General features: G+C 33.8%; 1 protein-coding gene across 4 annotated transcripts; it reads right to left on the reverse strand.

The window, feature by feature from the left end:
* Positions 1–14145: 14145 nt before the first annotated feature.
* LOC105065497 (charged multivesicular body protein 1B2) lies at positions 14146–47771 on the reverse strand. Of its 4 annotated transcripts, none has more exons than XM_045513387.2 (9): positions 47613–47771; positions 31642–31739; positions 23299–23445; positions 22841–22909; positions 22658–22765; positions 21652–21764; positions 19330–19373; positions 16903–16975; positions 14146–16481 (listed from the first exon to the last, which is right to left on the reverse strand). In XM_045513387.2, the coding sequence occupies exons 1-9, from the start codon at positions 47626–47628 to the stop codon at positions 16400–16402; spliced, it is 750 nt and encodes a 249-aa protein (XP_045369343.1). In that variant the 5' UTR covers positions 47629–47771; the 3' UTR covers positions 14146–16399. The 4 variants fall into 4 exon arrangements, with proteins under 4 accessions (XP_045369343.1, XP_074215002.1, XP_074215001.1 ...); XM_074358901.1 differs by lacking the exon at positions 47613–47771 and adding an exon at positions 46440–47600; XM_074358900.1 differs by lacking the exon at positions 47613–47771 and adding an exon at positions 46430–47600.
* Between the last annotated feature and the right edge of the window lie 24318 nt (positions 47772–72089).

Raw genomic sequence — 72089 nt, forward strand, 5'->3', positions numbered from 1 at the left:
AAATTTTTTGTTCTCGGGAGGATGAGTATGAGATCATGTTACCATCAGTTTAATAAAAACAGTTATAGTAATGGGCTAATACACTTTTGAAAAAGGGTAACCACAAGCCAAATACTTACAAGGGAGTCACAAAAATTAAATAAAATGTATGATAACACAAAGGAAAATTATCAAACCACAAAAGAAAGAGGAAAGGAACAAAGTGGAAATACCAAATCAACTGCAAACATAAGTTCAAAATGTCAATAAACACACATCTATCATTAATTACTGTAAATGTTAATGGACTAAATGCTCCAGTCAAAAGACATAGAGCAGCATACTGGATAATAAAGCAAGAACCTTTAATAGGCTGCATACAAGAGACCCAATTTAGGGAGAAGGACACATAGATTGAGAGTGAAAGGATGGAAAAGGATATTCCATGCAAATGGAAAAGCCAAAAAACCAGGTGTTGCAGTACTGATTTCAGACAAAATAGAATTCAAAACAAAGTCCATTAACAAAGATAAAGACGGACATTTTATAATGATTAAAGGAGTGATACAAGATGAGGATAGTACACTCGTTAATATATATGCACCCAATATAGGAGCACCTAAGTACATAGAACAATTACTAACAGAGATAAAGGGGGATACTGATGGGAATACAATCATAGTTGGAGATTTCAACACCTCATTAACATCACTAGACAGACCTTCCAGACAGAAAATAAATAAGGCAACAGAGAAATTAAATAATACAATAGGAAAATTAGACTTGGTGGATATTTTCAAAGCATTACACCCCCCCAAAAAAATAGGATATACATACTTTTCAAGTGCACATGGAACATTTTCCAGTATTGATCATGTACTTGGGCACAAAAGAAACCTCAACAATTTTAAGAAGATAGAAATTATCTCAAGCATCTTTACTGACCACAATGCATTGAAACTAGAAATCAGCAACAGGGAAACAAAGGAGAAAAAAAAGAAAGCATGGAGATTAAACAATATGTTATTAAAAAACAATGGGTCAATGAGGAAATCAAAGCTGAAATTAAAAAGTAACGAGACAAATGACAATGAAAGCACAACCACTCAAAATCTATGGGACACAGCAAAGGCAGTTTTAAGAGGGAAGTTTATAGCAATACAGGCCTTCCTCAAAAAAGAAGAACAATCTCAAATAAACAATTGAACCCACTAGGTGAAAGAACTAGAAAAAAGAAGAACAAAAAAAAAAAAAAAAAAAACAAAACCAAAAGGCAGCAGAAGGAAGGAAATTATAAAGATCAGGGAGGAAATAAACAAAATAGAGATTAAAAAAAACCATAGAAAAATTCAACCAAGCCGAAAGCTGGTTTTTTGAAAAAGGAAATAAAATCGACAAACCTCTGGCCAAACTCACAAAGAAGAAAAAAGAGAGAGAACAAACTAGCAAAATAAGAAAGGAAAATGGAGAAATTACAACAAATAACATAGAAATACAGAATATCATACGAGAATATTATGAAAAACTATATGGAACCAAACTGAATAACCTAGAGGAGATGGACAAGTTTCTGGAAACATACTGTACACCAAGAATGAATCAAGAAGAAACTCACCACTTGAACAAATCAATCACTAGAAATGAAATAGAAATAGAAATTAAAAACTGCCCTACAAATAAAAGTCCAGGACCAGAGGGCTTCACCAGGGAATTCTACCAAACATACAGAGAAGAACTCATACCAGTCCTTCTCAAACTCTTCCAGATGATTAAAAAGGAGGGAACACTCCCAAACTCATTCTATGAAGCCACCATCACCCTGATACCAAAGCCTGGCAAAGACACTACCAAAAAAGAGAATTATAGGCCAATATCACTGATGAACATAGACACCAAAATCCTCAACAAAATATTAGTAAATAGACTCCAACAACACATAAAAAAGATTATACATTATGACCAAGTGGGGTTCATCCCAGGGACACAAGGCTGGTTCAACAAATGCAAATCAATCAATGGAATACATCACATCAACAAGAGAAAGGACAAAAACCACATGGTCATCTCAACAGATGCAGAAGAAGCATTTGATAAAATTCAACACCCATTTATGATAAAAGTTCTTGCCAAAGTGGGTATAGAGGGAACATATCTCAACATAATAAAAGCTATATATGACAAACCTACAGCCTGCATGGTACTCAACAGTGAAAATCTCAGAAGCTTCCCACTAAAATCTGGGACAAGACAAGGATGCCCACTATCACCACTCCTATTCAACATAGTCCTGAAAGTCCCAGCCACAGAAATCAGGCAAGAGAGATAAATAAAAGGGATCCAAATTGGAAAAGAAGAGGTAAAAGTGGCACTATATCCAACGACATGTTACTGTATATAGAAAACCCTAAAAGGTCCACACAAAAACTAGTAGACCTGATCGAAGAATTCAGCAAGGTAGCAGGTTACAAGATTAAAGTTGAAAAATCAGTTGCATTTCTTTACACTAACAATGAATCAACAGAAAAAGAAAGTAAAGAAACAATCCCCTTTAAAATAGCACCCAAAGTAATAAAATACCTAGGAATAAATCTAACCAAGGAGGTGAAAGAATTATACACAGAAAACTACAAACCATTGATGAAGGAAATTAGAGAAGACTTAAAAAAATGGAAAGATATCCCATGCTCTTGGATTGGAAGAATCAATATTGTTAAAATGGTCACACTGCCGAAGGCAATCTACAGACTTACTGCAATCCTATCCAATTACCCAGGACATATTTCACAGAACTAGAACAAATCATAATAAAATTTATATGGAACCATCAAAGACCTAGAATTGCCAAAACATTACTGAAGAGAAAGTAAGATGCTGGAGTAATAACTCTCCTAGACTTCAGACAATACTACAGCTATAGCTGTCATCAAGACAGCATGGTATTGGTACCAAAACAGACATATAGACCAATGGAACAGAATAGAGAGCCCAGAAATGAACCCACAAACATTTGGTCAACTAAACTTCGACAAAGGAGGCAAGAATATACAATGGAATAAAGACAGTCTCTTCAGCAAATGGTGTTGGGAAAACTGTACAGCAGCATGTAAAACAATGAAGGTAGAACACTCCCTTACACCATATACAAAAATCAACTCAAAATGGATCAAAGACTTAAACCTAAGACAAGAAACAGTAAACCTCCTAAAGGAAAATATAGGCAAAATATTATCTTACATACATCTCAAAAATTTTGTCCAGAAGAAATAGAGGCAAGAATAAACAAATGGGACCTAATGAAACTTACAAGCTTCTGCACAGCAAAGGATCCATGAGTAAAACAAAAAGACAACCTACGGAATGGGGAAAAAATTTGCAAATGAAATCGACAAAGGCTTGATCTCCAGAATATACAAGCAGCTCATTCGACTCAATAAGAAAAAAATAAACAACCCAATCCAAAAATGGGCAGAAGACCTAAACAAGCAATTCTCCAAGGAAGAAATACAAATGATCAATAGACATATGAAAAATTGCTCAATATCACTAATTATCAGAGAAATTGAAATCAATACTACAATGAAGTATCACCTCACACCAGTCAGAATGGCTATATTTCAAAAGTACACAAATGACAAATGCTGGAGAGGCTGTGGAGTAAAGGGAACCCTCCTACACTGCTGGTGAGAATGCAGTTTGGTGCAGCCACTGTGGAAAACAGTATGGAGATCCCTCAAAAGACTAGGAATAGACTTACTATATGACCCAGGAATCCTGCTCCTTGGCTTGTATCCAGAAGGAACCCTACTTCAGGATGACACCTGCACCCCAATGGTCATAGCAGCACTATTTACAATAGCCAAGACATGGAAACAGCATAAATGTCCATCAACGGATGACTGGATAAAGAAGTGGTGGTATATTTATACAATGGAATACTACTCAGCCATAAAACCTGACAACATAATGCCATTTGCAGCAACATGGATGCTCCTGGAGAATGTCATTGTAAGGAAGTAAGCCAGAAAGAGGAAGGAAAATACCATATGAGATTGCTCATATGTGGAATCTATAAAAAAAAAAAAGCATAAATACAAAACAGAAATAGACTTATAGACATAGAATACAGACTTGTGGTTGCCAAGGAGGTGGGGGGTGGGATGAGATAGACTGGGATTTCAAAATTGTAGAATAGATAAACAAGATTTTACTGTATAGCACAGGGAAATATATACAAGATCTTATGGTAGCTCATAGAGAAATGAATGTGACAATGAATGTATACATGTTCATGTATAATTGAAAAATTGTGCTCTACACTGGAATTTGACAGAACATTGTAAAATGATTATAAATCAATAAAAAATGTTTGGAAAAAAAGAAAGAAAATTTAGTGTAACTGTCATGAATTTTATCAACTTCCTGGTCATATCAATTCATCTCAGCCTTTTCTAACAGAATGGAACTAAGTTGTAACACTCTTGAAGGGAAAATTGTAGTTTCTCATGATGATTTTTTAAAGGAAATATTGATAAAGACTGACTTTTTAATTAATTCATCATTTATTTTATTTTTAGTGTGTTGGGCAGGGAAGGAGAGTGGGGTTGCTGCTGGATTTGATTTTTGCTCTTTTCAAATTATTGTTAGATAGGTACTAGGTGCTTTCACACATGCAATCTCATGTATGAAATGGGGTAGTGACAAAAAAAAAATAGATAATTGTGAGATTTCAACTACCATACCTTAAAAGTCAGGGAGATAAATTCCCGTGTGGCTTTTAAGTGAACACACATAACACTGATTTTCAGCCAATTTCTCTGCCTTATCTGGTGTAAGACCAACCTTAACTTTGGGACTTGACAAACCACCCTCCCCTGAAAACACCTTTAACCTGAAAACTGTGAATTTTTTAATCTATCATCTAATCTGACCACAAAACAAAAAGTATCATATCTCATCTGTAAGCTAAATAAAAGTTGAGAGATAAGTCCTGATCTGAGTATGCAAGTTTTCTTTTTAGTGTGTTAGGCCAGAGTGTACTAGCTGAGTGAGTTCCAAAACTACAAACTGTTAGGAATATGCCACCTTCACTCCTAAGTTCCTGACTTACACAGGCTATGCTGCACACAGCTTTTAAGGAGGAATCTTAATTGATCACATTAATTCTATGGTCTCTAAAAAGCAGCAGTCCTGCTGTTTAATGGTGCATGGCAGCTCAGCCTCCGTGTTTATAGTTCAGGACATGAAGAGTAGGACTTGGAAGCTGGAGGTGGTGGGAAAGGCAGGGAGATTGGGACAGAAAGAGGTAGAGAATGTGAAATTGTGGCAAAAAGCCTAGGACCCAGAATCAGTAATGCAGGGATTTCTTCTTATCCCTACCACTAATTTCTGCTGACCTTGGACAAGTCCTTTTCCCTCTCTGACTTTTTTATCATCTGAACAAGGAAGCTTTTGGACTAATAGTTTCTAAAGCCTTTCTAGCCCCAAGGTTCAATGATTTTAGGGACTCCTTTAACCCCTCTGACTTACTGTATTTACCGTAAGTAAAGTGAAATGACTCATGCCTCTTAGAGCTATATGGTCTAGTTCAGCTTACAAAGTGCTCTCTATAATTACAATGTGTTTTAATCCTAGTAATAGACTTCTGAGATAGGTAGAATGCATATGTTCAGCCTCAGTTAACAGATGAAGAAACTGAAATTCAAAGGCTAGATAACATTTATTGATCACTTGCTCTTTTTAAAATTTTTTTCAATTTTTAGTTTTTGTTTTTTGGGGGTAATTAGGTTTATTTATTTAATGAGATGCTGGGGATTGAACCCAGGACCTTGTGCATGCTAAGCATGTGCTCTACTTCTGAGCTATATCCTCCCCCCATCACTTACTATGTCAATATGTTAAGCATGTTACATGGATCATCTCCTTTAGTCCTCTCAATGACCCTTTGAAGACTTTTATGGTAGGTAATACAATTATTCACATTTTACAGATAAAGACACTGAGGCACAAAGAGTTTCAATGATTTTCCATGGTCACCTGGTAACAAGTACCAGTCTGATTTCAGAGCCTTACACTTAACAATTATGTCATATATTGATTGCCTCTCTCATAAGAGCACAGATGGAGTCTTGCCTTTGGGAATAGGAGATAAGGATTGGAGAAGAAACACTCAGAATTAGCGAAGGAGTGAGTGGGTTATACATCTTCTTTGGGCAAGCTGATTCTTGGCAAAATTGTGAATAGTTTGTCTTTGTTGCCTCCTTACATCTCCCTCCCCAATAGCCCCCCTGCCCAGGGACCAATCAAGACTCATTTTCATAGGCCCTATTCACTAATGGTCAAGGAGTTGGTAAAACAGTTTCTACAACAAGGGCCTTCAATCCTCACTGGCTAGGTGGGACTCGTTGAACATTACATTAAATTGGTAAAATATAGATTCAATTTTTAAGCTTACCAGGTGATTCTAAAGTGCAGTCAGGGTTCAGCACAAATGTTGTTCTCAGTCTTGGCTGCACAATGAAATCATTTAGAGACCTTTAAAAAGTTACCAAAGTGTCAAACCTCCAGAAATTCTGAAGTAATTGGGCTGGAGTGTGACTTTGACTCTGGGATTTTTATAAGACCCCAAGTGATATTACTGTACAGCCATGATTGAAAATCACAGATCTAGAGTCAGAAGACCTGAGATCTACTATAGACTCCATCATTTACTATCTTAGGCTAGTAACTTAATCTCACTGATATAGTTTATTCATCTTAAAAACAGAGAAAATAATAACTCACTTTGTGGGTTTATTCTGAGAATTAAATGAGATAATCCCAAATCTGGCACCTTTACCACTAAAAAAAAAAAAAAAAAAAAAAAAAAACTATAATGACAAGCTACTATGCAGGATTAAAAGTATCTGATAATCTAAATCCTACTAAGGCAATGGTTCTCAAACTTCAGCATGCATCAGAATCACCTGTAGGCTTGTTAAAACACAGACTGCCTCTCCCCACCCATTTTTAGGTCTGGGTTGGGACCAATACAATTCTTTTTCAAGAAGTTTCCAGTAGATGCCGATGCTGCTGGTTTGAATACTATACTTTGAGAACCACTGTTTGAGCTTTACAGTTTAAGGTTCCCCTTCAAAAGAGTATTGATGATTTACTACACCCAAAAGATGTTACTATGATGGAACTTAAGATATTTCAGTTTACAGTACAGAAATATTCTGGGGCAAGAGACATCCTTGTAGGAAGCTGACTATTCCATTTAATTTTAAGGTAGGTGAGTCCTTGTCAGTTTCTCAGTGCTGTTTTCCAAAGCAATGGACAGATCAGCCGCTGCTCGAAATGGGATTTTTGTAACAGTAAAGGAAGCTTTGGAAATTTTTGTTTTCCTTTCAGCACTATTTTGAGAGCTACCCTTTCCATTCCTTCACATTCCCCTTCAATTTGGAAACCATACTGTTAGAGTGGCACATGTCTATAGAAGGATTAAACTCATGTTTAAATGTTATGTTAAGGCTTGTAAAACACATCAAGATGGTTGAGATATGATTATTTCCCACTGAAAAGTATCAGAGAAATGAAGGTGTTTTCTAGTGTCACTGAGGTTACAACAAATAGACTAAGGACAGCAAATTTGTGCCTCAGTCTTGACAGCTACTGAGGCTATCATTTCTAGGAGAGATGACAGACTCTGAGACCAGTGGAGAAGTTGGCAAATTTTGTCTGCAGCATACTCTCCTTTTAGTGACTCCCCTCACATTACCTAGCCCTGGCTTCCTAGTTCTCCGACACTATTTCTGGGTAGTGGGCATTCTCCATGTTAATCCTCATCCCAGTCAATATCTATTTTGACTTAACTTCTATTTCTCTAATGTCTGGCTAGGGCTAGGTGGTTGACTTGCTGAATTTAGATATAGAAATTCACAATGAATGTGTGAATGGTTGATACTACTTGATGGGATATTTATTTCAAGGAACTTGCATGAAAAGAAGCAGCTCAAAGGAGTGCATCAAATAGTAGAAAAAGCATCACTGGTGACTGATGGCAGAATTTTGTTTTAATTTTAATTGTGTGTGACATGGTGGGGGTGGGGGACTTTGAACAATTTTCACATTATACTCTTTCCATCTTTGGGAGCAGCGGGTAAAGTGATATGCTTGTTAGGTGGTTTTTGGGCAATAGGTGCCAATATACTCCAGAGAAGAAAAAGTGGGGAGAATCCTACAAGCTTAGGACCACAGGTGGATGTGACCTTCGAGACATCACTCAATATCATTGTCTCCAAATATTCTTCTATAAAACAAGGTTAATAATATTCTTCTCTGCCTCCTTTCTTTATGGTTGTAAAAATGAATCTTCATGTCAGATGTGAAATCATCCTGTAAATTATCAGATGTCAGAGAAATTCAAACTTTTGAATAATTGAATACTAATTATTATAATGGTGAAAAATAATAAGTAATAATAATAAGCATATGAGTTTCAACAAATAAGATATCAACTTATTTGGAGGGGAATAGAAAAATAGTTTGAATGTTAGTAAATTTTTCACTCTAGAAAACTTACACTAAATTATTTAAAAAGGGCTCTTTTGATGCAGTCAAATTAAGTTTAATATTATCATTCCTCATATTTTAGACCCAAGAAAGCAAACTGATTTGATGCAGATACAGCATATTTACCAGGCATGTCCTTCTCAGGGTCTCATTGTCCCCATCTGTTCCAAGAAGGGGTAGGAGGCCCGGATATTCACTGATAGCCTGGTTTTCTGGGTATTCATAGGGAGGAAAGAAGCCAAAGGTGAAGCTGGCTGCCTGTGCAGTATCCTCTTCTGTCCAGAAGGGGTAGCCCAAGGGCCACAGAAGGAACAGCAATCCTTTGTAGGGGTCTATACTCAGTAGGGAGGCCACTTGGAGAACCCTAAGTGGCTCGCTGCTGCCCCTTCCAAGTGAGCTGCTTTCAGTGGAAGAGTCACAAGTTCTAAAGACACTTCACAACAGTGAAACAGTGGTCCACACTGGCTCAAAGCTCCAGGCAGTAAGTATGAAATGATTGCTCAATCAATAGTAAATATTCCAAGGACTTCAAATGATCCAGGATTACTTCTCTTTGAATCATCTCACTGGGGAAAAGAAGCAATGAACTTACAGGAGAACCTTTGTGTATTTGCCCTGGTATCTGCAGTCCATAGCCTTCACCTCTCAGTACTGAATTAAATGAGCATAGACTGTTTATGCCGAGAAGGTTTAAGACAATGAAACTCTATGTTCAACCCCAAAAGCCCTAACAGTCGGCCATCCTCAGAAAAGCAGCAACTTGTAGCTGGTCAGACTCAGATTCCATGGTTATCTAGCACAGCTTGCTACAGGTGAAAAAGCAAAGGGCTGCAAAGAAGAGATGATCATCTCTGCATAAGATGGGCATCAAGAGTAGTTCCATTGTTGCGCTGGGCCTTAATTTAGGGAATTGGGTTAGGGAAGTGGGTAACAGAGAGCCTGATTCTAAAATGTTTATCTCCACATAAGCAAGAAGAGGGTTGCTTCAACAGGAATAGCCTTATAAACAGATGCACTATAATCTCCCACTAAAAAATATTTTCTTGTAAGCCTTGCAATCATGCCTCAGATTCTATGGGCAGTGCTTGTGTTAAGCATTGCCCTCTTCCTAAGGCCTTAAAATGGAAAGCAGTGCATCTAGTGATTAAGAGCCAAGTTTCCAATTGGGACTCAGCTATTTACTAACTCTTCATCCTAGGAAAGTTGCTTAAATTCTCTAAAGTTCAGTTTCCTCGTCTTAAAAGGGGTAACAAATGGTACCTTCCTCAAAGAGTTGTTGAGATGATTAAAGAGAGAACATTATTAAGTGTTTAGCACAGTGCTTGGCACATAGGAAATGTTAAAAACAAAAACAACAACAAAAAATGGCAGCTGCCCTTATTACCTAAAATACAAATTACCTTGCAGAAGATTTCCCAAAATCTCCATGAATGAGTTTGGCAGGTGACTCTTTTTCAGATAGTTTGGCAGAGAGTAAACACCATGGGCTCTGAATTCGGATGTGGGATTAAATCCAGGCTCTGTCATCCTAGCTCTGAGACTCTAACTCACTTTACCTGTCTGAGCCTCAGGCACAGTCTATTTTAAAATGGGGATAACATCTCACTTTATGGGACTGTTGTGAGAATTACAAGAGATGTTTGTGACATGTCTGGTACATAGTAAGCACTCAACATGTGAATCCTTTCAGGAAGGCAATGGGCTCTGACACATTATGAGAGGGAGAGTGCTGAATGTAGGGAGATGGATGTTAAAAGGAACGTTGGGAAACTGGAGACAAACTTATGCCTTCTGGGCTTGACGTGAGATTTGAGTTCTCTACTATCAATATAATGGAAAGGTGTTAAGGACCTAGTGCCATAAAATGTTAGTACACGATAATAATAATAAAAAGAAGTGATATGGTGTAACTATATATGGGCTTAGGGATCAATATACAGGACAAGGCATGATTCCCATCCTACTCGGGGGCAGCATATATTGGGCTTGTTAATTGGCATGAAAACTTCGCCAGTAGGGGGCCTAGTAAGATGATGACAGGCTAAGCCCATTAGATCCTCTCTTGAATTTGGTAGTGAGGGAGGAGGATCAGGGACACGGAAAATAGAAAAAGGTTGTTTATGGCAATAATGGGTGCTGATTGATGCAGTACAAACAGGTAGGGTAAGCTGATAATGGTAATCATTACATCAACAAAATGCTTTAACATTAGTGGCAGGAGAAACAGATAACAGTTTTGAGGGGAACTATTATTAGAGGTATTGACAATCCATATCTCTCACTAGACTGCTAGAGCTACTGTTTTTATCCTGAATATGTAAAGATTCCAGTTATCTATGAGGCTTGGTTATATGGTCATCAAAATGGTGTACTTGAACTGACCAAAGTATTTCTCTATATATCTTTATAATAAATCCTCTTTAGCAGACAGGATCTAAGCTTATCTGGGTTCTTTGCAAACTGAAAGAACTTAAAAGAAATATTTTGGTGTGAATTTCAGCCCTGCCACTTACTAATTTCTTCATCTGTAAAATGGGAAGTGAGGATTAAGAGTTTATACATGCAGAACATTTAGAATAGTGCTTGGTTGGCATACAGCAAGTGTTCAAAAAGTAATTATCATTATTATGGACAAGGCCTGAATTTGTTTTCTCATATATAAAATGGGATTATATTCACCTCATGAGGTTGTTGAGGGGGTTAAATTAAGTAATAGATGAACTAGTGCATAGCTATACCTGGTACTTAATATATGTTGGTTATCACATTCCTTCCCTCAAAAAATACCTCTAAATATTTTGAATCACTAAACATCTATCTGGAAAGTATAAGTGGAATCAAGTTTAGGCTCTGTGCATAGTAAGTGCTGAATAGTTATTTAATGTGAAATTTTCCTACTTCAATGAGTGTTGCCATTTTGAACCTCTTTCTCACTCTCTAACCTCACACCCAGCCTCGGAAGAATCAGGGTGTCTCAGATATGGTTCTACTTGGATATTTATAGCAACAAGAAGGTTTTTCCATAAGCCCAGGTTTTCTTGGTCAGTTAAAAGTAAGCAAAATAATCTCAAGTCCTTTCCAAGTGGGATGGTATTGCTATCTTTACCCTAGCTAAGTAACATCTGTTCCTTAAAAAGTTTACAATGGGTGCAACATGAATGGAGTAGTGAATTTGGCCTTGGATTCAACTTTCTTCCCACAAACAGGCAATTCCACATGGCAGGCCTCAAAAAGGCATAATGAGCTGGTAAACCTCTATAGATTTTAGTAATTGTAAATCTTTCTTTACTTCCCATTACCGGGAAAAGCATCCTCTATCACATCTTTAACCCCAGAATGGCTCTTACACTTTGATTGAATCTAAAGAAGATATTTTGACAAAATTCCATGGAATTAGTTACTTCAAATCCAAATCTCTTTATGGAAGTAACAAAATTACTGTGCAGTAATGTTTCCCAAAACTTTTAACCTTTTTTCTCCCAATGATTTCATGTAATTTTTATAAAGCAAAAGCTCAATACGTCAAGCTCTGTCATGATCAAGTTTAAGTAACAGACACAGAAGAGTTTGTTTTATGAACCTTCATTTGGAACATGGGACCCAATTTTAATGACTAAGAGACATATTAAATGAAGATTTTTTTCCCTTCCCTTACTAAGTTTGAGAACAAACAAAACAGAACAAGCTATTTAGGAATAAATTTTTTTTTAACATTCTATTTGGACTTTTCTAACTGAATTCTGGAAGGCGTTTAGCTGTCTGGCAGACAAAATAACTCAGGAGTTAGTGATTAATATATCAACTATTTAGTAAGCACTATAGGCACATCATTTATTTGTAGTGAGGCACTTTTAAGAACTTTGTACCTGCTAGTACTGTAGAGAAGTAGTATATTTATACGAATATAGACAGTATCATCAGTAGGCTGGATAGACTTTATTTTTGTAATTTTAGTCAAATTATTTTTACCAGTGTATCTTTTTTCTTGGGAGCATTTTCCAGTGTGGAAAATGAAAAGCTTGAATCTGAATACTGTTAGTTAACTTTGCAACAAATTCATTCCATTTTTTAACTTATGAAAAAATGGCTACGATTTCCAAATTTGAATACTCGTATTTTTCTGACAGCTCAGACTGGGAAAAAAAAGAACCAATCCTTGCCTAGAGATGCTCTGCTAAACACCTACTTGTTTCAGGATGAACTACTCTCTAGTCAAGAATTTGATTAGTAGCTTTCACTGTCTCAGCAATAAAATAAGAAAATTATACAGTGGGAATAAATTGTGGATGAGGTATAACAAGACTTCTCTTGTAAGTCCAGTTAGAATCCAGGTGTAGTACACTGCTATGAACACTGGATTTGAAGTGAGACACATCTGTGATAAAATCCAAGCTCTCTTTTTTAGTAGCTGCATGAATCTTCACAATCTACTTTAACTATCAAGTCTATTTCCTATTCTCTAAAAATTGGGTTATCACCCACCTGCTCACAGGATTCTTTTGAGAATTACATAAACCAATGTATCAAAGTACCCAGAACCATTCCTAACAAACAATAGATACTCAACAAGTGTGGTGGATCTGATTTTCTCTGGCCTCCTCTTATGTAAAATGGGCGGTAGGGTGGATTAGATGTCCTCCAGTTTTCCTGAGACATAAGATTCTAAGACCCATAATATCTTAATACTGCATTTAGAATTCTTTGGGGTGAATAGTAGAAAATTAAAAAAAAAAAAAGAATGGAGGGAATGTACTGTACTACAGCAACTCATTTCAATTTACACAACCAATGTACTCTGCAGAGATTTGTAGAAAGGGAATCTAAGGCACAGAAGCAGGTAAGAGGATTATCAAGTTAGAAGTCAGTATCAGAGGCAGAGCTAGAAATCTAAATCACTGGAGATCAGGGCTTTTTTCCTCTACTCTACACTACACTAGAGCCAATTTAAGACTTTACCTTGGAGCTGTCATCTACTAACTTCAGCAAATCCACAGAAAATTAGGCTTAAGTTTGTCTCTGACAACCTGTCAATCACTTTGCTCTTATTTTCTTTATAAATAACTAGTACCCTTAGATTCTCTTCAGATAGTCCATCCAGAGGTTCCTTTCCCATAACTTTCTAAACTATAAGCAAACTAATCTCTCATCATAATTTACCTGTTCTAGGTCCTATTTCTGTCTATTTGTACCAATGATTGGTAATAAATTAACCAGGTAAAATAATCCAGCCCATAATGCTTACCTAAGATGGTTCATAAGAAGGTAGAAGATTTTAGGCATTGAAGCATTTAGAAGCAGAGGTATGATTTTTGTCAGGGGTCCTTTTTAAGAATGCTTTAAATAATGGCCACATTTTCTAAAGGGTGAAGGTGATGCAAAATGTGTCTGAGCACTTAATTATACTTATACATTCTACCAAATGATATAATCAAATACTTAGGAAAAAATCTGAAGAAAATTAGATAGGGAACTAAAAATTATGATGTCTACCTTTCATAATAGCATAACTGGATGTGTTATTTTTCATTTTTTGAATCACTTATCAAATTAGAAATATAATTTATACTAACAAGCTAAGAGTTCACAGGTTGTGCAGCTATTGGTCTAAGGACAAACTGTAAGAAAGAAATTTTTATTATATTTATAAGATAACAGATGAATCCAAAAGTAAAACTTGGGTGTCTACCAGAGAACAATATTTTTAAAAGATAAATCTGATATGGCTGTTAAATAAAACTATGAGCAGTTATCTTTAGATCAGAATCATTTATATTTCTAGATTTAAGTAAGCCATGTTCATAATTTAAAAATTTTTATTCAAGTCAAAAGAACAAAAGCTACAATTCCCACCAATGGAAAATAAGAAAACTCTATTTTATAGATATTTTAACCTCTTCTATGCTTCTCTGGGATGTTCCAAATATAAACACATAAACTTACCCTTTAAGTAGAAAAGACAAGGTATCAGTTATAAACAAAATGGAAGATTACCACATTGAGGTGACATCATATAGTCAATTACCAAGAATGTTAAATAGGTTTAACCCAAACTTAGCAAGAGAGTAATTTCTCATTTCATTAACCAGTAAAAAATAATCTTCATTTATATATGCTCTCATCTATAGTAGGAAACATCATATATGAATGGTGAGTACTTAACAAAAAAGAGCCTCCATAATTGCACTTTGAATGCTTTCATGACTTATAATGGAAAAATTATCGAAATACATTTGCTCTTAATAGAATTTCATGAAATACTGGAATTCTTTCATGGATCAATCATACATTAAGTAAGGAAAATCACGTTATCTACTTAATTTAGATTAGTAGTATACTGTCTAAAATATAACTTGGTCACTTCTCCATATCCGAGGCTGTTACATCAGAAAATTGCAGGCATGTGTTAATTTGTTCATTTTAGTTTGGTAAAATACAGGTATTTTTGGGGAGATGGCAAGTAGTACAGCTGGTCATCAAATGCTTTTCCCCAAGGATCTTGGCCTTTCAGAGTCTAGCATTCTTTATAATCTTATGACTTTTCTGTTCATCCACCCTCTATGTTATGCTACCAACCTCCATTGGGCTGGAAGTTATTTGCATCACTGGGCAAAACTTTCATTATAATTTATTTCCACTTCATTTATTCCAGTTATTCAAGTTGTTTAAGATAAAAGAATGAACACATTCAACCAGAACTTATAGTACAGCTGACCCCATAACAACACAAGTTTGAACTGTGTGGGTTCACACTTATACACAGATTTTTTTCAATACTATAGTACTACACAACCTGCAGTTGGTTGAATCTCTGGATGTGGAACCTCAGATACAGAGGGCCAACATAATTATAAAATTGTATGTGGTTTTTCAACTGCAGAAGGGGCTCAGAACCCCTAAGCTTCACATTGTTCAAGGGTCAACTGTAGTTGTAACTAGAGTTGGTTCAACTTTGTTATTTTTTTTTTTTTTTGGTTTAAAAACACAGGCCAAGATTCTCGAAAACCAATCAACAATTATGTGGGAAATGTAAATGATATTAAGGCCATGCAAATTAATCTCCTTTTAAATCACAACCTAACAAGGGTTGAGTGGAAATAGGAGAATCATTAAAAATGTGTTTCAATTTCATTTGAAAGTATGAAAGGTTGAATTTCTGAGTCTTATCAGTGATATTTACCAAAGAGAAATATTTTTAAATGAGAAAATCTTAATTTCTTTAATTTTGCTGATTTTTTATCAATGAAAAAAATTTTAATTTAAGGAATTTAAATAATATTCATTAGGCTACTGGGTAAAAATTCTCATAATAATCTAAATTCAAAAGCTGATGAACACAGATTAAAAGTCAACTGAATTTGTTTGGATAGTAAAAACAAACATAAAACACAAAAAGTAGCATTGTCCACTGTATGACACTAAATGAGGTACTTTCAGTTATGTAAACATATTAAGTAAACATGTTTTCCCTGCTTTTAATTTTATGCATCACGTGTGAATGCAGACAGAGATGTAAAACTACTTTGAGTTAAAAAGAAACCATAATCTTTATTTTATAGTTTATTCTGTATAAATTACTTTATTCTGTAGTACTTTGATGCTAGATTTTTCATGTAATTTTTGAGGAAGATGTTTCATATACAACAAGTTAATGCTAGCTCAAAGACATCTACAAAAACTGTCTCACACTTTTCAACATAATATACAAAACTGTAAAGTCTGTCAAGGTGGAAACCCTTTGGACATTCTTATTGGAAAGTACAGCAAGGTAAAAAGAAAGCATTATATACAAATAATGTTTAAGCATTCTGTAACAGATGGTGTTCTCAGTGTAACTGAAGTGAAACTTATCTATATATACACACAAAATATTTTAGAAGTGAAGTAAACAAAAGCACCAGTTCTTTAAATTACACTTGATCACGTAGACGAGCAAGTCTCTGTGATAGTTCATCCTGGAAAAAACAAATTTTGAAAGTCATAGGGCTGTGACAAATATAAATCACTAATATTTTAAATAGTTTATATTTAAATAAGATTTAAAATATCATCTCAAGAATTCACACAAAAACCAACATTGATAGTTTAGTTTTTTAAAACATTTCAGAATAAATGGAGAACTTAATAGAGCAGAAGGCTATGAAGGGGAGCAAATTCAATTTCTAAAAGAAATATGCATGCAAATAGAAAATGTCCATCATTAGTAAGTTAAAGGCTAATCACATTTTGCTAATTTATGATGTCATATTATAGTAGAAAAATACCTTTTATAAAAGAAGAAAAGGAGAATATACTTATTTATATATAAATATGAATACATATATATTTAATTCATTCATCAAGTTCATACAAATGAAGATAAAATCCAACATCTACCTGTTCTGTGGAAGTAACACTTGTGCCAACAGAACCGGTCTGACCTTGCGGTAGTTCCATATTGAGATCAAGGCTACAATTTAAAAATAATTAACATAAATGAATGTTAATATAGGCATCTTGCTCCTTATCTAATTATAATAAGCAATAAAATAGGCTTATTGCAAACTTGAATATTCCATCTAGTATTTTACCTTAATTTAAATAAACATAATACTGATTCAATTTTATTAATGTGAACAGAACTTAAACATCTTCTGAATGTCCACCTTAGGATAAATGAATTTACTATTTTTAAAGAGTTTTTGTTGAGCCCTAATGGCGACCCATGTAGATGATAATCTTATGATAGAAAAGCTAATAAAAGACAGGAAAATGTTCTAGTCGTCTGAAAAAAGACCAAAACAATGGTCATCCAACATACTGCATTTATTGGAGATTACTATATGTCTCCTACTGTAAAGAAAATTAATAATATGCCAAAATAAGATAAAACAGGCTAGATATATGTAGCCTTAGGATCAACATCCATATTTAACATCTGAGCTAATTTCAAGTTTAGTGTTTAGCTCCTGAGCTACCATTGGTAGAAATCATTACTTGCATCTAACTATATAACTGAAGCTTAGAAAATTTAAGACACTTGCCCAAGGTCACTCTAGTGATAGACAGGATTCAAATCCAGGTTTGTCTGCCTCCAAGGCCCATTATTTTAATCTCTATTATAACTACTTCTCTAGGATACAAACTAGTCTTTCTGCCTGTATCTAGACCAGTGTACGCCAAATCCAGTTTGAAAACACTACAGTGAATGTAGTAACTTTAATAGTCATTGGGAGATTCTACAGAAATATTGTTATTTAAAAGGTAAAGATGCTATACTAAAATTTTGCTATAATAAAACAGAATGTGAATAAACATCTTTAAGGATGGGCATCAGTATTTCAACATCAGTGTTCTACCTATTTCTTCTGCTCCAGCTACTACCCATCACTGACATAAGAAATCTTTCTCCATTTGGCTCCACACCCCCAAAGAATATTTGACCATGTCTGGAGGCATTTTTGGCTGTCACAACTGGGGGGAGGGGTGATACTGGTATCCTGTGGGTAGAGGCCAGGGATGCTGTTAAATATTCTACAATACATAAGACAGCCCCTGGGATTATCTAGCCCAAAATGTCAATAGTGTCGAGGTTGAGAAATTCTACTCTAAATCTTATCAAAAAGTTTTCTACTGAACTTGATTTCCACTGAGGGTTGGCAAGGCTGTAATACGGCAATACTTATTTTATAAGATCTCCCCATCTGTATTTTCAAGCCCAATCTTCTTCGTCTTTGGTAGAAACAGAAACAAGTCCTTAGCCTCATATTACTAAAACAGTCTTCTGACACATGCCTTGGTCTTTTTTACAATACTTAAAAATCACCTTTCTTACTACCTCCCTGTTGGTATATGGGCTATGTCAGGATACTAAAAAACAAAATAGTGTACAACTTAACCTCCAGCCCTGTTCTCAAATAATGTAAACCTGGTTTATTAACCTCGGTTTTAATTCACTAATGATAGATACATTAGTGATCTAAAGAGCTGATAAACTTAACTGTTCATTCCAATTAAGCATTAATTTAGACACGAATAATACTCATCAACTCTATTTTCCAGGTGTCTTCAAATCTTCTCTTCTCAGGAGAAAAGAGTACAAAATCTCTTTCAATCTATTACTCTACCTTTGAAGATAAAGCATAAAACTTTAGTATCACTCAGTCTTAATCTCTATCTTTGAAAAAAATTTTATTCTTTACTATAATGTTCTCTTGAACTAAATAATATACCAGAGAAAACTGATACGACTTCTGTAGCATACAAGTCGTTCCCCTCTAACATGAAGGGCCTAAAATAAATAGCCTCTTAACAGACACCCTATTTCTAATAGCAGTACCACAAAAGGTGCCAATTATTTACTTAAAAAAAAAAAACAAATAACCATCTGTAATAATGAAATGTTGCCATCTTTTGAACCCCTTGGACATTTTGCACATATTGCTCAGTTTGCAGGACTCAAACTGGGCTTAAGACTTAATGGCCTGATCATAGTAGAATTCTTTTGGAAGATCCTAGTTTTAAAAAAGTAATCATTTGCTATATGCTGAACACAGAAGGTACTGAAGAAATTTTAAACACTCCTTCCTCCCTCAATCACCTTCCTCAATTTCTTATCACACAATAATTGAATCTATCTCCAGAGATTTTTAAGAAAATACTAGGATGATTTGAAAAAAGTTATATTTTTATGAGCTTGACAAGTTGCTGGATGATTGTTCCAAAGGCCCTTCCAGCACTAAATTCTAGGGTCAAAACCTAACTCTGACCACTGGTGTAGTTATTAAATCAACATTATCTAATAGCACTTGAATAATTTCTTACCCAGCTTCATCTGCCATTTCTTGAAGCAGCATATCCACTTGGTTCTAGAACAAGAAAATAAGAATTTGTATTTAAATGATATTTGCTTGTTGGGTAGTTTTTGTTTCTAATTTAGCTTCAAAAAGGGGGAACTGGTCTACAATTTTTAGAAGAAAGCTTTTTTAAAAAAGTATTTTTTTTACCACCAGAGGGAGCTGAATTATCTCAGAAAATGATTTATTTCTGAATAATGCTAAATTATAGCCTTAAACTATGAGGTTACATGAAAAATATTAGCAGTGATATTCACATTATAATTTGAATCTGGGTAATGTAGCTCTCCAAGGGAGTGAAGCAATTTATAAAGCTCTGTTCTAACCCACTTTGCTTGTATTTAAAATGTAACAGATTTAAATTTTAATCATAACTGTTCTTTCTGCTAGTTGATGCAAATTTGATATTAAGAATTACTCTTTTAAAAATATCTAGAGATGAATAAAATATAATTACTGAGATATTCACTATAATATAGGAGTTCTCAGGAAATAGAGTCTGATTAAAAAAAAACCTTGTTTTTAACTTAGTTAAAATATTTTGAACATACAGGTGTGAGTTCTAAGATGTAGTCACAGCTGTATCACTAACATGGTACATGATTTTACACAAATCACTAATAATGCTGTTGGGTCTTAGTTTCTCTTATTCTCTTTCATTCACTTTCAAAATATTTCCAAAATACAAAGGAAGTCCAGAAAATAATAGATCAAATACTTATGTGCTTAGATAAAATATCAAATACTTAGATCATTTTGTTTTTACCTCATATCTAAAATAACAATATTTGTATTTTTCAAATTCACTTAAATGGCATTATACTATGTATACTTATTATTCTGCAACCTGCTTTTTTCATTTAACCTAATAAAATCTAGTTATATTGAGATCTAGAAATCTAGTTCATTAACTTTCACTGCTGTATATTACTGCAATAAAGAAATATTCCCAATTTTATTTTTCTATTTTATTTATGGACATTTAGACAGAACATTCTCATATAGAAGTATGTTTATACACACGTAGGGGATTTTTTGTGTATAAATTTGGAAGTAGAAGGACTAGGTTACAGGTTACATGCATTTTCATATACTCTGATTTATTAAAAAATATTAATTGTGCACCTACTTTATGCCAGATATCATTTTAAGTGCTGGGGATGCATCAATAAACAACAGTGCTAAAAATCCCTGCCTTTGTTAAGCTTACATTCTAGTGTGTGCATGTGAAAGGGGTGGGAGCAGATAAAACTTTTTCTAAAAAATTATGTGGTGTATTAAGTGATATGTACACTAGACAAAAATAAAGCAGGGATGGCAGATAGGGAGTATGGCACATGGTGGGCGTGCCATTTGCTTTACTTTTAAGTAGGATGGTCAGAAAAGACCTCACTGAGAAAATGACGTTGGAACAAAGAACTGAAGGAGGTAGGGGAGCCAGCAATGAGAATGCTTACAAAACAGGAGGAAGAAGACTCAGGCAGAGGAACCTGTGAGTGGAATGACTTTGAAGAAGAAATGTACTTGGTGTGTTTGACAAATAACAAGGAGGCCAAGTACCTGAGTAGAGTGATGAGTAAACATAGGTGATAAGGTCAGAGAAGCAGGGTGAGACAGATCCTAAAATGACACTATAGGCCATTGTAAAGATTTTGGCTTTTATAAATTGAAGGAGATGTAGAGCCACTGAAGGGTTTTGAGCAGGAGAATGACATGATCTGAACTATTTTAACAGGATTACTCTGACTGCTATGTTAAGAACGAACTGCAGATATTACCACATTTCTTCTCCACAGTGAATATGCCAATTTAATTCTAATTATTCATTAGCATGGTATAAGAATTTGGGCATCTAAGCATGTTCAACCAGATCCCTCTCCATTTCTGCTGTAAGTTTTGGCTGACTCTTTATGAAGAATGTTTTGTACATATTTGAAGGTCCCCAGAACCTAGCACAATACCTGAAGCAGGAGAAGGTGCTCAGCAAATGTTAGATGAATGAATCTCAAGATTTTTCAGAGTTATAAGGCATTTAGATATCATCAAATCCAACCCATACATTTTACAGCTATGGAAACTGAGACCCAACGTAGTGAGTATTTTAAGGTCACAAACTTAATTAGTGGCAGACTATGGATTAGATCAAGTGTCCTGATTATAAGTCATTTTTCTAATTCATTTGTGTTTTCCTGAATTTGACCATAAAATTACCTGGAAATCACCTACGGTGCTTGAGTAAGAGACAGAAACTCTAGAACAGCACTTCTCAAAATCAGTGCACAAAAATCACCTGGTAATCATGTTAAAATGATTCTGATTCAATGTATCTGTGGACAGGGTCTGAATTTCTGCAATCCTAATGAGCTCCCAGATGATACAGATGTTCCTGATTCTTGCACCACACTTTGGGGAGAAAGGATTTAGAGTAGGTATTAAAGTAATGGCTAAATATAAGCTCACTATAAGACATACACATTAATTCTTTCTTTCTTAACTCTAAAACCAGAACATAGCTTTTTCTCTTATTTACCTCAGTGAAAGGCATCATCTGCAGTAAAATTTTGATGGATGGCTATTGATTTTTTCCTAACCTATTTTGTAAATTATATTTTTCCATATTATCATCTGAAGTAGTGAAAACAAGTTCTTTGTTTACTTAATTAACCATATGATAGGCACTGGGATCAAAAACAGTGATAATGAAATTAATTGGCTATATGAATACTTAAGTTTCACAAAAACTTTGTTTCTGGCTTGTGTGACATCCAAACTAGTTTCAAATTTTAATGTTCTCTGTGCCATGTCTCTAAGTTGCAAATTCAACAACATCCTAGAAAAAACCCTAGTTTTCTGAAAATAATTGATCTTATAATTTATTATTTGTTCACCTGTGGCTTGTGCATAAATAACATACCGAAAGAGCAGGCAGAGAGCAGAATGCTTGCAAATGAGATGAATTAGCTGAGGCTTAGGATAATATTTAATACCCACTGGCCTCAGTTAGCCTCTAGTGCCATGCCTTCATCAGTAAGACCCACTAGCAGTAAGGTAGAATCAAGTTCTAGACCCTCTAGACATGTGACCTATTATGATTCTTAGAATGTCAAAACAAGATAGGAAATACTGTCTTCCAACATGTCCTCAGAGATCCTGGGTCAGAGCATAATTTCCTACTTGCATTTTGGGGATACATCATGTTTACTTAACACTCTAGAGATGATTTAGGCTCACAAAGCCATTATATTTTGAAGTTGGGTAATTTAAAAAGTTATTTTAAGTAGAGAAACTATTCTTACTTGTGGTGTTGTTAGGGTTGTAGTACTACTCATTGTGTCTTCCATTTGTTGTGTTTGAACATCCAGTGTTTCAAATTGCTGTTCAAATTTGTCCATCAGGGCAGAAATCTGCAAAAATAAATATAGTCATAAGGAAAAACTTACACTGAAAAGATTCTAGCAGAACATCATTTTTTTTTTTACCTTTTCAAGGTTCATACTTCTCAACGTAGCATCCATAGACTTAACTACACCTGCCATGGACTTGGTTACCTATTGGGAGTTAAAAAAAAAAAAGACTGAGAATCCTATAATATAAGCAATCTCAAAATTTATGTAGTCTCTTAAATAAATTACTTGTAGATCATCTTATAAATTTATCTACCATTTCCTTAACAGTAAAAATGCAGTATGTATTTCTAGTGTAGGCATTGACTTTTATCTTTGACTCTTCATTAGAAGACAACTAATCAGACCCTAGCTGAAAAGCCACTGCCAAAATAATTTTCTTCACTAAGCATTTTGATTATGCCTCCCCTGCCCTATAAAAGCCTTACCAACACCCTGTAGCACCTTTCAATAGATTTAGATTTCTGACAGCTCTTAATACCTTCAATAATTTAAATCAAGAGTTCCTATTATTTACAGATATTAAGGTTTACCTTGCCCATTGTTACTGCAGTTTGAACTCTGGCTGCCACAGCATCAACCCTAGCACTCATTCTCAAGAAATTAATTGCTTGGTTCTTCTGGCGGATTGCATTTTCAGCATGTATTCTTGCAACTTCTGTATTACCTTTCTGAATGGCCTGTTTTAAATATAGGAAAAGTAAATAGTGAAGACAAAGACCAAAAGTAAATATTGGTGAAGAAAGGGACCAAAAGTACAGAAATTTTAAAAAAGAGGAAAACCCCAATTAACATATTTTAATAATATTTAAGAGCTTTTAGAATTAGTTTTTTAGGAAATAAAAGGAGAATCTATAATTTTTAAATTTTTTATTTATGATTAGAAGATATATGCTCATTAACATTTTAAGAAATTCGAATCTAAAGTTTAAAATATTTCCCATAATCACTGAGCCATTACCACTATTAATATTTTAGTGTAAAGTATTCCAAGTACATAAACCTATTTACTAGAATGTAAATTACAAAAGTACATGCATAAGAGTATATTGTTTTCTCACCTAGTTAAGGAAAGATTTTCAATTAAGTCAATAAATAGATAACTACATCATCATTTCTAAAGGCTGTGTTGTATGGATGCACCATTAATCAGGACTTTCCTTGTGTGTGGTACAAACACTATACCGATAGTACATAAAATGATTTTAGATGTTACACAGACATAAGTACTTCATTTTAATTATGCATTCATTTAAATGTATATTTCAAATGGATGTAACTAGCATAGATCCATGCTTCCTGCTATACTGTAATAGGCATGGCCAGGTATAAAGTTAAAAGTCTATTTAAAGAAAAATATTAAATAGTTCAGATGGTACACCAGTATAGCAAAACTGATACAACACAGAAGCAACTGAAATTAGAGAACATGGATCAATAAGATATCTGATTGCTGGGTATTTAATTTACTTCCAATTATTCAATAATACAAAAACCAATGTGATAAATATATTAGTACATGTAAACTCAACACTTTCCAAGGTTTTATTCTCCTGGTTAACATCCATAACCACACACAGTTATAATTTTTTTTCTTGTGATGAGAACTTTTAAGATCTACTCTCTTAGCAACTTTCAATATACAATACAGTATTATTAAGTATAGTTACCATGCTGTACATTATATCCCCAGGACTTATTTTATAACTAGAAGTTTGTACCTTTCGACCATCTTCACCCATTTCACACATTCCCTCATCTCACAGACTCGCCCATTTCCTTCTTCCAACAACCACAAATCTGTCCTCTTTATTCATGAGTGTTTTTTTTTAAGATTCCACATAAGTTAGATCACATGGCATTTGACTTTCTCTGTCTGACTTATTTCACTTGGCATAACACCCTCAAGGTCCATCCATGTTGGTGCAAATGGCAAGATTTCCTTCCTTTTATGGGTGAATAATATTCACTTTATATACATATATATATATATATATATATATATATATATATATATATACACACACACATACACACACATACATACATAAATATATATACATATATGTACATATTCTATATTTTATTTTTCCACTCATCCATCGATGGACAACAGGTTGTTTCCATGTCTTGGCTATTATAAATAATGCTGCAATGAACATGGGGGTGCATGTATTTCTTTGAGTTTAGTGATTTTCTTTCCTTTAAATACCCAGAAGTGTAACTGCTGGACCATATGGTAGGTTCTAATTTTCATTTTTTGAGGAACCTCTATACTATTTTCCATAGTGGCTACACCAATTTATATCCCTACCAACAGTGCATAAGAGTTCCCTTTTTTCCACATCCTCTCCAACACTTGTTGCTTCTTGTCTTTTTGATGACAGCTATTCTAACAAGTGTGAGGTGGTATCTCATTGTGCTTTTGATTTCCACTTGTCTGATGATGAGTGATGATGAGAACATTTTCATGTACCTGTTGGTGATTTGTAATTTTTTTAAAAATGTCTATTTAAATGTCTGTGCATTTTTTAATCAGATTTTTTCCTATTGAGTTGTATGAGTTCATTACATATTTCACATATAAACCCCTTATCTGATTGATGTATGATTTGCAAATATTTTGTCCCATTCAATAGGTTGCTTTTTAAATTTTTTAATAGTTCCCATTGCTCTGCAGAAGCTTTTTACTTTGATGCAGCCACATTTGTTTATCTTTGCTTTTGTTGCCTTTGTTTATGGTGTCAATTCCAAAAATTCATTGTCAAGACCAGTGTCAAGGAGATTTACCACCTATGTTTTCTCCTAGAGTTTTATGGCTGCAGGTCTTGAGATCAAATCTTTAACTCATTTTGAGATAATTGTTGCATATGCTGTAAGACAGTGGTCTAGCTTCATTCTTTTGCAATATGGCTGTCCAGTTTTCCCAACATCATTTACTGAAGAGACTGTTCTTTCCCCACTGTATATTCTAGGCTTGTTTGTTGCAAATAAATTACCATATATGTGTGGGTAATTTCTGATTTCTCTATTCTGTTCCACTGATCTGTGTGTCTATTTTTATGTCAATACCGTGCTGTTTCACTTAACTATAGCTTTGTAATAATAGTTTGAAATCAGGAAGCATGATGTCTTCAGCTTTGTTCTTCTTTCTCAAGGTTGCTTTGAATATTCAGTCTTTTGTAGTTTCATATAAATTTTAGGATTGTTTGTTCTATTTCTGTAAAAAAATGCCATTGGTTTCTTGACAGGGATTTCACTGAATCTGTAGATTGCTTAGGGGAGTATGGACATTTTAGCAATATTAATTGCTGTGATCCATGAGCATGGAATCTCTTTCCATTTATTTGCATCTTCTTCAATTTCTTTCATCAGTGTTTTATAGTCTTATGTGTAGTCTTTCATCTTCTTGGTTAAATTTTCCTAGGTATTTTACTTTTTTGATGCAATTGGAAATGGGATTGTTTTCTTTTTTACTTCTAGTTTTATTGAGATGTAATTGATATACAGCACTGTATTAAGTTTAAGGTATATAGCATAATGATTTGACTCCATACTTCAAGAAATGTTTTACCACAATAAGTTTAGTAAATATCCATCATCTCATATAGATACAAAATTAAAGAAATAGAAAAAATATTTTTTCCTTGTGATGAAAATTCTTAGGATTGTTTTCTTTATTTCTTTTTAATAGTTTGTTATTGATTACAGAAACACAACCGATTTTTGTGTATTGATTTTGTGTCCTGTAACTTTACTGAATTTGTTTATTCTAACAGTATTTTTGATGGGGTATTCTGTATATACTATCATGGGTTTTCTATATATAGTATCATGTTATCTGCTAATAGAGACAGCTTTACTTCTTTCTTCCTGATGTGGATGCCTTTTATTTCTTTTTCTTGCCTAACTGCTCTGGCTAGGACTTCCAGCAGTATGTGGAATAAGAGCAGTGAAAGTGGGCATCCCTGTCTTGTTCTTGATCTTAAGGAATATCTTTTAGCTTTTCCTCCTTGAGTATGTTAGCTGTGGGCTTCTCATATATGGCTTTCATTATGTTGACGTACATTCCCTCTATATCCACTTTGTTGAGAGTTGTTAACATGAATAGATGTTGAATTTTGTCAAATGCTTTTTCTGCATTTATTGAAATATGATTTTTATCTTTCATTTTGTTTATGTGGATAGCACACTGATGATTTGTGGATGTTGATCCATCCTTGCATCCCTGAAAAAAATCCCATTTAATCATAGTCTCTGATTAAATAAATTCTGTTTAATCCACATAAATCCCCTTTAATCAAATGCACTGTTGCATTTGTCTTTTAATGCCTTTCAAAGCATTGTTGAATTTGGTTGCTACTATTTCGTTGAGGATTTTTGCATTTATGTTCATCAAGGATATTGGCCTGTGTTTTTTCTTGTAGTTTCTGTGTCTCATTTTGGTATTAGGGCAATGCTGGCCTTATTAAGTGAGTTTGGATGTGTCCCCCTCCTCTTTTACTTTTTGGATGAGTGAGTTTGAGGTTGGTATTACAGTTGACCCTTGAACAACTTGGGGGCTAGGGGTGCAAACCCCCCATGTAGTCAAAAACCAATATATAACTTTATAGTTGGCCTTTGTATCTGCAGTTCTACATCTGCAGACTCCACAACCTTGGATACTTGCAGTACAGTAGTATGTATTTGTTAAAAAATTGTGTATAAGTGGACCTGTGAAATTCAAATCAGGGTTGTTCAAGGGTCAACTGTAATTCCTTTTTTTTTTATAATTCTTTAAATGTTTGGTATAAATCACCATTAAAACCATCTCATCCTGGACTTTGTTTATTGGAAATCTGCATATTTTAGTACTGCTGTACTTGCCTGAGATTTGAAAATTCAAAAATTATTTTTAGATTATTTCTAATTTCCTCAAGATACAAAAATGTTAGATCTTTTTTATATTTTCTCTCTCCTTGCAATAGTTGGGCCTATACTTTTAGAAAAGCATGATGATAATAAATCAATTTTAAGTTTACCTCTTCTTCTAACTCAGCCTAACTACTTTTATCTCCTCTTCTGAAAGTTTTTTTCCCTTAAAGTTTTCTCTATTAGGAATAGAGATAAAAAACACAAAGTGGGATTTCCAGTCAAGATGGTGTAGTAGGACCACGAGCTCACTTCAACTCGTGACTACAACGAAACCACAAGTGACTGCTAGAGCATCGGAAAACGACTGGAACCTAGCAAAGAAGATCATCTTCAACTGGAAACATAAAGAAGGAACCACAGCAGCATGGCAGGAGGGGCGTGCTCGCAATATAATTGGGCTCCATACTCCCCAGGTGGATGACCCACAAGCTGAAGAATAAACAAGTTGCAGAGGCCCTCCCACAGGAGTGAGAGCTCTAAGCCCCACATCAGGCTCCTCAGCCTGGGGTTCTGGCATTGGGAGGAGGAGGAGACCCCAGGGCATCTGGTTTTGAAGGCCAGCTGGGCTTAGCTCCAGGACCCTCATGGGACTGGGGGAAAAAGAGACTTCATTCTCTTGGGGAGCATACACAGAATCTTGAGGGCACCAGGTCCAAAGGCAGAGGCAGTGATTCCATAGGAACCTGGGCCAGGCCTGCCTGCTGGTATTGGAGGTTTTCCTGGGGACGTAGGGGACTGCTGTGACTCACCCAGGAGACATAAAAGCTGGTGGCACACATTCTGGGAGTGCTCATCTACATGAGCTTTCCTGGAGGCTGACATCTTGATTGGATCATTAGCACCTAGCCGTAGCCCCACCCAACAGCCTGTAGGGAAGCCTCAGGCCAAACAACACAGCCCCACCCATCAGCACACTTCCTAAGCCACAAAGGTCTCTAGATACAGCCCTACCCACCAGAGAGGTCCAGGACCATGCTTCACCCAGCAGTGGGCAGGCACTGGCTCCTCTGCCAGGAAACCTCCATAAGCCTCTAGTCCATCCTCATCCACCAGGGGGTAGATACCAGACATAAGAAAACAACAACCCCAAAGCCTGTGGAAGGAATCCACAGACAGGCCAGACTCTACATTAGGACTGGCTGGACCCTAGCCCTTGGGTGACAAAAGAGGAGTGTACTGCTGGGACGCATAGGACATCTCCCACAGAGGGCCACCTCTCCAAGGTCAAGAAACATAACTATCCACCTAAAAATACAAATAGAAAGATAAACAATATGAGGCAGCAGAGGAGGATCTCCCAGGCCAAGGCACAAGATAAAATCCTAGAAGAAGAAATAAGTGATGAGGAGATAGGCAATTTATCTGAGAAAGAGTTTAAAGTAATGATGACAAATATGTTTAGAGAACTCAAGAGGAGTATAGATGCACAGAGTGAAGTTTTTAGCGAGTTGGAAAATATAAAGAATACCCAGAGTTGAAGAATAAAATCACTGAAATGAATAACACACTAGAAGGAACCAAGAACAGACTAAACGAGGCAGAAGAACGGATAAATGAGCTAGAAGTCAGATTAGTGGAAATCACTACTGCAGAATAGAAAAAAGAGAAAAGAATAAAAAGGAATGAGGATAGTTTGAGAACTCTGGGATAATGTGAAGCACATTAATATTCACATTATAGGGGTCCCAGAAAGGGAAGAGAGAGAGAAAGAAACAGAAAAATTTTGGAAAGATAGTAACTGAAAACTTTCCCAACTTAGGGGAGGAAACAGTCACCCAAGTCCAGGAAGCACAGAGAGTACCACACAGGATCAACCCAAAGAAGAGCACACCAAGGCACATAGTCATCAAATTGACAACAATTAAGGATAAAGAGAAAATATTAAAGTTAGCAAGAGAAAAGTAACAAATAGAGTACCAGGGAACTCCCATAAGGTTATCAGCTGATTTTTCAGCAGAAACTCTACAGGCCAGAAGGGAGTGGCACGATATGTTTAAAATGATGAAAGGGGGAAACTTACAACCAAGAATACTCTATCCAGCAAGGCTCTCGTTCAGATTTGATGGAGAAATCAAAAGCTTCACGGGTAAACAAAAGCTAAAAATTGCAATACTACCAAACCAGCTTTACAACAAATGTTAAATGAACTTCTCTAGTCATCAAACCATAAGAAAAGAGAACAAAAAGAAGAAGGGGAGAAAAAAAGACCTACAAAAGATTGCTTTGGCAGTTCGGGGTTTTTTATGGCTCCATATAAATTTTGGAATTGTTTGTTCCAGTTCTGTGAAAAATGTCGTGAGTATTTTGACAGGAGTTGCAAGATCTGTAGATTGCTTTGGGTAGTGTGGCCATTTTGATAATGTTGATTCTTCCAATCCAAGAGCACAAGATATCTCTCCATTTCTTTGTATCATCTTCAATTTCCCTCATCAGTGTTTTACAGTTTTCAGAGTACAGGTAATCTCCTCGGTTAAGTTTATTTCTAGGTGTTCTGTTGTTTTCGATGCAATGGAAATGTTTATACCAGTTATAAAATTCTGGTTTTTGAAGTGAAAAAAAAAAAGTGAATGAAGGGCTGCAAATGGCAAATTAGCCTTCTTTCTTATGGGTGAGTTGTATTGCATTACATATATATGCTGCATCTTCTTTATCAATTCATCTATTGATGTGCACTTACGATGCTTCCATATCTTGGTAATTATAAACAATGTTGCTGTTAATAACAGGGTGTATGTATCTTTTTGAATTAATTCTTATTTTGTGGTTGGATTTATTCCTTTGATAACTATGTAAGTTTAAAAAGCTAAAGCTCTAAACGTTCTTAGAAACAATGAACGGTACATATACGTAAATTTTAAAAATATGTGCAGTATATTGTGTATATGTATTCATATGCAATACATTGTATATGTGCAGTTAAGTTATAACAATTCTACCTAATAAAATTGAAAAATGAAAAAAAATACACAAAGTGACTCAATTTAAGGGCTGGATATATGCTATTACCAAAGATCTGAGTATCGAAGTTAATAAAATATTAAAAATAGGATACATAAATACACATGTGCAAGCCTGAGTCTGCTGTACGTAGAAAGGTGTACTTACAAGTTTTGCATCTGACTAGCATGTAGGAACTTTGATTTGGGGTGGTTTCCCATCTTTCCTTGAAATGTTAAGTGTGACTCACTGTGCCTGGACTCTTTATACAGACAATATGGTTTATGCCAAACACTGGATTTCCATCTGGGAGACTGGAATTTTGTGTGTGCTAGGCAGAGGATCCCTACATGACTACCAATAAAATCCCTAGACTTATAGTCACAACAGAACTTTCTTGGTAGACAACATTTTACACATGTTGTCATAATTTGCTACTGGAGGAATTAGGCTTGTCCTGTGTGACCTTACTGGGAGAGAACTCTCGGAAGCTTAAGCTTGGATTCCTCCAGACTTCACCCCATGTGCCTTCTCTCTCTGTATCCTTTAGTGTAATATATCATGAGTACAACTATATGCTAAGTCCTATGAATCCTAGCAAATACGCAGGCCACGATATACATTAATGCCATGCACAGTTTATATATAAAACTTTAGAGGCTACAGAAGTTAAAATAAGACAAAAATGTTAAATATTACTGTTACATACAGGCTTTATATTTCTCAGTAACAGTGGTTCTGGCTATAAACCAAAGGACAGTCTTTAGACGTAAGTAACAGAAGAGTAGGATAACAGTACAGTCATACTCTTGTTGTGAGCTATACATACATACATAAGTAGAAATAAAAAAGAGCCATTATTAATTATGTCATAAATAAATTTATTTAAATAGATATTTAGCTTAGAATTCTAAAGCCAGTAATCTTTCTTAAATGTAAAATAAACTGAAACAAACACTCTTCCATGATTAACTGTGCTCATTTCATGAGTTTAAAAAAAAGTAAAAAGATTGAAAATGATTTACCTTTTTAATCTTGGCCTTTTCAGCTTTTTCTTCTTTATCACATTTCTTGGCATTCCTATTAAGTTCTTTTGCAGCAAACTTCAAGTTAAATAGGTGTTCTGAAAATATATGTTAAGGTTAAAATTAAGTCATTTTCCAACCTAACTACCTGAAAACAAGATGTTAAAGTTATAAAACCTATCAGATAAGATTATGTTATTTAAACAAATATTAACAAAGTGTTTGAGGAAACAGAATAATTTTATCTCTTCCACATTTGTTTTCTATTAAAATAAACATAATTAAATTAACAGTGAGGATATTAATTAAAAAAGGAAAAACAGCAACTGTATAGTAGAGAAATCTGGCAGATATCACTTTACCAAGTGATAATATCGCCAGTAATAAGACATTTCAACTTCATTTACCTTCTGAAATAATGAACTTGAGAAAGGTACAGCATTACTTTTACAGTGCTGTTGTCAAAAACATAATCTCAGTCTACTCAAGAGAAAAATCAGGCAGTCCTGAACTGAGAGAGATATTCTACAATATTACTGACCAGTGTTCTCTTCAAATGTCAAGTTCATGAAAAGCAAAGAAAGACTGAAAAACTGTTACAAAATGTAAAAGACTAAGGAGACACACTGACTAAATGCAAGGTGGGATTGGATCCTGAAACAGAAAAAGGACATTAGGGGAAAAACTGGTGAAATCCAAGTAAGATTTGTAGTTTAGTTAGTAATATTGTAGTGATGTGGATTTCCTTTGGTTAATAATTATACTATGTTTATGTAAGATGCCTAACATAAGGAGAAGCGTGGTAAAGGGTATAAAATAATTCTCTGTACTATTTTTGTAATTTCTCTTTAAGTCTAAAACTATTTTAAGATTAAACATTTTTAATTAAAAAAGACAAACATATAATGACAAGAAAAGTGCTCCATTCAGTGAGACCCCAATAAGCAATAGCATAAAATTTCCAATTTCATGACACAAAAACAAATATGAAATATAAACACATGAATATGACAACACAGTGTGGACTACTTCAAAACCAACTGCTTTGTATCATTATTAAATCACTAGTTAGGAAGATTACATTTGTTTTCTCTTTAAAAAATGTAACATCTACTCTTTTTTAACCTTGATTCTGTATTTCTTTGGGACATCTATAAAAAAGATGTAGGTTCATTTTTTTGAAAGATACCCATACACTATATAGTTTAAAGGGCTGACTTTTGGATTGATTATATCACCATCAGAAAATAAGAATTATTTGATTATTTGCCAAAGCTAAATCATAAATTAACCTTGTTCATCTCTCAATGGCTTCATGGTTCTAAATAAACTATTTATGGATAATGAGAGTGATGAATTTGCTACCTTGAGTATTTATCAACAACAGATACACCTAAAATTCCTAAGAAAATAAGCATATATGTGTGAATTTTGGAATAACTTTAATGAATTCTATACTTTACATTTTTAAGATTTATCGGTTTCAGCTAGGTGACTGAGAAACTTACAGCTCCTTTTATAAATAAGGTTTTTCAACCTAAGTACTATTAATATTTTGGGCTAGATAAATACTTCGTTGTGAGGGATGCCTTGTGAACTCTAGGAAGTTTATCAGCATCCTTGGCCTTTACCCACTAGATGGCACTAGCATCCCCCAAACAAAAATGCAACAATCATGAAAAAGAATGCAACAATGAATATATGTATGTTCATATATAACTGAAAAATTGTGCTCTACACTGGAAATTGACACAACACTGTAAACTGACTATAACTCAATAAAAAAAATGCAACAACCAAAAATGTCTCTAGGCATTGTCAAATGTCACCTGGGGAGGACGGCAAAATCAAACCCTGCTGAGAATCTGAATCACTGATACAGATGGAAATAAATAAAGAAAAAAAGGAAAAAATTTTTCATTTCCCAAATCATCTCCCAAATAGACTTGATGTCTCTGTAGAAAAAGTCATAGTTAAAAGCTGAATTAAGCAGCCAATTATTTTAGATGAATTCATGTAGTCTGTATATTATTTGCTATTTTTTAAAGAATTATTTCAGTATCCTTTAAATTTGAAATTTACTCTAAACTACCAATGCTGAGGAATGACTACTGAATGCCTATTAAAGCCAACTCTAACTTAATATTAATAAAGATTGATCATGATATAAATTAGCCAAAAAAATTAATAGGAGATCCATTACAAAAGTCCATTTAATACCATAAAACTTTCTTCCGTTTCATCCTAAAGAGACATGAACCACTTCCATAAATATGGAGGCCTAGACATTTATGAAAAACACCCTGAAAAACTGGATAAACTACAACAAATGTCCTTTAAATACAGAGCATGGATTGAAAAAAGGAAAATACTCAGGAGAAAGAAACAAAGAACTAAATACCAGTTGCAGGTAAGCACTGAAGCCCATGAAGACAAAGGCCCCTATTGAGTCTACACAAAATGAAATGCTGGAAATGAATTTTCTGAGTAAAGCTAGAACCTTTGAAGGCTACAACACTACGATAAGGATGAGACAGAAAGAAGTTTTATTAGCTGGCAAAGGAAGATGAGATGACAAGATTAACTCATTATGGGCCTTTGCTCACGGCTAGGGACAGAGCAAACTAGATAAACAAAATTAGACAAACTGAGGAGAAAATGAGCAACCTGGATATAGATCTGAAATAAGATTAGAGTAAAAAAAAATAGGTTAATATGAAAGAGAGGATAAAAGATAAAGAAAATAGAATTAAAAAGTCTAATATCTGGAATAACATAAAAACATAATAAAGAGAATGTGTAAAAGGTTACATTCAAAGAGATAATGCTTGAGAGTTTGCCATAATTGATGAAAAAAAGAATAAAATCTTTTAGATTTGGGAAGCAAAACAAAAAGCCAAACAAACAAAAAAATCCTAAGCAGGACACATAAAAATCAATCCACACTTAGACACACCATAGCAAACCTTTAAATACCAAATACTAAAATATTTCAAAAAGCCATAGTAAAAATTCAGATTACTTATAAAAGAACTAAAATCAGTCTGACCACAATTTTCAAACAAAATGCTAAAGTAACTTCCAAAGGATGTACAATGGATTCACATTATTCACAGTAGCTATGTTTCATGAAACCACTGCAAACAGAGAATTAATGAGTACAGAAACATTGCTCCTAGAGGAAATACAGGGTTAGGTTCCTGTGAGACTCTGGTCATAACACTTTTGTCAACCTATGAATACATTACCTTGTTTTACGTATATTTTTGTTTTAACACATTTTACTTAATATATTGCTGACTCATTAACATTGAATTCATGGCCAAAAGCATTATAACTCATGCCTGAAAGAAGCTTATCTAACACACGTATATTCTACATAAGGGACATCACAGTCTTGCACTTAGGAACAATATACAGCACTTCAACACTATACTTAGGGATTAGCAAATTTACCAACAAAATGCAAAAAAAAAAAAAAAGTGGCACCTGACAGAAAGTGAAAAAGACACTTGTTTACAGTATGAGAGCTGAAATAAGAAGGCAGAGCATCAGAATGTTCACCCTCAGCTGGGAACATGCTCCTTTGCCCCCAACTCTTCACTGCCAGAGCATGTTCACGAATAACCCTGAAAGCATGGTAAAGACTGATTTCAGGTTAAAAATAGAGTCTAGTGTGTAGGTGAATGTGCAAATACAGAATCTGTGAAAAATGACGACCAAATGTACTTCACAAGAAATAAAATTTAGGTCTGGCATAAACAAAGGCTTAGTGAGCACAGAGACTAGTAAACACATGAGTAAATCCAGAGAAACACTGACTATAAGACAACTGTAATGTTTGTTTTTGGAGATAAAAAAGGCAGAACAAACATAACTAGACAATAAAAACATATAGGACAGAGGATGAGGTGACAAGCTAAATGTTTAAAAATCCAAGAAAAGATTTCCTGAGTATTTAGACATTAAATTAATTATCCATGTAAAAATGTGAAGGGTACTGCTAAGGAAATAGCATGTAACTTCTAAAATAACAGAGGGAAAAATGGGGTGAATCACTTAATAAATCCAAAAGAAGGTAGCAAAAGTGAATCACAGAGAAAACAGATAAACAGAAATTGTAAAACAAAAAGAAATATCCCCAACATGTGGGGATAGATTTTAAAAATAATGAAACAAATTACAGCTATGCGCTTTAAACAGGACTTTAAATCATAAAAACAGAAAGGCTGGATTTAAAGGGAAGAAAAAATGCCAGACAAATACTAACCTTAAAAAAAGTTTTAGTTTTATTTAGTATCAATCAAAACAGACTACCTAAAAAGAACATTAGAAAATTTTAAAAAGTGGGGGCCACTATAAAATGCTAGAAAGTAAATTCACAAACTGATAAAATAATTCTAGATATCCACATTCCTCTACATAGCCTCAAAGTGTCTTTGTGTATACATATATAAAACTGACAGAAAATTATCAATCTTGGTAGATTTTAAAAATAACTTTCTCAGTAACTGACAAAACTAAGTAAGAATATAGAAGATATGAAAGACCATATTAAGAAGTTTAATTAACATAGAGAATTACAGCCAAACCTGTACCCAATTATTTCAGAAAACATATCATTTTCAAGCAGATGAAACATATGAAAACTGATCATACACGGAGCCATAAAGCAAATCTAAAGTAATAGATATCAGACAAACCTGCTGTCTAACCACAACTCAATAATGAATTTATTAATGTGGGAATTTGTTTCACTATTTTTCTGTAAGAATCTAATAAACTGTTCTAGGATTAAAAGTTTATTCAAATATAAATATACATACATCTCTCTCTCTCTCTCTCTCTCTCTCTCTATATATATATATATACACACACATATTTGGAAAAGACTATACATACGGATTAAAGCAAAACATTTTAAAATATTTAGAATTAAGTGACAATGAAATGAGTGGAATGCGACTTATGGGATGTAATGCTAATGCCATACTCAGATGGAATTTTCTAGCCTTAAAAATTCACATTACATAGGAAGGTAGGCTGAAAATTAACTTGATAAGCATTCATCCCACAAACTCAGGAAAAACACAGAATTTGAAAAAAGTATAAGAAAAAACTCAAAGGGAAAAAAATAGAAACATATATAATAGAAAGGATCAAAAAATTTTAGTTCATTGTAAAGACTAACAACATTACCTTTGCAGACACTGATCAAGGAAAAAGAGAAGACATAAACAAAGTGCAGAAATAAAAATGAATAATTGCAAATACAGTAAAGTTACTTTAAAATAATATATTATAAACTCTATTCCAATCAACAGGAAGTCTTAGGTGAAAAGGACAATCATACAATAATATTTCTGAAATAAACTAAAAACAAATAAATAGAATTCTAAATTCTTGATTCAATACATTAAAACATTTTAACATATAAACAAATTAATTAATTAACAACAGACACAGGCCCAAATTATTTTACTGGTGCAGTACATCAATCTTTTGAGAAACAAGCAATTCCTATCTTATACAAACTCTTGCCAAGAATAAGAAAAATAAAGAACATTCCTCAACTTTTGACACCCAAATCAAAAAGGATACCACATATGAATGGACAGTTACAAACCAAACTCACTTATGAAAAGAGAAGCAAAAATACTAAACAAAGTATTGGCAATCAAACAGTAGTTTTTTTCCCCCTGTGGAATTTTTACATGCAGTTTTAATGAATGAATGAATGAACATAGCCTGATTACTTCAGTTAATTACTCTGAACTGTAGCTGCCAAGATTTTAAAATCATCATGGAATAATACTCCAAGAACATATTGATTTCTTTCATCATTCAGAATCAAAATGTGGGGACCAAGAAAAAAATTATTCAAGCAATGAATTAAAGACAATTCATACTCATGATGGGTTTAGCCTAGAAATGCAAGGATGGTTTGCCATTAAAAAAAAATCAATCTATGTATTTTAACCACATTAGGAGATTAAAGAAGAAAACACAAATGATTATCTCAATATATAAAGAAAAACATTAAATAAAATCCAACATTTGATGATTCATCAAACCAACTTTCTGATGAATGGTTCATGACCAAAATTCCAGTAAATTAGGAATGGAAAAAAAAAACCTTACTTAACCTGCAAAAGAAAAAAGTGTATCTATCAAAAACTACAGCAAACATCATCCTTAATAAGGAAAAATTAGAATTTATTTTAAAACCAGTACAGTCAGCCCTCTGTATCCAAAGGTTTGTATCTGTAGATATGGAGGGCCAACTAAGAGATTTGCACATTCACAGATTTTGGTATCTGCTAGGGTCCTGGAACCAACTCCTTGTGGATAGTGGGGTTGTGGAACTAACTGTAACAAAAAATGATCCTGTTTTATATATATATGTTTGTTAATTAAGTATTGTTCTGGAGTCCTAGCAAGCAGGATAGAAAAGAAAAATAAAAGGTATACAGCCTACAATGGAAATAATCAAGGAATCATTACTTTCAGATAATACAAATATCTACATAGAAAACTGAAAATACCCATAGACTCCAACCCAACAATCCCACTCCTACGACATACCCTAGAGAAACTGTCCCCAGTCTACGTAACAAATATGAACAAGAATAATCATAGCAGTATTGCTTGTAATGACAGAAAACAATGGAAACAATCTAAATGTTCATCACTAACAGAACAGATAAATTTTGGTATTTCTACAATAAAAGACTATATATTTTGGCATCTTCAAAAAACTGTCATTCATTTTTGCACTTGTCCTTTCATCCTGCAGGGCAGCCTTTATGATAGGAACATTATTATCATAACTATTCTTAATCACCATCCAGAAGAAAACACCCACACAAACTATCTTGTCATAAACTTTTATGTCCATTTTACTATCTGCTTCTTCTCCCCTTACTTTTCATTCAGTAACCTTTCCCCTTGTGCTTTCCTGTAAGCATTAGATTATTATTCAAGAACTGGTCCAGGAACTGGCATGTAGTACTGGCTCAATAAATCTTTATATGAATTGAAACATCCTCCCTGGATGGCCCTTCTGACTAGGTCTCCCCAGGGAGCAGGGCCTACCTAGTAGCCCTGTCTTCAGAGGCCACTCATTACTGAGCAGCAGGGTCTAGAGTGATGTGGACATTCTGCCAGCTCCCTATTGCTCCTTCCTGACTATCTTCTTTCCATCTTCATGCCAAAAGCCTTGGTCATTTGAGATTCATGCCATCTCAATACTGCCCTATGGCTTTTCTTATTGTCCATCACTTTCTGCATTGCTTATTAAAATCATAATATGATTCATTCTCTTTCCTTACACTCAGTCTCTTGCCATCATCATGCATGTGGATGACACATCCAATTTCCAGCCTCAAAGATAACTAAACTCATCAACTCCAGCAACTTCACCTATGTTCTGCTTCAGCTGCCCACCTTTATGGCTACAGTTTCACTTAGGGAATGTTAATCGTGTACTATATTGAATTATTTAACTGATTTTTACAAATTATAAAATAATACAAGCTCATAATTCTAAAATGAAAGCCTATCTTTATGGACTGGAAAGTAAAAATGTCTATATAGTTCTAGTTAGATGTAATTAAAAATTAAAAACACATTCTTCTAGACTTTTTCACAGATTATTTACCTAAATTGAAACATATTACATAGTATAGCATAGCATTTTGATATAATAGATATATCACACATAGATATAAATCTTATTTTCATTTAATAATATATAATTGCATATTAATGCATGATAAATTCATTATTTTAAGCAGTTACCTAGGTTTTACTTTATGAATAAATTATAATTTATGTACTCAATTCCTTCTTTGTAGACATTTAAACTGTCTGTACTATAGTAACAATGAAAGCTTCCTCAGTCATTTTTGTATTTACTTCTTTATACTCTTTCTTAAATCTTAGAATACTTTTCTGGAAGTGAAATTACTGGGTCAAAAATATGTACATTATATTAAATTGTACTTTGGAAAGTTGAAAACTTTATTCTCCTTTAGTGTATCCTTCAGTAAATTAGGAATTTGGGATTAACATATACACACTACTGTATATAAAATAGATAAACAACGAGGACCCCTGTATAACACAGGGTACTATACTCAATATCTTGCAATAACCTATAATGAAAAAGAATCTGAAAAAGAACATTTATATGTATATACATATATACACACAGATATATAAATCACTTTGCTGTATACCCGAAACTAACACAACATTGTAAATCAACTATAGTTCATTAAAAAAAACTATATAAATGTGAAAATGACAATGAATCTGAAGCATCATCTTGAATAAGAAAATGACAGTATGATAACATATAAAATTGGAAAATATGTAAGACATATCTTAAGAATGTATATGTATGTGGTCAATATAAAGAAATGCATGGAAATGATAAATATGAACTTTTAGACAGTAGTTGTCTTTGGTGGCGAAAGAAGGGAGATGTGTTGGCAATGTTTTATTTCTTAAGCCCAGTAGTAGGTAACTGGTATTTTATTCTTTTTTGTACTTTTTTGGGGGGAGAGGATTAAAACTGCATGATTTTTGTAAAAAAAAATCATTTCAAATAAAAGGTTAGATTAATTAAGAGTTTACAGTCGTTATTTCATGAGATGGTATCTGAATTTTAAAAAGGAGCATTGCTTGAATATTTTTAAAAAAACCAAACCATGTATTAAACGATATTGGTGCATGAACAATACTGTTAGAAATGTGTAGTAGTATTATAACTTGGATAAGTTGAACCTGTTTGTGCTTGATATAAATTTAATATAAAATAGCTGCTCTCCAAGACTGTCTTCATTCTGTTCCTAAATTTTAAGCATACTCTTAGAAACACTAATTTGAAATTTACAGTGTCAGTAGCTATTTATTCTGTATTACCATGATGCTTTATATGTTATGTACTTTTCTGTATTTCATTTAACTCATTGTTTATATGTCTAGTTCTTCAACTAGATTATGGACACCCTGAGAATAAGGATGACTCCTAATCATCTTCATACCATCAGTTTAGTGCAGTGTTTAAAAGAAGTACTCAATAGTTTCAAGTAAATGAATAGTAGAAAAATATTTTGCAGTGGTACCTGATATACTGGGGGAAAAGCACCACTGATGCTGGGCAAGAGGATTCAATTATACATATAAGTTTATAAATAATAAATTTATACTAATATAACACTGTTTATTTGTGTTCTATATGAAGATTCTACATAAGACTCCATACAGAAAATAAAGGGCTCTGCTGCTAAGTTAAATCACTCAGTATCCTTTTCCACAGGAAAATTGAAAAATAAGAATTTTTTCATTGCAATTATAAGCAACATAAGAGACCATGGACATCTGATTCTTATGATATACTTACATATTCTTATGACATATACATATATAGTGGAATGTTTCTGTTATGATCTCTTATCCCCAATTCCAAAAGCCAAAAAGTTCTACAAACTAAAAGTTATACATAATATTTGATAGCAAAACATGACCTGACTAGAACAAATCTGTTAACAAAACCTGATCTCAACAAGTTATCTATAGTCTTTTAATTTATTCACGTAATGTTAATGTTTTAGTGTAGTGTGTGACTATGAAGTACTGACCCAAGCCACCAAGATGTAATGCAAAATATGGCATATGTGCCTATTGCCTTTCTAAAATTTAAAGAAATCTGAATTCTGACTTGAATATTAAAACAAATGGCAACTCCAATCAAAATCTGTTTCCCTGTATATGGCAATTTTTTCAATCACCCATTATAAGCAATGGTTATTGTTCAAAATGCTCACACCTTAAAAGTATAAAAGTACCTAAGAATGAGGAATAAGGCAATTTTTAATGCTTCTTTTGGGAAAGGAACTCTATATAAATACTTTCCTGCATAATCAAATTATTTATAAGTTTATGTCAGGAATATTTTCTGTTTTAAAGGATATGGGGCTTAGTAAACAGTTTAAAATTTTATACTCTTATATAAATTAAATTTTAAGGTAACTCAATTTAAAAAGTAATTTACTTTTAGTTGCCATGAGGACTATTTTACCTATGGAAAGTACTTAATACAATGCAACAATAAGTAAAATAAAGCATGAGAATATGGAGTCATAATTACTAGCAGTTCTGACAACTATAGCCTTTATTATTACACTTGTTTTAATAAATTCAGAGTAACAACTCAGTCCCATAAAAGCAGAAAATGCATGTTGTGTACACACACACACACTCTGTAGTCAAATTCTTTTAAAGAAACATTAATTATCATGAGGCTAAATGTACAATGAATTTTTATCAGTTCCTATTTCAAATAATTCTACATATTCTAAATTGAATAAGGAGATGAATTCCATGACCTCAACTTTTCACTAGAATATGGCAGACAGGCAAGATTACCAACAATTTTAGAACAGTTTAAGTATAAATAAATGTAAGCACATGATTCCATACAGGAAGACTACATCCCACCACTGTCAAATGTACTCATATGTGTCTATGTAGCCCGGGCAACTTGTAACACCAATGTTTTTCTGATGATGTATCTTTTGTATTAGGCCAGAAATCAAAACACTCCTGGGTCCAAAACCTTGCCTCTAACTCTTAGGTACTTTCTACAACAAGGTATGAGATTCTTAATCCAGGAGTCTGCTATTCAAATGATCACCCTCTGTGTATACTATAAGTAAATATCCTCTATACCGAAGTGGGGAAAATTGATTGCTAATGTGGAAGATAATGGTGTCAATTCAAGTACTAAATTGAGCTATGAGCCAGAGTTGACATACTGTGAAATATTTCAGATATTTTACTTGGCTGTAAATCCCTGGAGTATTTTTCTATTTGGAAAAATAACACTTACAAAATAATCTCCTTCACTGACTAATCATAAACTCAATTTGACAAAGCAGTTGTAATGCTTAAGACATCATTTCTTTTTCTTTGCCAACTGAAAAGACAATGGATGAAATACTTTATTTTTGATGAACTGAAAGTTTAGAAAGGCTGAATAGTTGTATACATTAACATATGTAGAGTAATGCATAAGGCCCTAAACTAGATGTTGGGTAATCCCAGGCTCTAGCACCTTGTGCTTCAGTGATGTTAGCCTCCATCAGTTACCTGACTCTCTGACTTCACATACAGTTCCCTTGCCTAGTGTACCATTCTTCCTCCCCTCCCCACCATCTTCCTCTTAACCTCTATGTGGTTTAGCACACCACTATGCTTGCTTTTTGACTAACATAATAACACTGATTCTGAGAAAGTGGTCTCAAAGACTTCAATTAATGACAATAGGTTTCCCTCCTCCTGCCAAAGTTTATGCAAAAGCAAAAAACGAATTCACTTGGCCTTTGGGGTTGATAAATAAGGAAATCAATGAATCATCTGAACATTTAATTCAAATTTTCAGAAAGTATTAATTCTCTATTTTCTAACTCTACTAAATTAAAATCCAAAACATTACATCATATAGGCATATTTTAATAGGAAACATCTATGAACCAGACTTGTCTTCAAAAGAATCTAAGCTAGCTTTCCCTAAAGTGATTGTGTAGTTTCATGGTTTTTCAAACTCTTAAGCAAAAATCTCAAGTAGAATGTCAATATATATAAAAAGTAGTTCTGCATAACCCTAGAACTCAATCAAACATAGCTGAAGTATACTGTCAGTGCTAAAGGCACTATGGAAACATGAACACAGCAGAGACTCTGGAGCCAAGCCCAGATCCTTTACTCTACATTTACAAGCTCTGCAGCTTTCTTAGTGTTAATTTTCTCTTCTATAAAATGAGGATACTACCCACTCATTTTTGAGTATTGTTTTGAGAGTTTCAGATAATATACACAAAATCCCCAGCACAAAGTCTTGCACATAGTAGGTGTTCAATTTACTATGTCATAATCAACTCATGACTTGGCTAAGTCACCTATTTTAACTGAGCAATATGGTTAGTCAGGGAATAAAAAAATCCCAATGTTTCTTTAAAACATTCTCTGTGATTTCATTTAATAGTAGGTATACTGCTGACAGGCAAAGGACAGAAATCAGCTATGTCTTAATAGGGTTCCACATATTCATTATGCATACAGAAGGGAGTCCTGCTTTAATATTTCAATCTGCTTCCTCAAGAAAAATTTATAGTCAGTTTACTAACAGAAATTCACAGTAGGAATCTTACAACCTGCCTACCTCTCTGAAGTGGGTGGATCAACATCAAGTAATAGGGCATAAAGCTATTTGATTCGAAGTGCCAACAGTAGGATTATGCAATTTCTTGGGAACATAAAAGTAAAGGGTGAAAACAAAGAAGGTAAGAGGAAGGATTAAGAATGTTGTACTAGCACCTGCCTGCCCCAGAATAAAGCAGTGGTGCCAATACCATTGCCAATACGATTGTTAGTCGTATGTTTGATGTGAAGTAGCATTACGTATTCAACTTTCCTCTTTTTCAGCACCTCATGATTAATCTTAATCATCCCTTGTGTATTTCTAAGAGGTTGCGTTTAGGATCAGAGAAACTCAGAGAGATCATCAGAATTGAAAGAAACCCTAGAGATCACTTGTCAACTTCCCTCATTTTACAGATTTGAAAAGTGGGGCCTAGAGATGGCTAACTGAGTAACTGCTGAAAAGAAGAACAAGAAGGAATTCAAAGACAGCTCACCTCTTATTTCTCTCTCTGTGTTTTAACTTTCATAGTGAATTGCTAAGAACTGGTCCTCAAATAGCATCAAATGATGAACCATAAGCAATCCTTACATGCAATATTTCTTGTAAGACACAACATTCTCCTAGCTAACTAGGACATAAATTATAAGACTACCATTAGGTGATGATATTTAAAAAGTAAATTAGTAATATTATTAGTATCTTGGTCAAAAAAACCCTAAATCTGTCAACACTAGCAAAGCCTCAGAGACTCTGATATGTAATTCTGCTTTAGGATGTAAAGCCACTCACAGTGAAGAACAGACGTTTTTAAGGTGGCTGGCAATGTTTGCCTATAACATAGTCTCATCTGTCTAGGTGACTACAAAAGGAAACGATGATACCAGTCCAGTTCATAACATCCCTTTCTCTACTTTCATAATGCCTACAGTATCTGTTATCTACTTCATTGCTTCTCAACCTTTTTCAGGTTAGAATCCATCGGATAGATGTCAGCTACAAATATTTTCTCCAGGAAAAGGCACATACTTAATATACAAATTTTGCATCATACAATTTCAAGCCTAGTAATCTACACATGGGATCAAGAATTTCTGCTCCAGGATTCACTTCTTTTAGTATGTGCTACCTTGTATTGCTATTTATCCCCATCCATATATGTCCTGGCTCAGTGAGATCAAAAGTTGCTTGAAGATGGAAATGGGTCCTATAATCCCTCTGCATAAACCTAGGTGCATTTCTCAGGTCATGGTAGAGACTCAATAAGTGCTAATAATTAATTCTTAACAGAAGGTCATTTGTTCATTTTTTTTTGTCCACTATGGGCCAAGTGTTTGTGCAAGAAAATTAGGATTCAAAGAAACAAGAATCCCAACTTCAAAGAATTCAACCTAATGAAAGACATAAGTAAACATATGGTTACAAAAATTAAAAAAAAAAGTGGAGAGAAAACAGATGGGTAAAGGAGCACAGAGTAGGAACTGGTGGGAACCGGTGCTCTCAGATTTCCAGGTTTGCTGGGATGGTGGGTTAGGAGACTAGGAAGATAACATGAAAAGCTTCCTGAAAATTAAGCATGCTTGAGGTAAATCCAAAAAAAAAAAAAAAAAAAAAACCCAAAACACAAAATGACAGAACAGAAGAGAGGCAAAAAAGAAAGAAAAGAAAGAAAGAAAGAAAGAAGAGCATGGAGTAGGGACATTTCCCTAAATTATTTCTTTTATTACTTCATCAAATACTACTCCTGAAATGCAGTGTAAATACTGCACACATACTACTGTTAACTCTATACTTGTAAAACACCCATATGAACACATTACAACAAATAAATTTGGCCATTCCATCAAGTTCTTTAAAGTGGATTTGATCTAATCCAACGTGATAAATTCACTCTGCTTAACTGTCCAAAGACAGAAGTCACAATTACCACGCTAATTCAATTGTGTTAGCATATTCGTTCTTCTTATATACTGTAACAGTGGGATTTTCGCATTTTATATAGGTGACAAATGTTACTTAAGTTTAAGTTCAAGTTATTTATTTAAGGAAGACAGGTCTCAGTCCATATGTCATTTTCTTCCTCTAAACACAAAGGAAAAGTTCTGGATCCTTCAAAAAGAATCAAGAGAACTAATCACTGCCAGATGGTATGAATCAAGTTAAACCTCACTTCCTTTGATGGACTGAACAGTAAACAGTTCCTTTTTGTTGGGTATTAAACAACTGATAATAGTACCACTAATTTTAATTACAGTCCAGCATACATAATTTTCAGTGAAAGAAAATTATTAACTATCTTATTATTGGAAATCACATAGGATAGGCTTTTAGGTAGCAAAAGTAGCTTATTAGAGTAGAAAATAAAAGCAATTTTAGAGTTATTATCTCAAATCCTTTCAAAAGAGCTGGGGAAAAGACAGCAATTTGTACTCTTTTTTGACACTTAACATGGTCAAAATTTTATAGTTTAGTAAGCCCTTACATTTTACTTTATCTTCACAACAGCTTTCTAAGGTTGGCATATAGGTGAGCATGTTTACAGATGAGTAAACATTGCATGACAGAGGCTATATGACTTACCCTAACTCACATGTTTTCTTAAGAGGTAGAACTGGGATTGGAAATTGATCTTCTGACTCACAGTCCAGTGCTCTTTCTTTTATGATGCTACTTTAAAAAAATCATCTAGCACAACTACACTTCCATGAATTATATCCTTTAAACTTCAGTGATGGCTGGGCGTTTAGTCATCTACTTTATTCATGAAATGACCTATATCTGCATCTCCACAAGGGTTCACATTTTATTCTTGGTTTATACTGGCCAGTTCAGCACAAAACATGTTACCAATATTCTCAGTACGGTTTACATAATTGAATCATCTCACCAAATTTCTTTCTATATTTCAGAGTTACAAACTAATGAAAGCAGAATAGTTTTAATATGAGCTATCAAAGAATTGCTCTTACGCACATTTTGTTATTTTGCCAAGTTTCATTCAATAGTAAAATACCAAACTACTCTATTTTCTGTACTGCCAACTTCTGAAAGGAGGAATTACAGCAACATGGAAATCCTGTGATAGTATCTCAGTGGTGAAAAACAATTTCATTCTTCAAAACGCAGCTTTGCACAGCTTGGTTCCTAACCTCGACCTCATTGTTTAAGTGGTAACGCAGGTGCAACTAACGAATTTTTGTACCTTTAGGGAACTATGAATTTCCTCATGTGCTAAATCAGATTAACAAGCACTTAACTTTCTTCGGAGGGCTGCTATTAAGCACTTTAACTCATTACCAGTCACCTCTACTCTGAAAAAAGGAAGAACTTCCACAAAAACTATCTGCCCTTGTTATGTATTCAAAACCTATACCTCTGCACCAAACCTCTGGCAAACTCCTGACGTGTCTGTTTCTGCACGACTCTCCTTCGATTTCTAAGAAGTGGATACACTCATTGAAACCACAGGAGACAGTAGCCCTCAAATACGGAGGGCTTGCATTCGAGAATCTTACCAAATCAGTCCCCTGACTATTGCCAAAGCAGCCCCACGTTCCCTGACTCTAGAACGGCTGCTGCTACCAAGAAAACATCAACAAACAAAGCAAAACAAGCTACTGGCGCCTACCAATCGGCGTCAGAGCCCTCACCCCTCCACAACTAGACCTAAACAGTCACTACCAGGCCGCTTCCAGGGCCCCGAGCATTGCCCTTCCCCTCTTCCCGAAGTCCTAGCAGCAGCTTTTCAGACAGTTAAGGATACTCTCCATATTCGACATGGTCTCACGACTTTTCCTGGGAGGCAGCAGCACAGATCTGATGGCAGGGCGTTCGGAGTACAGTTGTAGTCCCGAGCTGCTGCCAGCCTGGCTCGTAGGTCCGCAATCCCACTTCCGGTTTCTGCGCCGGGCAGGCCGGGGGGTGGAGCCGTCTACGCCCGAGGGGCGGGGCTGGGGCAACGCCAAAATGGCTGCCTCTCCGAGAGGTGGTTAGGGTGCGCGGTAGCCGCTTGGGGGCGTGTGGGGTCGAGGTTAAGCCCCTCCCCCTCCTGTCTTTATCGTGTAAGCTAGCCTAACCCAGCGCCTAACGGTTTTCACCTCCCAACTAACCTTCCAGTTCTTTCTTTTGTCGTACTCCTCCCCCACCTCTTCCCTCAGATTTCACACTATCCTTGACCCCTCACTTCTGTTCTCAGAGATTAAGTCTTACGGATGAAGGAAAAAGGTATAGGGCTTTTAAAGTACTTTTAAAAAGTTATAATCATATAAAATAAGGGCCTGAGGGATTAGCGGGGTTGGTAATTCTGAGTTGTGAGGTTCAGCTGAAGTTTTAAAAAGGTTTATGATCCTTAAAGTTTTCTGTTAGACGGGGAGGACAAAAAAAGTAAGCCTAAATTTAAGAAGTGAAGTTGCTGTGAAATATATATATTCGTAATAAATAGATTTTTTTTATAATAGATGGTGTAAAATACGAAAATTACGCCGAAATCTATCATAGGCGAGAGTTTAATCGGAATTCTACACAGTGGTTAGCATTTATGTGTGACGTATTAAAATATCAAAAAGTAATTTATTAGATGCTACATCTCTAGATTTATGGGAAAGTAAGAAATCTTTGGCGTTGGTGTCGCAGCATTTCAATTCAAAAGTTGGAAATTCCAAAAAAGAGTTAAGAGGTAATACTTTGGGATTCTAAAAAAACTGGTATAAGTATATCCTTACTGAGGAATTTTATAAGTTTGACTTTAAATTTTTTCTTAACTATTTCAGTATGTGTGGAAAACAAGTAAATAATTGGCTAACCTTTTTATCTTCAGGATCATTTCTTGTTGAACCAAAATGGTTCTAAAAGCTACTGTTTTACTCTTTTGTGTTGATGATTGGTGGGCTTCAGACTGTCTCCTAATTATAAACCTTAATGCTGGAAAAACAAAACAAATCTTTTTAAGTATAAAGTTCTGGGAAAGAACAATCTGGAAACCACTTCCATAGTTCAAACTGTATAAAGATTATTTTTATTTTTTAATGTTTCTCTCTCTCTCCGTATATATGTATATGGATGAGATGCAAGGTTTACCTTTATGGCGATAAACAAAACATGGCAGATTTCGTCATTGTTTCAACACTTTCCATTCTAGATGAACAATTCTATTTCACTGTTCGAGACCTTTTTGTTTTTTGGTATAAAGGTTAAAAATATGTTTTAAAAAGTTCTTCCCTGGATGTTTAATATATATTAACACAGCTCTTTCAACAAATCCACATGTAGACCAGATCAATCCATTAAAGCGTAAGCATTTCCAAGTTTATGTAAAGAATTTTTAGTTATATATAGGTAACCTATAGAAATAAGCCTTTTTTAAAAAGTGCTTTCAAAGTGGTTTTTCATATTGAAGAACTTCTTCTTAAGAGAGGGATATTAGGGTAGGATCAAGTTTTTAGTAAAATTAAGATCTGAAGATATTTGTTCAGTTAGGAAATTTGTTGTTGTCCATCTTAAGTAAAAAAAAAAAAAATAGCCTATATCTTTGATTTACTAACCACTTAGAAGATTAAAAAATTGTTTTTATTTTTATGAGTTCTAAACTAATTTTGACTCCAGACCTTGCAGTCATGTTATTCCTTAGCTGTCTTATTTCTTAAAGTTAGATTTAGAATTTTTTTTGATCTTAGGCCCAGTAATAAAACTATTTAAAGTATATGCATATTCAGTTATAACTGCTGCTGTTGAAAATAAGGAATTGAAATCTGTTAAAATCATAAACTTGTTTTATTACAGAGAAAGTATATTGTAGAAAAAGAAAGACACCTTATTTTAATTGTTTCATTAAATATTGAATACTTATAAAAATATCTGTAAAACGTGAATACAGAATAAACAGAAGCAATACAACAAACTCCTGGGACTTATCACCCACTATGAGAAAAGAAATTTGCTGTTCCCTATAAATTCCCTTGTGGACTCCTTTCCTAATCACATTCCTTTCCTTCCCTCTTTAGAGGCAACTGCTGTTTTGAATTTATATATAATTTCCTTGTTTTAAAAATAGTTTTACCATAATATTTGCATCCCTAAACAATATGGTCTTCAGTGTTGCATATTTTTAAGCTTTGTTTAAATGAAATCATACTGCTTTTTCTTCTTCTTTGACTTGCTTTTGTAACTCATCATAATGTTTCTTGTTTGTGTTACATGGAACCATAGTTCATTCATTTTCACTGCTGTAGAGAATTCCACTGTATGAATATATCATAATTTATTCATCCTCTCTCCTGATGATGGCTATTTGGGTTGTTCCATGTTAATATAGCCTCTAAGAATATATTAGTGTTATATTAATACATACTCTAATTAAACTCTTAAGATCAATAATTTATTTTAATCTCCTAAACATGTTAGTATGAAATCTGGAAATGTTTAGTTTATTATAGTGATGATTAAGGTTAACCTTTTTAAAGCCACATGTAGTCTTTAAAAATATAATTTTACTCTCTCACCCTAGGCACAATTATTCATTGTTTATTTTATTTATTCATATTTCTTATGGTTTTGGGTTATCTTAGATATTGGCTTTGTTTCTTCCACTCTACCAAATTTAGTAATACCTCCTACCCTCACTAACCTAAACAGGCAACTACCTTTTTCTTCTTTCACCCTTAGAACAGAGCCATAACATTAAAGATGTTAGGTATAGGACCTCCCAAACTGTTCTTTTGGGACTTAATTAACTCTAAGGTTTAATTGAACCAACGTCAGCCACATACTGATGAACTCAGATATGGTAAAATTCACCTATGGAAACCTAGAAAGGTGTGTTTTAAAAGATCTTGAATTTTTACTAGGATAATTGAGATGTAAAGAACCAAACAGGACTCAGCAGCTATTGAATCTGTTCAACTTTGGCATGAATAAGGCTAATGTGGTAAATTATAATAGTTCCCTCAAGAAGTTGAGTATTTTCATGATTCTTCTTTAGTTTTCTAAATATTTCGCAATCCATTGTATTATAAAGAACAAGCTTTGCTTTTTAAAGTTAAAAACATTTATAAAAAAATTGTGGTTGAAATCCAAATTACATAATTTTAAAAAATTAATTTAGGTTATTTTGTGACAACACATTTGTTACATTTTAGCAAATAATTTCAAGATGATTAGAAAGTTAAATGGTACATAACAGTTAAACTTTCACTGAAGTAGAAAGCAAAGAGTACTCCAGAAATGAGAATGGTGTAGTATTGACTAGTAGCGCTCAAACTTAAGTGTCCTTGTTAAAAATATAGGTGGGTGGGATTCACCTCTATAGATTCTGATAAAATAAATTTAGAACAGGGCCCAGAAGTCTACATTTTGCCTCTGTTTGTGTAATGGAAATAAATATTCTATTATAGAGTAATATAAATCCTATACTGCCTAAAATAACTTAATTTGGATGGAACTTCATAGTTTAAAAATGCTTATTACACATCATTTCATTTGATACTTATAGTAATCTGAGACGAACTGGCAGGCATTATCATCTTTTTGTCAATTAAATAAGAAAAGAGAAACAAGCCTCAGAGAGAGTGTATGATTTGCCCAAGCAAGTTTTGAACAAATGGAGTCTATTTTCAATTCAAGACTCTTTGATTCCTAATCCAGTACTTTTGAATGCTTATAGCAGATTGGCAAGGAGGAATCATAAATAAGACCACTTCTGCTTCTTGCTTTCTATAGCTCAGGTATCCATTTAGCATAAGAGTAAAATGAAGAATTATTCTAGCCGGCTAGCAGTCTTTCTGGTTTCTACAAGAAAGCTAATCAGTTTCCTGGGAATCCTAGTCAGGTATCAACCAAAGGTCTTTCCTGTTCATAATAGAAAAACTTTTTCCCTAGGCATGCAAAGAACACCTTGCTAGTTTCATTGTTCTGCTATTTTTGATTGGATTTTTCAGAATTTCGTAGGCTAGAACACTTCAAGTGATAAGTGAAAGAGATTAAAGCTACAGATGAGGTAAAGCTCTTTTAGCAGAGGCAAATAGAAGATGAATCAGGAACAGAAGTTTAAAGACAAGAGGAATCGGTTTGAGTGGCTGCCAAGGGTGATCTGAAAAGTCATCCAGTTTAAAGTTAGGAAGCGAGAGATGAGCACAAGGAGACAAGATGAGAAGTGAATGTAAGATTCAGGTGAATAGAAAAATAACCAAAAAATAGACTTGGATAGTAAGGGAAAATATATCCACATATTTACCATTTCTATAAGTGATACTTTCTGAGATTTCATTGTTATTTTAATAATAAATGGTGATATGTGGTGATTGCAATATATAGTTGTCAGAAAGAGCATTTCTCTAGAAGCCTTTAATTGTAACAGGGCACTCAAGACTTTAAAATTTCCCTCTGCCAGGAACCCTTTTTAAAACTTGAATAATCAAATGAAATTTTATTTTGGTATATATAAACTGAGCTGAGTTAATTGATTCTTAAAGGGTTATGTGACAAAGAATAAAATCATTGGCTATTATTAGAGATACTTTCCACTTCAGATGATTCTAAAGTAGTTTTGAGGGTTGTATGGTTCAGAAATTCTTTAATATAGGTGTAAGTGTTTATAGAGAAACTAGTTTTTTTACTTTTCTTTTTTATTTAAGTATAGTTGATTTACAATATTATATTAGTTTCAGAATTACTACATAGTGATTCAACATTTTATAGAGTATACTCCATTTAAAGTTATCATAAAATATTAGGTGTATTCCCTGTTCTGTACAGTATATCCTTGTAGCTTATATATTTTATACATAGAAATTTGTACCTCTTAATCCCCTACCTCTATCTTGCCCCTCCCCCATCCCTCTCCTTACTGGTAACCACTAGTTTGTTCTCTATATCTGTGAGTCTTTTTATGTTTTGAAGTTTCCATTGTATATATATACCATATCTTCTTTATCAATTCATCTGTTGATAGACACTTAGATTGCCTACATTATCTTGGCTATTCTAAATAATGCTGCTGTGAGCATTGGGGTATGTAAATCTTTTTGAATTAGTGTTTCTCTTTTCTGCAGGCGTATACCATGAAATGGAATTGCTAGATCATATGATAGTTCTATTTTTAGTTTCGTGAGGAACCTCCATACTGTTTTCCATAGTAACTGTACCAATTTACATTCCCACCAACAATGTACTAGTGTTCCCTTTTCTCCACATCTTTGTGAATATTTGTTATCTGTTGTCTTTTTGATGACAGCCATTCTGAAAAGTTTGAGGTGGTATCTCATTGTGGTTTTGATTTGCATTTTCCTGATAATTAATGATGCTGAACATCTTTTCATGTGCCTGTTGGCCATCTGTATGACTTCTTTGGGAAAAAAAAATGCCTATTTAAGTCTTCTGCCTATTTTTAATTATTTTTTAATATTGAGTTTTATGTGCTCTTTATATATTTTGGATATTAACCTTTTATCAGAGATATTAGCAAATATTTTCTCCCATTCAATAGGTTGTCTTTTCATTTTGTCGATGGTTTCCTTTACTGTGCAGAAGCTTTAAAGTTTAATTAGGTCCCACCTGTTTTCTTTTTGCTTTTGTTTCCCTTGACTGAGGAGAGAGATCAAAAAAATATGCTAAGACATGTCAAAGAGTGTACTGGCTATGTTTTCTTTTAGGAGTTTTATGGTTTCAGGTCTTAGATTTAGATCTTAAGTCCATTTTGAGTTTATTTTTTATAAAGTGAGAAAAAAATTTAATTTTATTGAGTTATAGTCAGTTTACAATCTTGTGTCAATTTCTGGTGTACAGCACAATTTTTCAGTCATACATGAATATACATATATTCATTTTCATATTCTTTTTCACCATGAACTACTACAAGATCTTGTATATATTTCCCTGTTCTATACAGTATAAACTTGTTTATCTATTCTATATATACCTGTCAGTATCTACAAATCTCAAACTCCTAGTCTGTTCCTCCCCACCGCACTCCCCCCGGCAACCACAAGTTTGTATTCTGTGTCTGAGTCTGTATCTGTTTTATATTTAAGTTCATTTGTCTTCTTCTTCTTCTTCTTTTTTTTTTTTAGATTCCACATAGAAGAGATATCAGATGGTATTTTTCTTTCTCTTTCTGGCTTACTTCACTTAGAATGACATTCTCCAGGGACATCCATGTTGCTGCAAATGGCAGAGAAAATGTCTTAATTTCATTCTTTTACAAGTAGCTGTCCAGTTTTCCAAGAATGTTTTACTGAAGAGACTGTCTTTTCTCCATTGTATATTTTTGCCTCCTTTGTTATAGATTAATTGACCAAAAGTGCTTGGGTTTATTTCTGGGCCCTCTACTTTGTTCCATTGATCTATGTGTCTATTTATGTTCCAGGACCATGATATTTTGATTACTGTAGCTTTGTTGTATAGAATGAAGTCAGGGAGAGTGACACTTCCAGCTTTGTTCTTTTTTCTCAAGAATGCTTTGGCTATTCAGGGTATTTTGTGGTTCTACGTAAGTTTTAGGATTATTTGTTCTAGTTCTGTGAAAAATGTCTTGGGTATTTTGATAGGAATTACATTAAATCTGTGGATTGCTTTGGGTAGTATGGCCATTTTAACAATATTAAATCTTCCAATCTGAGAGCATGGGATATCTTTCCATTTATTTGTATCATCTTTAAGCCTTCAGTGTTTATAGTTTTTAGAGTATGGATCTTTCACATCCTTGGTTAAATTTATTCCTAGGTATTTATTCTTTTTGATGTGATTTTAAATGAGATTATTTTCTTACTTTCTGATAGTTCATTGTTAGTGCATATAAAAGCAACAGATTTCTGTTTATTAATCTTGTATCATTCAACTTTATTGAATTAATTTATTAGTTCTCATACTTTTTTGATGGAGCCTTTGGGTTTTCTACATATAGTATCATGTCATATGAAAAGTGACAGTTTTACTTCTTCGCTTCCATTTTGGATGCCTCTTATATCTTTTTCTTTTCTGATTGCTGTGGCTATGACTTCCAATAGTATGTTAAATAGAAGTGGTGAGAGTGGGCACCTCTGTCTTGTTCTTGATTTTAGAAGAAAAGCTGAGGAACTCATTTTAATAAACCTTTTCCTAATCTCTATTTTACCATCCAGGAGCTGTTTGGAGAGAACTCTTAAAAGAAAAAAAAACAAAAATAAGAGACTGTTATCAGAAGAGCAAGTGAAGGAAGGTAAAAAACAAACACACAAAACACTGGCTGTCTTAAAAGACTACTGTTCTCTACTCATATATCATTTTACTGGCCACAGAACCTATACACTTAACTCCATATACCACTTTTATTTAGTATTACTTTCTAACTGCTCTTCATCCCAGATCAATTTTGATATCTCAAGTCAAAATTCTGTCAAAGTCCCTCCCATTGTTTTAGAACTTTATGTAGAGATTGGTTAAAACAGAGTTAGCATGCTTTGTAAATTTTTCAAGTCTCCTATACTTTAGTACATATTTTTTGAATATTATTTTCTTCAAAACCAGCTATAGTTTGGTCCACAATTTTTACCTGTAGACCAAGGTTTCTTAACTAGCACTATTGACATTTTGAGCTGGTCAATTATTTGATTTGAGGGGCTGTCCTGTATGTTATAGGATGTTTAGTAATATTCCTGGCCTCTACCTCCTAGATACCAGTAACCTCCACCCCAGTTTGTGGCAGCCAAAAATGTCTCCAGAGATTGCAAAATATACTCTGGGGGATAAAATCACCTCCAGTTAAGAACCACTGCTGTACATCTAGAAGTATCTAGTGGTGCCTTTATATTAAACTAACAGACACACAATGATAAGAACAAAAACATATTTAAGCTTAGTCTTTTTCAGGAATAGCCATAGCAAGATCAAAGCAACAATAGCATTGAACCATTTTACTATAATTAGTAAAATTAAGATGAAGGAAAGGATTTTGAAATCATTGTAAATTTTTTCACTTTGGAGGCAGTGGAAAGAGCTAGGCATTTGGAATCATTCAGAGCTAGGTTTCACTTTCTGGTTCTTATACTGAATGGCTGATTATGTTGGGCAAGTTATTTAACCTATTTGTGTTTCAATTCCCTCATTTGCAAAAACAGGGATTATAGTATTTATTTCCTAGCTTTATCATGAGAATTAAATGAGATCATCCTGAATGTTAGAATAATTAGAATGGAGGCTCTCAGACATAGTAGCTAAGTAATGTCCTCTGTAGCCAAAAACCAAAACCAAAACAAAACAAAAAACAAACAAACAAAAAACTCAACAAAGAGGTAAACATCATCAAGAAAGGTATTTGAAACAAAAAAGAAACCATACTGATTGATATAAAAGCATGTCCTTGATGCTTGGGAAAAATTAGGCATTTATGTTAACCATTTCTTAAGAAAAAAATAATGTCAGAGGTGCTAAAGAAATACAGTTACAAGTGCCATAGTGGCTTTGATCAGGGTAAACTGTTTAATATTTTTCTATATAGAAAGAATGGCTAAGTGTTGATTGAATCAGTGTGTAAAATCAGAGGGTATGGATAGAGTAAAAGTGAATTTGCTTCTGGAATCTTGAGCAACTTAGGATCTTAGAATCATTCTATGACTCAGCCTACTCAGTGTTAGAAGGAGGTAGTCTTTTTATTTTCATAAGTTAAATAGCATATTAAACATGCTTTCAGTATTACATGATTCTTGTCATAGTTTTATAAGAAATTTTATGAGAAATTTTAAAAATATATAAAATAAAAAATAATATATTAAACACCCATGTTTCCACCTCCTCCAAAAATGTACAATAGTTAATATTTGTCACAATTCTTTCAAATCCTTTTTAAAATAAAATAAATAAAGCAATATAGAAGTTGAAGTCTTTTCTGACCACACTCACTAGTCTTAGTCTCTGCACTCCCTCCTGAAGACAACCACTTTCATGAGGTACTGTGTGTCCTTTACATGTATAAGTATACATTCATGGATAATACACAATATTTTGTATGTGTTTTAATTTATGTAAATATTATACTTAATATGTATCCAGGCTCCATACTTTTTACTCAGCATTGTTTTTGAGATCTGTCTGTATTGATGTATCTATATTTCTATGTATAATAATCCATCATATCAGAATGCTGCATTTTATTTATCCATTCCCCTCTTGGTGGACATTTATAGGTTACTTTCTTTTTTTTTTCAATTATAAGCAATGCTGCTTTGACTCACTGTGTCTCATTGTACACATTTGCAAGAGTTCTCTAAGGTATATACTGGGACATAGGATAGAAATAGCTAGCTTAAAATAAACAAAATTACTATTTTATATGTTACACGATTTTATGTACTGAAAAATGAAGATTCAAAAAGGAGTTAAATTTGCATGTATTTTATGGAAAAGATGGCTTTTATTTGGGAATTGGTGCCTTAAATATCAGACATGCCTGCTTATTTCAAGAACAATTCAATGAAATATTGATTGCCTTCTGTGTGCTCAGCACTGCATAACTGACATTGTCAGTAACAGAATACTGAGCTGGATGGACTCTGAGTACAATCCAGAATGGCTTTTGCTATGCTCATATTCACTCAGAAGGAAAGACTATAGGACAAGATCAATGTATCAGGCAAAAGTCTACAGAGGGTAATTATATCAGGTTAATAGCCTATTTGATTTGCATAGCCCTGGTCTAGAAGTTTTGTCATATACTTTCATCCTCTCTAAACCTCAGTTTTAAAGACCATTGTTGGTCAGTTGTAGCTGAGATATACTAAAAGTTAACATTTCCATGTATATAATTCTTTCCTAAAATGGGTATTGAGTAAGGCATATAAAGACATAGAGGGAAATATACTTCCATATCACTTGATCCACCATAAAACTAGAATAAAAGAGGCAACCAGTTAAAAGGCAAATTCTAATAAGAATGTAAAGAAGAAAAGAACTTAGAAATGTAGAACTGTGAAAAGCCAATCCTATGGGCACTGTTGATAGCAACTTGTTCAAATGGTATTTATCAGACTTTTCATGGAACTTTTCACTGAGATAACTACTTTTACCACAAGTCTCAAATTCCGTATTTGGCTAAAAAAAAGTCTTGAAATTTAATTTCACAAATTATTCCAGACCTTGTGTATCTCAGTTGCCTGAAAACAAAACTGATTTTCTACAGCAACTGAATTCAACTGACCCATTTCTAAGTCAGGTCCTAAGCCGAAGCATAATCAGAATTAGGCAGTGATCCAGACTACACAAAAATTAATAATCTTCTGTTTCTGTTTTTCAGATTTAATTGTTTGTAAAAAAGAAGTCATCCAATATTTCTCATCTATCTAACTGAAGTTTCATTAACTGGAGGTAAGATATAAAGTTTAGAAAGACACAAATTTATAAGTTGAAGGAAAAAGAAGGGTATATAACTTGTTAAAGAAGAACCATATATCAGGTTGTGTGAATTAAGCCTTTCATTCTTTATTTTAGTCTTCAGATAATCCATCATTTAAGATGCATTTATTAACAGGATAGAAAGGATAATCTTAAAAATTCTCTTTGACAATTATATTAATAAATATAGTATGATATTAATAAATATTTGTTCAACTTTCGATAGAGGGAGGGAAAAAAATTACGGACATACATTTGACAAGCATTTGCTCCATTATATTATTCTTTTATACTTTTTTTTGTTTGTTTAAACTTACAGTATTTCTCTGTTAGTGTTTTTTCTTATTTGTTATTAGCCTTTCCCTATTTTTTTTACTAAATCTCATATTCATCCTTAGAATAACCTTTCTAGATAATTTAAAAATCATGCTTGAGTAAGGAATCTCAAGATCAACCTAGATTTCTATACATTAGACTCAGAAGGGTCTACTGGAATTCACAGAGTGCAATGCAATTAAGATGAAGATTTAGTTAGTAGTCTTATATTATGCAAGAGAAGCCACATCAGGTGCATGAGTGTATAAATATTCTGATATGACATGATAGACATGTTGAAGCCTATCAGCTTCCAAAAAGGTGCCATTTAAAAATTTGGTATCAAATATTCAGAGTGATACAATCTCTGTGGTAATCACCCTAGTAAACATCTTTGATTACTACATAAATTATAATTATCTTTTTATATGTGTGCCTTATCTCTTCAATTAATTTATAATCTTCTTTAGGACCAGGTCACTTTATTCCATATATGAATTTGACCCCTAAAACCAACTGATTTATTTCCATGTAGTTGAAACTTAGTGCACTTTTAATATTGATGAGGTTTTATTATTACTTTAAAAATATAACTATTCATTTCAAGAGCTGTCTTCTTATCCAGTTACATTTCTGTGATTCGAAGAAATATGCAAATATTTGAGGAGTAAGATATTTAGAACAAATTAATGGCTGAAAAGAGAAGAGTAACTCAGTTTATTTTCAATGGCCAAAAGTATCTATTAAAATCATCTTTCTCCTTAAGTAAATAGTATATTTAAAGTTGAGAACTGCCTGTTTAATGCAAATAGCAGATTCTTTATATCTTAAATTATTAGATACTTTTGATACCATTCAGTAACTAAGCATGAATCAGCTCCCAACAGAATTAGCACTGTAAAATATTCTCTTATCAACCTTAGGTGTCTTTGGGCTGATAATGATTTTTTAAAAATCAGTTTTGGTGTTAGCAAAGTTGTTCCTGATTTTATGAATGATAGAATTACAACTTAATTGACTGGTGATCCTGCAATTTTACAATTATTACATATCATATATTAAAGTGTCCTTCTGGTAAGAATACCGTTCAAGAGAAATGTACCTTCACCTCAACACAAAAGACAGTTTTCATTATGAATGGCTAAAAAAGAAAACCATGTCAAAATACCATGTAGTTAAGTGTTATATCAAGCAAGTCCTGGTTTATTATTATTTTTAACTATATATAAAGCATTGTTGTGATAAAAATGTAGTAAGAACTTTTAAATACTGGTTCTTTCTAAAATGGAATAGACAACTATCTTAAATCTTATAATCATAGGAAAAATTGAGATCACAAACTTTACAGAGAACACACCAATTTTATTACAACCAATAGTTTCCTCTTCTTCATGAAGCAGACCTATGGTTTTAGTTGCTCTTTGGAAATTTTTCTTTTTTTAATTTTTTATTGATTTATAATCATTTTAGAATGTTGTATCAAATTCCAGTGTAGAGCACAATTTTTCAGCTATACATGAACATATATATATTCATTGTGACATTTTTTTCTTTGTGAGCTATCATAAGATCTTGTGTATATTTCCCTCTGCTATACAGTATACTCTAGTTTATCTATACTACAATTTTGAAATCCCGTCTATCCCTTCCCACCCACAGCCCCCTTGTCAACCACAAGTTTGTATTATATGTCTATGAGTCTATTTCTGTTTTGTATTTATGCTTTGTTTGTTTGTTTTTGTTTTTGTTTTTGTTTTTGTTTTTGTTTTTAGACTCCACATATGAGCGATCTCATATGGTATTTTTCTTTCTCTTTCTGGCTTACTTCACTTACAATGACATTCTCCAGGAGCATCCATGTTGCTGCAAATGGCATTATGTTGTTGGTTTTTATGGCTGAGTAGTATTCCATTGTATAAATATACCACCACTTCTTTATCCAGTCATCCGTTGATGGACATTTAGGCTGTCTCCATGTCTTGGCTATTGTAAATAGTGCTGCTATGAATATTAGGGTGCAGGTGTCATCCTGAAGTATGGTTCCTTCTGGATATATGCCCAGGAGCAGGATTCCTGGGTCATATGGTAAGTCTATTCCTAGTCTTTTGAGGAATGTCCATACTGTTTTCCACAGTGGCTGCACCAAACTGCATTTCGACCAGCAATGTAGGAGGGTTCCCCTTTTTCCACAACCTCTCCAGCTATTGTCATTTGTGGATTTTTGAATGATGGCCATTCTGATTGGTGTGAGGTGATACTCATTGTAGTTTTGATTTGCATTTCTCTGATAATTAGTGATATTGAGCATTTTTTCATGCACCTATTGATCATTTGTATGTCTTCCTTGGAGAATTGCTTGTTTAGGTCTTCTGCCCATTTTTGGATGGGGTTGTTTGGTTGTTTCTTATTAAGTCGTATGAGCTGCTTATATATTCTGGACATCAAGCCTTTGTTGGTTTCATTTGTAAAAATTTTCTCCCATTCCATAGGTTGTCTTTTTGTTTTACTTATGGTTTCCTTGCTGTGCAGAAGCTTGTAACTTTCATTAGGTCCCATTTGTTTATTCTTGCTTTTATTTCTATTGCTTGCGTAGACTGCCCTAGGAGAACATTTTTGAGATGTATGTGAGATAATGTTTTGCCTATATTTTCCTCTAGGAGGTTTATTGCATCTTGTCTTATGTTTAAGTCTTTGATCCATTTTGAGTTGATTTTTGTGTATGGTGTAAGTGGGTGTTCCAACTTCATTGCTTTACATGCTGCTGTCCAGTTTTCCCAACACCATTTGCTGAAGAGACTGTCTTTATTCCATTGTATATTATTGCCTCCTTTGTCAAATACTAGTTGACCAAAAGTTTGTCGGTTCATTTCTGGGCTCTCTATTCTGTTCCATTGGTCCATATGTCTGTTTTTGTACCAATACCATGCTGTCTTGATGACTGTAGCTCTATAGTATTGTCTGAAGTCTGGGAGAGTTATTCCTCCAGCCTCTTTCTTTTTCTTCAGTAATGCTTTGGCAATTCTAGGTCTTTGATGGTTCCATATATATTTTATTATGATTTGTTCTAGTTCTGTGAAATATGTCTTGGGTCATTTGATAGGGATTACATTAAATCTGAGGATTGCCTTGGGCAGTGTGACCATGTTAACAATATTGATTCTTCCAATCCAAGAGCATGGGATACCTTTCCATTTTTTAAAGTCTTCTTTAATTTCCTTCATCAATGGTTTATAGTTTTCTGTGTATAATTCTTTCACCTCCTTGGTTAGATTTATTCCTAGGTATTTTATTACTTTGGGTGCTATTTTAAAGGGGATTGTTTCTTTACTTTCTTTTTCTGTTGATTCATCATTAGTGTAAAGAAATGCAACTGAGTTTTGAACGTTAATGTTGTAACCTGCTACCTTGCTGAATTCTTCAATCAGCTCTAATAGTTTTTGTGTGGACCTTTTAGGGTTTTCTCTATATAGTAACATGTCATCAGCATATAGTGACACTTTTACCTCTTCTTTTCCAATTTGGATCCCTTTTATTTCTCTCTCTTGCCTGATTGCTGTGGCTAGGACTTCCAAGACTATGTTGAATAGGAGTGATGATAGTGGGCATCCTTGTCTTGTCCCAGATTTTAGTGGGAAGCTTTTGAATCTTTCACTGTTGAGTACTATGCTGGCTGTAGGTTTGCATATATAGCTTTTATTATGTTGAGATATGTTCCCTCTATACCTACTTTGGTGAAAGTTTTTATCATAAATGGGTGTTAAATTTTATCAAATGCTTCTTCTGCATCTATTGAGATGATCATGTGGTTTTTTGTCCTTTCTCTTGTTGATGTGATGTAATACATTGATTGATTTGCATGTGTTGTACCACCGTTGTGTCCCTGGGATGAACCCCACTTGGTCATGATGTATAATCTTTTTTTATATGTTGTTGGATTCTATTTGCTAATATTTTGGCGAGGATTTTGGTGTCTATGTTCACCAGTGATATTGGCCTATGATTCTCTTTTTTGGTAGTGTCTTTGCCTGGTTTTTGTATCAGGGTGATGGTGGCTTCATAGAATGAGTTTGGGAGGATTCCCTCCTTTTCAATTGTCTGGAAGAGTTTGAGAAGGGCTGGTATGAGTTCTTCTCTGTATGTTTGGTAGAATTCCCCAGTGAAGCCATTCAGTCCTGGACTTTTATTTGTAGGGAGGTTTTTTATTGCTAATTCAATTTCATTTCTAGTGATCGGTTTGTTCAAGTGGTGAGTTTCTTCTTGATTCAGTCTTGCTGGACAGTATGTTTCCAGAAACTTGTCCATCACCTATAGGTTATCCAGGCAAGAGTTATAGTGATGTTGGCTGTGAGTCAATATTGATGAATTAAATATATATATATATATATATACATATTTATATATATATATATATATATACACATACATACATGCATTTATGAGATATGGTAAAACAGGAAAACATGGAAACAAGGTTATGTATTAAGTAGTTGGCAAAAATGCTGTGACCAGAGGCTTGTAGAAGTCTAATCCTTTATTTTCCCTGGGAATTATGGTTCATTACTCGCTAACTCAGTTTTTATGGTGACTTTATGAAAAATAACTACTGCAAATAATGAGAATGAACTGTATGTATTCTTACTGAGTTTGTACTGTTTCCTAAGTCTGATGGGGAATTAGTCTTCTTTTCTGCATGTTTTTTATTATTTCTTTCAGGCCAATTGATGATGTATAGCTTCTCTGAATCTTTAGTACATCTGTGGAGTTATCTCTTCATTTTATATTTTGTCTTCTAAGGTTGAAAAACATTTTTTGATGATCACTTTATTCAGTACGTCTTTTTGTGGAATTAAATACAAATTATCCAAAAGATTTAAATTTATAATGTTATGTGACCATGTAAGTAAGCTGAGTTGCATCAGATGTTTTTAATACTTCAGTGTCATCTAATATAAATACAACCTTTGGGCATATGTCTAAAGCAGTAATAAAGCTCAGTCATATTTTAAAGTGAATATTTTAGTTCTCTTCTACTCCCTTCCTAGTAGTTGGCTGCCAGCATTTCAAGAATTTTGCCCTTGACTTTCTTGATTCCCTCACTTTAGCTGTCTTGTGACAGTTTTCCACATCTAACTAGTTCTTTGTCAGCTGAGCCTGTCTGTCCTAGAACCTCTACGTCAAAAGACTAAAAATAATAATACAACTCCAAGAGCTCCTTCTCTTTCATTCAATCAAGAAATTATCACGGCACTTGTTATTGGATTATGAAATAAAGCATAAATCAGCAAATGCCTTAGATAATTTTTACATGCAATTAATCAGTGTCAATGCCCTCATATATTATTTTCATTGTCAGAAAAAAATGATAGCATTTCTAGGTAAAGGTAAATATAAAAGGATAAACATGACTGAATGAAATTTCCAAACTTGTCTAAAGGTAGATAACATACGGATAAACTTCATATCCTTCTATGTTAACCAATCTAGTCATGCAGTAAGATTTTCATTTTGCTTAAGCTATTATTTAATAAAAGCCATGCAATTATGATCAGGAATTTTGGAGGTGTTAAAAAGTACTACCATTGGCAGTATGGAGGAAACATGAGTCTTAAGATTCTTATTTAACATTTATTTTAACCAGCTCTTGCATTGCATTTCAATGCTGTTGACAGGCTTAGAATAGGTAGTTTGTTAATAGGATGTCTTAAACTACTATGACATTTTAATACATAATTATTGATTTCATATTGTTGACATATTCCTAACTTCCAGCATTAACTTAGAAGTCATTGGATATAAAACCAAAGTTTCCTGTTACATTAACATCGTTAACACAGAATGGAACACGACAGCCAGAGTTTGTTTGTTTGTTTGTCTCCCTTTTTGTCAAGGTGTCAGTCCTGTGTATGAAGTCTCTGACAAGGTCCTCACTTCTCAATGCTACTTTTCTTTATCAGGAGGTCTTTGGTGCCTTTCTTCAGCCTGGCCTTGTTTATTCTATGAAATAGAAATGCTTAAAAATTTCTGGTATATAGATATAACTCCAGTGTTTCTAGATTTAGGCCTGTTTTTTATATCCTGGCTGCCACCTATGACTTTTGGAAAGTTAATTTCCTCACCTATAAAATGAGGAGCGTTATATTTTCTTCATACAGTTGTTGTAAAGATTAAATGAGATAAATACTTAACAGTATTTAGCAGATCACAAGAAACACAGCTGATGTTCAATAAAAGGAATATTTAACTATTAAGAACAGCAGCAGTAGTAGAATAATTGTAACAGTAGTAGTTGTTCTTTTTATTCTACTTTGTTTTGTCATAGCAATATGTTATGTCATAGCAAGTGTGAAATCTCCAACCAGGCATATAGTTCAACAGTTGATTAGTTCATAAGTCTCATTTGTGCTATTTAATATCTTCTCATGGTATTTTAAGAAAAGTTGAAAATAATGTTAGTATCATTATTTATAAAACTAAATAGATTACTCCAGTGGTGGGTGAGTGTGTGTGTATGTGTGTGTGTGTATTCCGTATAGAACTTATTTTACAAATCTAGTATGAAGCCTTAATAATGGAAAAAAAGTATTGTTATTGAGAAAATAGTAAAATGTTTTATTTTTCTAGCACTTTAGCTTTAATATAGTTATTAATATTGTTTATCATACAAACTAAATTTAGGATTTTGCCCTTTTATTACAATTCACTTAAAGTAGTAATACTTTCCAAAAAGTAAAGCACAGTATTTTTGGCTATAGTTTATTATTTCATTTGTTTTGAATAAGGACTTTCTCAGTTCTCCTTTGTGTCATAGAAGACACAAGAGCGAAATATTTTTATAGCAGCATGCTAGATATGCATTTTTCTAAAAGATATAGTCATATATTCCATTTAATTTTTAGGAAAGGTTAAGAGAATGGATGTTTTATTGAATACTCACTGTGTATTTTCTCATTTAATCATCAAATAGCCATATGAAGTGTATTATTATCAGCCCATTTTGTAGATGAGAAAAATAAGGTACAAAGGTGAAATAACTTATTTATCATAACATAGTTTATAGATTGTAAATACAGGTTTAAGCCCTGGTGTGTTAAGAGTCTGAGACTATCGAAATCAAAGTCCACTTGCTACTAGAATAACAACAATAACAAAGATAGGGTATCAGTAGGAAAACAAAGAAGTATTCAGAAGTAGGTAGGAGTTTTTATCCAAATTTACCCATAGGAATTAAAATGTACTACAAGTCATAAGCACCCAGGCTGAAAACAAAAATAAGACTGGAAAATATGGAAAGTCTTAAATTTAGAAAGAATAACGGAAAACCCAAGGTTCTTGGTTATAAATTCCATAATTTACAGAGACATAGATGCCTAAGATATGCTAAACCTGAAGCTTGATTTTCTAGATAAGCCCAGGAAAGCACATTTCCAAATTGAGGAAGTAAGAAAACAGGTATGAAACATGAAATAATACCTGGACATTTGTTAGAATTATATGAGATAACTGGTCAATTAGCAATGAGGAAACTTCATGTTGAGGTCAGAGTACTTGAAAATTGAGCACAGTAATAATCATAACTATATAGTTTGATTCATCTCATAACAAGAGAAATTAGATCTAGAATTACTGATGTCATATAGGACTAAAAAGTCAAATTAATCAATAAGCTTGTTTATTTTCTAACACTCTGTACAATCTAATGCAACTTTGAAAAAATCATTTTTATAGGAATCAGTTCATGTATGTAGCTACTGTGGGGCCTACTTTATTTAGTTAAACATGCACCATTTCAAGTTACACATTATGGTAATACATGGCATTCAGAGTAAAAAAGAGAAAAAGTACTCAGCGTCTCCAAACTTGAAGGGATCCTAAAGACACAATGGACCCTTCAACAATGTGAAGGTTAGTGGTCCCGAACCCCTGGTGCAGTTGAAAATATGTGTATAACTTTTGACTCCCTCAAAACTTAATTACTGTAGGGGAGGGTATAGCTCAGTGGTAGAGAGTGTGTGCTCAGCATGCACAAGCTCCTGGGTTCAATTCCCAATACCTCCATTAAAAATAAAAAAAAAATAAACCTATTAATTACCTCCCTGACAAAAAAGAAATCATTTATCAATACCAAAGTTTGTGTTTACAAGTTGAAACATCTGTCTCTCAGAACCCACATCAGTATTGTCTTACATGATACAAAATACTGTAGATGTTATATATATTGCTAATATTAGATGTCAAAGGTGAAAAGATAATGTGAAAAAGATATTCATATTTATTTATAGGTATAATGATTCATGCATTGATAATGAAGAAGTAGCAATATGATTGCTTTATGGTAGCCTAATGTAAATAGTATGATTGCTTCACAGTAGCCTGGCCTGTACACTAGTGAATAAACCATTATAAAATTCTTATGGCATATAATATTATAGTCATATTCATAATGCAGTATTGGAAACATAGTTACATATTTTAAAAAACCACTTACCTGTTATTATAGTCTGATACCTAGCTTCTACATTTAAGATAGAGAAGTGTACTGTACAATAAGGTAATTCTTTGAAAGCAAAATTAAAAATCAGTAAGAAAACTAACATATGATTAACTTTATATTAAATTTCACTTACCTTATACCTATGTAATTATAGGCTATCCACTTCAGTACAAATCTTGCACATGATATTCTACATGATGAATGCTTAGGCAATGATGATGACACAAAAATGCATAATATAGTTCTTGCCATACAGTTATTAGATTTTTACACAAAAGACACGCACATAAACAATAGATAAGTTTATTAACTGTTCAGAAGGATGACTACTGTTCATTAAGTGGAAGTGGATCATCACAAAGGTCTTCATCCTCATCTTCATGTTGAGTAGGATGAGGAAGAAGAGGTAGAGGAAGGATTGGTCTTCTTGTCTCAGGGTTGGCAGAGGAGGAAGAGGTGGAAGAGATGGAAGGGGAGGCAGGAGAGACAGACACACTCAGTGGTGTAACTTTATGGAAATACATCATAATTTCTGTCTGACCATTCTGCTTTTCCATTTCTCTAAAAATGTTTCTATGTAATGCCAATCCTTCTTCCACTGTTTGCTTTAATTTCAGTGCCTGTATCCTAGAAAGGTCCATGTTGTAAAAGCAGTTGAAAAGAGTCTTGAATAATCAAAACCATTCTGCCAGATTGTCAAAATCAATTTGTTTTTTGGCATTGCTTTTTCTATGCCTCTTCTTAGTCATCTGTCACTGGTTCTGAAGTACTCGTATCCATCAGTTGTCTTCTGTTAATTCCTCTGATGTTATGTGTATTAGATCCTGAAATTCTCTAAGATCCATATATTGAAACCCTTCACAACCCCCACCCCTGCCTTTTTTGTCATATCTACAATCTCTTTCATGATTTCCTTGATTGGTCCTGTCACAAATTCTGTGAATTCATGCACAGTATCTGGACACTGTTTTCTCTAGCAGAAATTTATTATTTCAAGCTTGATGGCTTTTATGGCCTTTTCTATAACAACTATGGTATCTTCAATGGTGTAATACTTCCAGACTTTCATGATGTTTTATCAGGGTTCTCTTTCATAACATTGACTATCTTTTACAGAGAGTATCAGGTATAATGAGCCTTAAAGGCCCTTATGACCCTATGGCCTAGAAGCTGAATTAGATATGTGTTTGGGGACAAGTAGACAACTTTGATGCCTTCGGGGTTGAATTCATGGGGTTCTGAGTAGCCAGGGGCATTTCCAATATCAAAAGAACTTTAAAAGGCAGTCCTTTACTGGCAAGGTACTTCCAAACTTCAAAGACAAAGCATCAGTGGAATCAATCCAGAAAAAGGGTTCTCATTTTCCTGGCCTTCTTGTTGTACAACCAAAAGACTTGTAGCTGCAGTTTATCTTTTCCCTTCAAGACTTGGGGATTAGCAGCTTTATAGATAAAGGAATTCTGATTATAAACCTGATGCATTTGCACAAAACAGTAGAGTTAGCCTGCCTCTGCCTTATATCTTGCTGTTTGCTTCTCTTCCTTACTAATAAATGTCCTTTTTGGCATTTTATTTTTACCAAAATAAGGCACTTTTGTCTGCATTAAAAGCCTGTTCATGCAGATACCCTTTCTCCTCAGTGATTTTCTTAATGGTGTCCGGGAACTCGTCTGCTGCCTCTTGGTTGGCAGAAGCTGCTTCTCCTGTTATCTTGACTTTTTTTTAAGCCAGATCTATTTCTAAAATTATTCAAACCATTCTTTTCTGGCATTAAATTCTCCAGCTTTAGATCCTTCATCTTCCTTTTGCTTTAACTTGTCATATAGTGAATTTGCTTTCCTTGAATAATATTAAAGCCTATAGGTTTGTCTTTTTATAGCAATCCTGAACCACATAAAGGCTGCATTTTCAATCTGAGATAAAAAGGCATTTCACAACATGTGCAAGGTTTTTGTGCCTGGTGGTGTTGCTGCAGTGAAGGCTTCACAAATTTCCTTATTTTTTTTTTTTAACAATGGTCCTTACACTGGATTCATTATCTTGAGATAGCAGGCAACCACAGCTGCAAACCTCAATCTAGGGCAAGTCAGCTTTTTCTTGTAATGTCATGACTTTTCTCTGCTTCTTGGGAGCACTTTCAGCATCACTGTGGCACTTTGTATGGGTTCCATTGTGTTATTCAAGGTTTACAGTATTGCAATAAATATGAAAAATATGCAAGAACTGCAAGAAATCACATTTTATTGTGATGTGCAATTTACTGGAAAGACGAGCTGCTCATGTGGAGACGATTACTGTCACACTGCCTTTTAAGTGGATACTGGCAACACTTGAGCTCACCACAATAGCAACAGGAGGTGGCTATAAAATTATTACAGTAGTACAGTATGTACTACAGTTAATTTTATGCAGTTAATTTAATACTGCGTCTTTCCATTTGCTTACATTTCTTTTGACTGCAAATGGTACCATGTATGGTTTGTGACTGTGTGCATAAATTTTGATAATTTTTAACTTTTTATAACAAATGTGTGTATATTTTATGTAATAAATGATTAAATAGACTAGTACCTACATATTTTTATGCATTCATTGCATACCTAATTTTTTCTTAATTTTTTCATTATTTCTAGGCTACACAGTTTGTGGGTTTTTTCAAATTGTTGCAAGTCTCCAAGAAATTTTCCAACATATTTATTGAAAAAAATCCACATATAAGTAGACCTGAGCAGTTCAAACTCGTATTGTTCAAGGGTCGATTCTCCTCTAATTTAGACCATTATTTAGGTAATTCAGTAGCCATCTTATCTATAATGTGATCAGTAATCTTGTATAACAACAGAACAAAACAAAACCCTGTGGTCAGTAATTTTTTATCTTGATTCATTTCTACATTGTTTAATATCCTTGGCAATCAAGTAGTTCTTTCTTTGTTTTGTACAATATAGCTTTATTTTAAGTTTATTTCCTTTTTTCTTGTCATTTGTTAGAATGGGGAAAAAGAAATGGAGGCAGAAAACCCCAGGTTACTTGCAAGTTTTCGTTGAGCTCAGCTAATTTAGGATCATGGCATTGTGTGTGTGTGTGTGTGTGTGTGTGTGTGTGTGTGTGTGTGTTTGTGTAAATATATAGTCTTCTATCTTCCTCATAATTGACAATATAATAAATATATTTCTTCTCCCCAACCAGGAAAATGGTCTCAGGTAATTTCCTTAATTTAAAAAAATTTCTCATTAAAATTATCTTTCTCCATGGTCCGCAACATTGGTGAGGTAGATACCTACCTACATGGTAAGAGCTCCATAAGGAAAGAAACCCATGATTATTTAGTCCACCACTCTATGCTCAGTATATAGCATTATGCTTGGCAAGTAGAAGGCACTCAATAAAACATCTGTTGAATTAATAAAGGAATTTATGGCCCACTGAAATCTTATTTTCTCTTCCATTCCACAGAAACTAGTATTGTTATTTATGTAACTGCCAAGCCTGATGAACATATTTTAAATGTCTTATCTTACTAGATAACACAACTTCATTTCACAATGTTGATTGCATTGTTGATTTCTCTTTGAAACTTTCTGCTTCATAGTGCTCTTAAACAAACATTTTTATTGGCTCTCCTTGTACATATTTAACTTTATTTTCTCTGTATATTTTTTTGGTCTCCTCTTCACCCTCTAAATGTATGTAATAACCAGGGTTCTGTTATGCAACTTTTTTTTCTGATTTCATACTCTCTCCTTGGGTGAACTAATTTATACTTAACTTATATTACCTATGTGATAATGACTCACAAATCTATATGTCTAGCCCATATCTCTCTCACTTTAGCTTCACACTCCATTATCCAGCTCTTGCTAGGTATCTCTGTCCCACAGGCACTTCAACATATCTAAAATTTACCTCATCATTTTTCCCTCAGAAGAGGTCTTCATTCAGTATTTTCAGTCTCATTTGGAGACACCATTTCCACCCAGTTACTCAAACCAGAATTTATCTTTTACTTCTTTATATTTCACATTTAGTCAGTCACTGCTGATTTGATATAAGTATTTCTTGAATTTTTTTCCTTCCTTTCTACTCCTGCTTCCACAATTATAGTTCACACTCTCACCATCTCTTGTCTGGACTATTATAGCTTCATTCAGTCAGTCATTTTATTCAACAAATATTTTCCTTATCTCTATTCTCTTTTTTTATTGAGTTATAGTCAATTTACAATGTTGTGTCAATTTCCAGAGTAGAGCACAATTTTTCAGTTATACATGAACATACATGTATTCATTGTCGCGTTCTTTTTCACTGTGAGCTACCACAAGATCTCCTTACCTCTATTCTTATCCCTTTTAAATACATCTACACAACAGCTACCAGGAGGCTCTGTCTGAAGAAGTCTTATGATGCCACACCTCAGTTTAAAGCCCTTTGATGGTTCCCCATCATTTTCAGCATAAGATTTAAGTATTTTTTTTAACATAGTCACGTAAGGTCCATTATGATTAGGTCTCTTCCAATCTCTTTTAGCCTTATATTCTGTAATTACTTGCTTTATACATTATTTTATACCAATCCAGAGCTTTGTGTCCAAGTCTATATGATGCTATTTATCACCTCTGTGGCTTTGTTTTGGGCTTTCATTCAGCCTAGAATTCCATATTCTCTTAATAATAATTTCTATTCTTCGTTTAAGACTTGGCTCTGATGGCATCCCTAGGTACCTTTTCTTGGCCACTTCACTGCCTCCTTGTATAATCATATCATTCTTTGTACTGACAGATTTATTTATTTATTTATTTATTTATTTATTTATTTATTTATTTAGGTTAGTGTTTCTCACTATTATTGAACTTTTTGAAGGTAACAACTCTATCTTCTATTATCTGGGCCTGTCATAATATTTTTGAAGTACCACCTAGTGGTACTTCAATGGGTGGTACTTCAAAAATGTTTATTGTATTCAATTGGTTTAAATTGTATGCATATCTTTGCCAATGCTATGCATATTTGAGCAGTGATTCCCTAAGGAATCAAGCGCTCTGAGTCATTACAGGTGATGCTTGTTTTTATGTGCAACAA

The sequence above is a fragment of the Camelus bactrianus genome, chromosome X (genome assembly GCF_048773025.1).
Source record: "Camelus bactrianus isolate YW-2024 breed Bactrian camel chromosome X, ASM4877302v1, whole genome shotgun sequence".
NCBI classification, from domain to species: domain Eukaryota; kingdom Metazoa; phylum Chordata; class Mammalia; order Artiodactyla; family Camelidae; genus Camelus; species Camelus bactrianus.

Coding starts and splice junctions, on each gene's coding strand:
- LOC105065497 (XM_045513387.2), bottom strand. Junction 22,766..22,840: donor GAAGTATGAACCTTGAAAAG/GTAAAAAAAAAA, acceptor TTATTTTTGCAG/ATTTCTGCCCTGATGGACAA. Junction 16,976..19,329: donor GAAATGGCAGATGAAGCTGG/GTAAGAAATTAT, acceptor TTTAAATTGTAG/CCTTGATCTCAATATGGAAC.